Source organism: Sinocyclocheilus grahami, unplaced genomic scaffold (assembly GCF_001515645.1).
Source record: "Sinocyclocheilus grahami isolate Dianchi unplaced genomic scaffold, SAMN03320097.WGS_v1.1 scaffold569.1, whole genome shotgun sequence".
In the NCBI taxonomy this organism is placed as follows: Eukaryota; Metazoa; Chordata; class Actinopteri; order Cypriniformes; family Cyprinidae; genus Sinocyclocheilus; species Sinocyclocheilus grahami.
This window is the reverse complement of record NW_015505748.1, coordinates 553,199-618,970: the sequence shown is the minus strand read 5'-3', so window position 1 is coordinate 618,970 and position 65,772 is coordinate 553,199. Positions and strand designations below refer to the sequence as shown.

Here is a 65,772-nt window from a genome sequence, read left to right as displayed (position 1 = left end):
TAGCTGAAATAAAGAAAAGTTTAATGTTTTTTATTGATTTTATTTGATTTCAGTTGATATGTATTCCATTTCAAGAAATTAAGCTTTTATGATTTAAATTTAACTTATCAATGATAACCCTGGTATTTAGATGTCTGAAGGGACTATTTCAAATTTAATTGTAATTTGTTTAATTTTAAAATGCATTCAGCTAGACTTTTTTTTTCAGTTTTTTTTTTACAATAATAAATGTTTATATGAGAAAAGCTTTAGCATTTTACATTGTATACAATAGTACACAATGTACTATAAATAATATATTTTCTTCCTCATTCTACAAAAAGAATCCATGTGCAATCATAAAAAGTCATTTTATACACCCTGTTTAATTCTAAAGCAAATTTTGAGCAGCAGAAATAATTTACTTTTGCATTTATCCTTACCTCTTACAGTTTTAATATGTTCGTATTTTATAGTGAATTCTGTGTAGAAAATCCATATCAGAATAATAATTGTTTTCTTAGTAAGATTCTTTTAATATTCTGAATTAGTTTTAATATTTGTATTTTTCCATTTTCAAAATGTTCCATTTTATTTAAACTAGTAATTTTGTTGTGTTTTTGTAAATTTGTGTTTTTTGTCCATTAAAAAAAAGTCTATATAGTTTTTATTCATTTTTATTTCAGATTTATTTATTTTCATAGCCTAAATTAAGTTAAACTAAATGAAAATGATAAAAGTTGCTTTGGCAAATAGCTTAAGTAAAATATATATTTTTTTATTTAAGTTATAAGTTATATTTTATTGCATTTCAGTTCAATTTTATTTTGTAAATTTTGTTACTTCAAGTTTTAGTTTTGTTAATTATAATAACCCTTTTTAATACACCCTATTCTTAACAAATGCCATTTTCTCAGTTAAAATTAAAACATTTAAAAACAAGTTAAAACAATAGAGATAAATTTACTCGAGACTAGGCTTTCCAGAGAATGAATCTTCAATATAAATGTACTTTAGACTTACTGCACAGGTTACTCAAAACAAGTGAACATTTCTGAGAAGTAATCAAGTATCCCTGCCCTTCTCATCTTTTAGGAGCATGATGCCTAAAGCCCTCAACGGGCAAATTGTAATGGAGAAAACGCCCAGATACTTCGTCTCCCCAGAGACGCCAGGCCGCATCCACGCCATGTCACGCGACATCAAGCTGATCGTGGTGGTGCGAGACCCCATCACCCGCGCCATTTCAGACTACACCCAGATCATCTCCAAGACGCCCGACATCCCCAGCTTCGCGAGCCTGACATTCAAGAACCGATCTACGGGACAGATAGACTCTCTCTGGAGCCCGCTGTACATCGGCCTGTACGCCAGACACCTGGAGCGATGGCTGGCCTACTTTCCGCTCTCGCAGATCCACTTTGTCCACGGTGAGAGGCTGATAAGCGACCCGGCGGGCGAGTTGGGCCGAGTGCAGGACTTCCTCGGCCTGCAGAGGATCATCACAGATAAACACTTCTACTTCAACAAGACCAAGGGCTTCCCTTGCCTCAAAAAGCCAGAAGGCAGTAGCAAACCCCACTGTCTGGGCAAAACCAAAGGCAGAACGCATCCTAAAATCGACCCGGAGGTCATTCAGAAACTGAGGGAATTCTACCAGCCTCACAACCTCAAGTTCTACCAAATGGCAGGCATGGACTTTGGATGGCAATGACCTTTTCTGACCATTAACACGTAACGGCTCCATACTGCGGTTGATTTCTTGAGCATGAGGCTTAAGATTAAACTGAGTTGGTCTGAAATGTGATATCCTAGGATGGCCGATGGCTCCGTAGCTGTTCAAATCAATGCGTCTGCCAGATAAATAGAGGTCCGCACACTTCAGGTTACAGTAGTCTTTTCATACCGTCGGTGTGACTCAGCTTGAGGGAACTGATAGAAATGACCTTAAATCATCCGTTTAAGTAGCACTTTTCTGCTCTTGCCATTTTGATGTCTTTTTTATGTTGCTTAGTCAAGCTTCAATCATGTCTGTTCGATCCTTCGTATCAGAAAGAGTCTGGATTTGAAATAAACTGTGTAGCATAGACATATTTGTCATAGTTGCAGTATTTACACAGAACAGAAAGAGATATTGTAGCGCCTCCGTGTGGGCTGGTCTACAATCACATTCTACATCCAGTGGCTCAAACTGGTTTAGATTGTCTGCTGTAACTGGTTCAAATGTAGACAATATGCAGATGAGGCCGGTCCTTTTGAATTTCCCCTCTGCATGCATGAATTTGCACTAGTCTGAAATGCAGCCCACTAGAAAGCCAATAAATTATTTTAAGTTCTTGTGTAGTTGTTTTTGCTCTGTTTAAATCCCCAAAATTGGTCAAATGCAATATAAATGTTAATGCAAAATAATATATTTCTTTACCATTTTTTTTTTTAATGTTTCACATAATTCTGAAATAAAATGATTAATTGTATCACGTCAACAAAATCCCCTCATGGTGCTTTTGGCTAATAAAAGTGCAGAAGGTGAACTACCATTCAAACGTTTGGAGAGAGTTTGATGTTTTCAAAAGAAGGCTCTTCTGCTCACCAAGGCTGCATTTATTTAGTCACAACTACAGTAAAAACAATAATAATGTTAAATATTGAAAACAGCTTTTCTATGTCCCAATTTATAACTGTGATCAAAGCTGTATTTTCAGCATCATTACTCCAATCTTCAGTGTCACATGATTCTTCAGAAATCATTCTAATATGCTGATTTTGCTGCTCAAGAAACATTTCCGATTATTATCAATGTTGAAAATAGTTGTGCTGCTTAATATTTTTGTGGAAACCATGATACATTTGATTTTTCAGGATTCTTTGATGAATAGAAAGTTCAAAAGAACAACATTTATTTCTCTCTACTGTAACAGCCTGTAGGTATAGTTTCATAAAATGGTAAATCAATATGCACTATGTTAATACCAGTAAACTGAACACTACTTACCATCAATGTGAGTTCTGGTGCTGAATGGCTTTGCACATCCAGTTGTTTTTAAGCAACGCAGTTGACCCTTAGCAAAGACCTGCCCAGTTCAAGCGGCACGTGAACCGTTCATCTCTTCCTCTTTACTAGTTATAGCATGAAATAAACATGAATGAACATCAGAAGACGTCAATACACACCATTTTTCAAGTTCAAATCCACCGACGTTAATCTACTCTGTTTGTCTGGTTTGTTTGGCAGCGTTATGATTGGTCAAATCACCTGTCAATCAAACTCCCAGCGAAGGGGTTGATATTTGTACATGACAAATGAACATTATTTTATGTAAAATATAGGCCTATGATATGTGAGCTTTAATTGACACACAACTTTGATTATTTCTGAAAAAAAGATTAAAAAAATAATTGTTTTATTAATTTTTTTCCCTCCGGTCGCCTATTCATAGCCATAGGCAACGACTGTAATGTAAACAGACAGTGTGGTCACAGCTATGAGGCACTACTGATAAACATCTTGCATGATATTTTAAAATAATCAGAATAATTACAACAAAAAGAAAAAAAAATAATAGCGGAGACAAGGTTAGCAAGCAAGCTGGTCAGATTACGCACTTAAAAATAAATGGGGATTTTCCGACTTTCAAGTGATTTGTTTTATACACGTTGTCATATTAATTATAATACAAATGCATTTTGTTTTATTGACCACAATATTATTGTTCATGATTGTTAAGAGTGGCACTTTTGACTAATTTTTCTTGGAAAAAAAAAAGAAATGCAAAAGAGAAGTTCAAGCGGCACGTGAACCGTTCATCTCTTCCTCTTTACTAGTTATAGCATGAAATAAACATGAATGAACATCAGAAGACGTCAATACACACCATTTTTCAAGTTCAAATCCACCGACGTTAATCTACTCTGTTTGTCTGGTTTGTTTGGCAGCGTTATGATTGGTCAAATCACCTGTCAATCAAACTCCCAGCGAAGGGGTTGATATTTGTACATGACAAATGAACATTATTTTATGTAAAATATAGGCCTATGATATGTGAGCTTTAATTGACACACAACTTTGATTATTTCTGAAAAAAAGATTAAAAAAATAATTGTTTTATTAATTTTTTTTCCTCCGGTCGCCTATTCATAGCCATAGGCAACGACTGTAATGTAAACAGACAGTGTGGTCACAGCTATGAGGCACTGCTGATAAACATCTTGCATGATATTTTAAAATAATCAGAATAATTACAACAAAAAGAAAAAAAAATAATAGCGGAGACAAGGTTAGCAAGCAAGCTGGTCAGATTACGCACTTAAAAATAAATGGGGATTTTCCGACTTTCAAGTGATTTGTTTTATACACGTTGTCATATTAATTATAATACAAATGCATTTTGTTTTATTGACCACAATATTATTGTTCATGATTGTTAAGAGTGGCACTTTTGACTAATTTTTCTTGGAAAAAAAAAAGAAATGCAAAAGAGAAACTCTTTTTTCCCCCCTCTAGCAGTGTACGGTCAGTCGGTAAAACATTGTCTATAGCGACACCCTCTGGCCAAAATAATCAAGTGTTTCTAAGCAAAAAAATGAACATAAGAAAAAACGCATGATTCAGGTTATAAAGGTTCTCTTTATTATTATAATAATGCATTGATTTAATATAGTGATTACTTTGTGTCTTGCTGAATTTGTAGAACACTTAATATACATTTCATCAACATAAAGTCAAAGAAATCCAATAAATAAAAACAACAACCTATCAAACCAAACAAATAAACACAGCAAACAGCTCACTTATGAGAAAACACCAAATATCAAATTAAACATGACCAATCTGACATAAGCTGACATGCATTTAACACCTTAAGTCTAGAAGGAGTTGGTCAGTGTACATTACTGTAAAAAAAGTATAATTCATCTAATGTATATGTTTCATTCATTATTGCACATAAAATGTAAACAGTCTCTTTAGACGGTTCATAACTGAATGGATAAATTGATAAGTGATTTAATCTTATGATTTGAATGAGATCAAATATACAGAATCGAAAGAGATGATAAGGAATTCAAGTAACTTGACCTCATGGATCATGTTCTTCCATCCTAAACAGAACAACACAGCGTCCCACAGTAAAGCCACTTTCTTTTATCCCAAACAGTTGCATGCGCTTAGCTGATCTAGAATTCAATTCTTGTTCTTTTCACAGACACATATAGATCTTTGCACTCTACAGAATGATTAACAATTAAAAACAAAATAATTCTGATTTTTCTTTTATATTTGAGAGCTGTTGAGTTAATAAAGCAGAGCTAAATGAAATAGCAATCCTTACATAGCCTAATTTAGATATGTGTTGAGATTATTATGGATGATCAAATAGGCTATAAAATAAACTGTTCCAGGACTTTTGCATGCTACGGTTAAAGAACCAAGATCAATAGCACAAACAAAGGCACTCAGCAATGAAATTTGTGTCTCATTAGAACTGATCTAGAAAACAGACCCTCAGGATTGATTTGGAAATGACTTCATAATACAGCAGAGGGAAAATCTAAAGCAGCAGGCAGCATTCACAAAAAGACGTTTTCTACTGAACGAGTGTGGTGGCTCTCAGAAAATGGGAATATTTCTAATGCAATTTCAATGGTTAGATTTTTACAAATGCCTTGTCACATTTTATTCTTTAGGATTGAGGAAAGCCGTTCATTCGTCGCAGGTCTGGTTCCAGAATACGTTTTACACATACAATGTCAGCAGCACATTAATAACAAACTAAACAGCATCACCTTCAGACAACAGCACAACATCAAACCAAACATTATGCAACAGTTATATAATCTCAACGCATCACCTCCAATCAAAGCTCCCACGGCTGTCAGAGTCTGTTAATGACACTAGAAGAGCGTGACGTCGATGATGACCGGCTTCAGCAGTACTCCTCTCCTTGTGGAGACGGCAGGTCGTTGAGGTCCAGGAAGACTGAATTGGCGGAGAGCTTGCGTCCAGAACTGGACAAGTCCAGAAACTCCTCGGCCGAGCTGGGGACGGAGCTGATGTACATGTCCCACACCTGGTCTGGAGAGTCCAGGTCCAGCAGCTTCTGCTTGATCTTCAGGTTCTTCTCAATGTTCCTTCGCTTGTGTTTGAACTCCAGAATAGTCTTGGTGTATCTGTTGATGGTGGTGACGGAGGAGGCCATGCAGGCGGTGAAGGAGCTCCAAGCCAAGCTGGAGGAAAAACGTCAAGAGGCTTTCAAGTCAACATCTGTCTTATAACTAGGTATTAACAAGGGCAGAATCATTAAGGACAGATTATGTCCCCCAAAAGAGACCCCAAGAAACATTCACAAGTCGTTGTATATATGCATATATATATATATATATATATATATATATATATATATATGTTTAGTGCCATCAAACGATTAATCGTGATTAATCGCATCCAGTATAAAAGTTGTTGTTTACTCAATATATGTGTGTGTATATTTATTATGTATATATAAATACAAACACATGCATGTATATATTTAAGAAAATATGTTATGTTTATATATATATATATATATTATAAAATATAAGAATATAAATATATAAATGTATATGTATGCAAATGTTTCCAAAATATATGCTTGTATGTGAGTGTATCTATATATACACATAATAAATATACACAATACACATACATATATAATGTAAACAAAAACTTATTTTGGATGCGATTAATCGCGATTATATGATAAGTGGTGTGTGGTGGTGTTCTGAAATGAGGAGGCAACGTTTTTTTTTAAAAATTAAATATAAATTCATGTCCCAGTCACACTTTCTTGGTTAAATAAACATTACTTACACTATCAGAAAAAGAAATCAAAAACAACTATTTTTACATGAACAATTATTTATTAAAGCCAAGTATGAATCTCATCAAGTTACATTTATTCCAAAATAATAACTCAAGGCAATAACAATTTAGCAATTTTAAACAATTTTAAATTGTTTAAATTTAACACAAACATATATTTGTGAACTTATGTTCAGCTATTCTTTTTAATAGCTAACTTTGAACTATTTTTGAATTTTTCGGATCATCAGTCATCAAAGCTCAGTAAATACTGAATACTTGAAATTTGCACCAAGCTGGTTACTCACTAAAAACTCCCACAGATCATGTTTTCATGCCATGTTAAGCATTATTTTGACATAAAGTGGTTATATCTATGTGTGGGACTTGTTTACTTACTTTTTTTCAATTAGTCTTCTTATTGATGGTCTTATGCTTATTAAATCTTATTAATGAATTGATATTGTTCATTCAGAGTGATTCACGAATGTGGAACGTGCACAAACACAATAGGCGGGATTTATCGCATGAACCAATCACAGGTGACTTATTTAACTTTACCAAGCATTGTGTACATTTTTCTATTCTATTCTGTTGTTCTATTCTAATTTTGAGCTCACATTCAAGCATTGTTAATATTGGTTTTGCATTTGCAGCGCATTGTTTCCAGAGCAGTTAAAACCCCCAAGACATGCATCCCTGGGCTTCATTCTAATGCTTATTAAACCTAGACAACAGAAAGCATGACATGAGTGAACGTACATGTAAGACCAGCTGTAGTCCCAGTTCTGGGGCTTCCAGTCCTCCGGGCCCAGACTGACGGTCAGCTGGAACGCTGTAGTGAACATCATGTGTGCTACCATACCGAGAAGACCTGTGAACCAGAGCAGAGACAAACACTGTTACAGACCGATCCCTCTGTCACCAGCAGGAGGTAGTGATGACCCACGGCACAGATGAACACCAGCAGCATCTCACACACTCATATAACACTGCACCTCAAACAGTGACCACAGAATCCTGCGGTTCCACATGTTCAGCTACATCTAACACTGATCTGATGGACATTTTCTAATTCATGTATCATTAGTCAATGCAGTTTGTATGAGCTCATATTAACTACACTACATAACCAAAAGTGTCCAGGTATAATTTTAGTATCATTTCAGAAAATGTAAAAAAATGATAGAAAAACAAACAAACAAACCATAAAAGAAAATCCTAACAAATAAAAATTTTAAACAAAAAAGATTCACTTGAGTAGCAACATTGTGTAAAAGCTTGCTTTCAGAGAATATATCTTGAGGCATTGACAAGGTATAAATAGCGGTATTGTCATGAAAATGAATGCCTAGTTCTATTAGAAATGTTGGTCTAAGCAGATTTCATAGCTGTATACTTCATTTTTTTGCACCTGTTAGTATTGTGTGTTGCTGAAATAGCCAAACCTGTTCATTAAAAAGGGGGTGCTTTGACACTGATTACAATGTTTCCATGGTTCCCTATGTGTGTGTATAAGTTGGGGAAAGATCCCCCAGAACAATGTGCATTTAAATTTAAAGTGTAACATATTTAGATTTAGTTTATCATGTGCAGGATGATGATGCATCAGCCAACGTGTTATTAGGAAATAAATAGAAACAGTTCCTAATTTAGTTGTTAAAGCACAACATGGAAAATTATAATTTATTCTATGACTTATACACAGGCTTATGAATATTTACATCTTTAATTGTCCATAATGTAGTTGAGGATATGTCATAATAGCCACACTATGAATGCAAAGTAAAATGATTTCACTCAAATAGGTTTAAATGAATAATAAAGGCTGTACCTCTGTTGCATTCTCATCTTGTATATATGGATGTTTACAGTTGAATAATCTTGTCTGAATGCAGTTTTCACTCAATATCAATCAGAGGACATGCTAGGAAATCTCTGAGTGAGTGAGTGAGTGAATGAATGAATGAATGAGTGTGTGTTAGCAGCAGCAGCGCAGGTCAAGCTTTCCTGCTTAATGGTGTCATTATGTGGAAGTGAAAGCAGTCTAAATGCTCTGGCCAGATGGCAAACTGGACATAATCAACAGCGTCAGACCTGCAGTCCGGACAATCAAAGTCACCTCACCAGAAATAGCAAGGACAGAGGTAAATTACACATTATTTACAGCTCACTAAGTCTGCATACTGAGCCACCGCAAATCCACTCAATAAAGCCAAATCACAGAATCGAGTGGAAAAACAACAAAAGCAACCTGAAAGAGACGGTCTGAGCTTTCAGACACCCTATAAAAAGTGGTTTGTGTCTCTTATAGTATCATGCCCATCTAAATCCTCACACGCGTCTGACCGATAACCCTCACGTCTCCATGACAACCGCAGCGATCGGTCTGTATGCAGACATCTTCACGAACACACACTAGTGAATAATAATAAAAAGTGCTTGTTAACTGAATTCATTCATGAATCAGCAGATTCACCGGACAGTGCAGGCCACGTTCAATTCAATAACCCATCAGAATTATGATTAGTTATTTTTATTGCCTCATTTTTTCAGCAAACTGCCAGCACAAATGGGGTATAGGATGTGATTGATTCCTTCAGGCCGACTACATAATGGATTAATACTGTAAAAACACAAAATAGATTCTCAAGAGTCTCTCCAATGACCCTCTACTGTCAAATCTCATCTGCACTTCCAGATATTCAAACCTGCCACATCGCATTTAGGTACGAGGCATTTAGAAACCAATAAGCTTAAAGTCTTTTTCATACTAGACTATTATATGGCTTTAGAAGACTTACAATATAGCTCGAAGGACATTTTATGATAATTTTAGTTTTCCCCTTAATGAAACTGATTTAGGTTTGGAACGAATTCAATTATTATTGTTGATGATTATTATTATTACTATTATTAATATTACTGTCTTATCTATAATATAATATATATAACGTTTTTAATCTGATATTATATTGCATTAAATCAGGGGTAGGCAAGTTCAGTCCTAGAGAGCCGTAGTCCTGCAGAGTTCAGCTCCGACCCTAATCAAACACACCTGAACAAGCTAATCAATGTCCTCAGGATTACTTTTTTATTTATTTTTTTTCAGGGTTGGAGCTGAACTCTGCAGGACTGCGACTCTCTAGGACCGAACTTGCCTACCCCTGCATTAAATGTAAGATGATGTTGATGATGATGATTATTAATAAATATATAAAGGTATGATATTATCAGTTTGATAATATAATATAATAACGTAACAGGTGTGACAATGGAGTTGGATCCAAATGCAAGGCTTTAATAAAGAGCGTAGTCAGACAGGCGTTGTAAAACTACAGCTAACAACAATATCCAAGGCAAGGCAAAAAAGAGTAATCCAACAACAGGCAAAGGTCAGGGCAGGCAGCAAACAATCAAAAGTCAGAAAGACAGTCCAAGGTAAACACAAAGGCAAGGCAAGGCAAGGAAACACGGTTAGAAAACACAGGGGACAATAGAAACGTTTCTATTACCCTTCAAATTGTGCAAATTAAAATTGCTAATTTAAAATACGTCAAATGGAAACGTGTCAATTTCGCAAAAACGCCCATATATATCGCAAAAAAGTTTTTATGCTCGCATGAGGTGGTTTTTCAGGCAATGCGAAAAATGAATAATTCGCAAAACTGCAATGGAAACCTTTTTTTTCGCATTTACAGTTCACATGACGTATGTGAAAAATCATATGATCATTCTTCAGTGTACTATAACCTCCAAGAAACACTTCATACGTGGCCACGCTCCAGTATAAAGGGGCTTTCGCTATCATTAATGCTTAGACAATTTACACTGCACACGTCAAGTCCAGGGTGAATGACAAAGGTTCAGGGGTACTCCAGCTGGTGATCGTAACAAATATAATATAATGTAAATTAGTGCTGTCAAAATTTGCACACTGATGCAGGTGATTAATTTTTCCAGTTTAACGGCATTAAAAATATTTAACACAGTTAACGCAGGAGCGGAGCCACCCCGCTCACAACAGCTGCTTCTGCTTCATTTTTCTTGACAAGAATTGCGTTTATTTAGATGTAGAATGTCTTTACGACCACATCAAATAGATTACTTTTCAGATGCTCACTCCACTTCGACATTTCACCAGGTGCTAAACAAGTGGGCGCAGAAACCGTACAGGTGAGGAGCTTCAATAGAACATCAGTGAACTGCGGTCAAAATTTTCTGTCCTGTCAGCTGTTATACTGTGCTCGTACAGCTTGCTCACTGTAGCCTGTATTATTTCATATGAACTCTTTCCCCGCCAGCGTTTTTGAAAAAAGCCGCCAACATTTTTGCTGATTTTCACTCAAATTTCATGGCCCCCAGAATATTTTGTTGCATGAATAACAAAATACCTTCTTTCTTTGCGTGCACATTTGGGCGGCATTATGCTAATATTTCCACATAGTGAGGTAGATATGTGGGGGCGTGTTAGAACGAGCCGTTTTAGGGGGGCGTGGCAGAGTCTTAACTTTGATAAAGAATATCTCTTTGGTTTTGAGACTTTAGTTTTTGCAACTTCAGAGATCTTATCTATGCACAATCAGCTTGTAACACTCCGAAGAGAAAGGAAAACTTGAAATCGCATCATATGACCCCTTTAAGCAAAAGATCAGAAAATCAAATTTTTATCAAATACTACATCTGGATCATATTCAGTACAATGATCAAAGCAAAGACGCAGTAGCACTTTGTCCATCCAGCGTAGTCCATCAGCACTCCCAAAGCTTGCACAGTCCTTTTCCACTTCCTGGATCGACAGTTCACTCTGTAACATTAGGCAGTTTTCACTTATATGCTGTTTATTGTTGATGATTGCATTTTTTTCATATGCATATATGCATACATTCGAGATCGCTTGTTTTTGCATCTTCAAATCACCTGTGATTTTGATCTGCACATTCTAGACTCATTCAGGAGATGCGTAATAGCGCCCCTGAGCATATAACAGCGAGAAAGTGGAAATCTGGAAAATTCCATGTTTGGCAGGGAAGCATTGTCTCACAAATAATTGAATGTGAAATTATTGCAATATAAAAGTATATTTAAAAACTTTATTATTAGGTGGGATTAATCGCGATTAATTTCATAATATAATATAATGTTATTATTATTATTATAAAAAATCATGCAGGTCTGGAACAACACAAAGATAAGCAAATGATGAAAAAAATTATAATTTTTGCTTGGCATATCCCTTTACTTCAGGAACATACAAAATGTTTATTGCTATTGTGTAATAAAGTAAGGTTTTTGGTGTTTTCGATTGGTCTAAAGACTTTAATCTACAACAGCACTAAAATACAAGTTCAATCAAGTAAAGGTAATGGGTTATTAGAGTCACAAAACATAATTATCTATGTGACAAAGTGCATTAAACCTAAAACTTTTCAATATACATCATATACTTCATGCTTCACTGCATCTAAACGTCTGGTGTGTTAAGAATGCAGTCGAATGTTCTCTTCTGTTGATTGTGTCAAATGAAGAAAGAAGCTAATTGAGGTTGCAGCCCCTTCCCATGATGCACAGCATTCATGAGCCCACTCTCTCATGAAGCTCAAGAAAGAGATGACAGTGGGCCGCAAGTTCATCCCTCAGCCTTTATGCAATAATAAAACTCTAACGTGACACAAAAGGTCTCTCAGCAATCTTACTCTGTGTTTGACACACATTTAGGCCGGTCAAAGCCTCATTTAAATACGGAAGTGCATTTTTTATGATATGGGAGGTATTCATTTTAATACCAATAAATGTGATGTGCAAACATTCAATAGTAATCCTGAAGTCTGTAGAAGGTAATATTAATTAATAGGAATTTTTACAAAGGAAGATATTATTAATTTGTTATTATTACACTTTGACATAATATAACATAATATAATATAATATAATTTAGCCTCCTGAGACCCTGCATCCTCATATGAGGACATTATATTTTTCTCTGAGACTATACATGCCACAGTTTTAAGTCTGGATGTCCTGTAAAGAGCACATTCAGGACATATTTGCATGTTTCACCATGACCACGCCCTCTCCTTGGTTTTCATTAATTTAGTGATCAAATGTAACACTCTTATGGAAATATGATAATATTTTGTAATTATCATTCAAATCTGACTAATTTTTAAACTGTTTGTCATAAATCAACATCTCAGGAAAATGTTATGGGGTTTTAAATCAAAATATGACTTTCTGTTATAGAATAGGACATCAATTCAACTCAGTTGAGGACACTAAAAGCATTTTTATTACGCATTTTGGGAGACACAACAAATGAATAGGGAAAGAAAATATATTTCAATATTCCTATGAAATATTATATATTATTATGAAAATCTTGTCAATTATTACTCCCATTATTACACTTCTTTTTTCATTACATGTTACCCCAAAAACACATTAATATGCAAATTAGATTTTTTAAAAAAAAAAAAAAAAAAAAATTCCTATTCATATCTTTTTACTTTTTTTTTTATTGAGTCCCGGTGTCTTCTACCGAGGACATAGCATAACATTTCAATGAAATATAATTAAAAAAATAAAATAAAATAAAAATGTTCTAATGCTCTAAACAATGTAACGGCATGAAAATATACTAAATCTTTCCTAAAGAAAGGTCTTAAGAGGAAATTCTAACCTAAAATCACAATGATAATATCTTAACTGTACATTATTATCATAATAACATAATATAATATGAATAGTGAATATAATGTAATATAATATAATTAATATAATATGCAAGTACTTCTGTATTTTTCCTTAAGTAAATATCTGTATTTAGAACTTTCACTTGTAATGGAGTAATATTTGACCAGCACCAGAAGTCGTACTTAAGTACCAAAAGTAAATTAATTTTTTTTATGTCAGTGCACTGTTTTATTATTGTTGTATGTAATACTTGCAATACCTTATGCCTCTAAAGCAACTTATATATACACTACAATAAATTACACCTACTGAATACACTGACTACCCTGTCGTCTCTTGGGAGTAAAGAGTTATGTTAAAATGTTAAAAACTGAAATGAAATGTTAGAAATGAAAAGAAAAAAAGGTTTAATTTAACACCCAACAAAAGCAGCATGGTAGTGATCTCACACAGCTCTAGCAGTGTGTGCACACATCTACGTGTAGCCATTCATCCACATTTGAACCGAGTGGACAGTGAAATTGCTGTAAATACAGACTGATAAGAAAAAAATTAAACCTGCTTTAAAACCCAGCAACACGACTGTAGCTGTATAACTTTACAAAAGCAACACACTGCTTTAACAAAAAAGCAAAACAGCAAGATTAGTACTTTGTACTTTGATGTCATACACAGAACGGTCAAACACCTACTGTGCGCACATAAATGTTCTGTGGATTTATAGGTAATATTTCTGTTTACACAATTTTGCAAAATCTATACAATATTGTGTCTAATATATACCACAATATTAACTTCTTATTATTGAATTGTTGTAAAGAAATATCACATTTGCAACTAGTCAGTGTTCAAAAATGCTGAGAAATCACATTTTAGAGAGGAAAAAAACACCCATTGACTTGACTGTGTAGCACCCAAAGCTGCTACATAGTAACGACTTTCTACTTCGAGGACCTTGATAGAAATGTAATGTAGTGAAAAGTACGATATTTGTCTTTCAAATGTAGTGAAGTTAAAGTCATACGTTTCCAGAAAAATAATACTCAAGTAAATTTACTTCATTACTGTCAACCTTTGAATTTAATGTATTTAATATTAACAACAACATTAACAATAGGTAAGATTAAGGCAAGATATCAGTTTGATTATTCATATTATACACTCTTGATAATGTTGTATGAAAAATATAATATAATATAAATAGTCACAATGATAATATCTGAACTCTATATTATCATTATTATTAGTAGTAGTAATAATATGATCAAAATGATCATAATAATAATAATATATACAGGTAAGATATTACTTACCTAAGTTTGACTAATCATATTATAGACTTAATAATATAATATAATAGTCACAATGATAATATCTTTATATTAATATAATTAATTAATTTTTGTAATTAATTACTATTAGTAGAAGCAATTGCTGTTGTAGTAGTAGTAGTATGTCTCCTTTAATGCAATATAATATGAAAAATATTATAATACAGTATACAGATATTATAATAATAATAGCATAAATGTAAGATATTGGTTGTATAGTGCAACTCCCCCGCCATACAATGGACTTGCATAGTCAATGCTACACTGAAATATATAAATAAATAAGTACAGCAGATTTAAGCAGATTGAATTTCGACGCATATGTCGCCATAAACCCTTAAATTGTGAAACTGTCAAAAATAGCCTGGATGACATTCAAGAGTACTGCTAACCAATACTGTGAGGCTTATATGGGATTTTGAGCCGGATGTTTTTGTATGTATCTGAGGAACAGATAGGGCTCTGATACCACATAAATGCAAAGACATTCACCACAAAAAACTAGGCAGAGGACAGCCTGCAGGTAGATAGACATCGACCAGTAATGCATCTCCATGAGGACAGCTGTTAGTGGCCTTTAAAGCATTGCAATAGCTAGTATAGAAGAGGGACGTTTGCTGGACCTGTTTTTGATTTTTTAATTGGTCATACAAAAACAATATGGCTTGAATGTGAATATAACAGGACAGAATCACAAAGAGTGTGCTGACCTTTGAAGGGTAGAGCCTGACAAAAGATGATCACTCAAAAATCAGCATCATATTCAGAGACAACGACATCAAGCACATGCTGATCATCTACAACTAGTGAGGCCATTCATCTGGTTTTAGGTCAGACCGTGCGGTTTTGAAATGCCATGTTTGCCTACATGCGCAGGCTTTTGTCCTCCTTTTAAGATTGCTATTTTATACTTTCTGCAATGCTATGTAATAAATAAATACATTTGCTAATGTTATGTTCAAGTCATTATGTAGTGGTGTACAATGTAGACACAATATTGTCAATATGGGCTGTTTTGCGTTATTGCTATGCTCCACAGTCATTGCATCCCCGATCAACACAGTGGTGTTCTGTTCTTGAATGATCCACCGTGTTTGAACAAATCAGTTGAGTCAATGATTCAATAAGCCATTCATAAAAACAGTTCCTAAATTCGAAACTGCAAACTAATATGTTACTATTACTATACTATTTTATTATATACTACTACCTTTGGCATATTTTTATGGTAGAAATAGTAATAGTATGCTAGTACATGGTTCCAAAATCAGCAAGTCATGCCGTTCATTTCCGAATATTTTTTAAATTAGTAAATCAATGATCCACTTGTTAAGACAGTGATTTGTCGCCACCTACTTGTGGTTTTAGTTTCATATTTAAAGTATAATTTCATAGCTCTCTAATCAGTATATTTTATATTTAACGCATTAATCTCCTAACATTACGTGTACAATTGTAAATGCAGTGTAAATGCATTCATTGCATCTCTGAGCTGCATTAAACAGAGTAAATTCATCTAAATGTCACTTCTGCAGTGCAAAGATGGCTTTTATCAATATCGACTTCATTTAATTTGTAATTGGATTTCGTATATTTGGACCTGACAAAATAGAGGACACATCTTTTTTACTATGGTTAAAAAAATGGTCCTTATAAAGGTAAAAATGCCCCTGAAAATCAACATATCATCTGTTATTTGGTGTTATAGAAATGCCACCCTACATGCAACACGTTACCTGACAGGACTGTGAATATGGCAGCGAAGGTATTCAGTTTCAGTCCATCGATGACGTTTCCAAAATGGCAGACCTCGATGGACATGAGGATTCCTCCGGTGGCCAGCAGTAAGATGTAGAGACACTCGGTTACGATGCAGAGCCACAAAACACCTGTGAGGATATGAGAGAGAGAAGCGATGTGTATCGAGGGAATTTCTGACAGGCCCTGAGGAAATTATGGATGGAGCAGTCCAGTTCTATCAAGATGAGGAGAGAAAGCAGATGGAGCTGCTGATTAAGATGATGTGGAGCCACAGACACTCACGGAGAATGACAAACTGAACTGCTGGGGCTCATTTAGATGGGCCTCCCATCGGGGAGCGGCTGAAATATTTATATACCAGAAACTTGACACTAGATTTAAAAGGAAATTTCAACTTTGAAAGCATGCGGATGCATCTACATATTTCATAGAGTTTGGCGGAAATCTTCATGCTGTCACATGCACTTTAGGTGGGAGGATGATGACAATATTCACACAGATGTCAAAGTGTGGAAAATGTAGTCTAGTTTTCTAGTTTCAGACACAGTATAAATGAAAACAAGGATGTGAGAGACAAAAGTTTACTAAAAAAATAATAAAGTACTTCAGAAAGATTTTGTAATGTTTTTTAAAAGAAGACACTTTTGCATTTATTTGATAAAAAAATTGTGAAATGTTATTACATTTTAAAATAGTGGTTTTCTATGTGAATATATGTTAAAATGTAATTTATTCCTGTGATCAAAGCTGAATTTTCAGCATCATTACTCCCGTCTTTAGTGTCACATGATCTTCAGAAATCATTCTAATATGCTGATTTACTGCTCAAGAAACATTTCTGATTATCAATGTTGAAAACAGTTCATATATTTTGTGGAAATCATGATACATTTTATTTTTCAGAATTCTTTGATGAACATAAGTTCAAAAGAAAAGCATTTATTTGAAATAACACTGTTACCTGATCAGTTTAATGTGTAATAATGTAATATGTAATATTACTGTATATAATAAAATTTGTACTAACATTTTCTATATACAGTATATATATATATATATATATATATATATATATATATATATATATATATATATACACACATATGGGTTTTAAATATATATATGCACATAAAACATGAAAACATATAATAGTGACGGGCATATAAAAGGCATAAAGTTTGAAATTCTAAATAGGGACTTGGCACAAAATTATTTTTTCTTTCCTTTATTGTGCACATTCGTATTTGTCGTTGAGCCATATATGAACACATTGTGCATGTATCACCCACAGATAAACACAGACTGACTTCATCATAATGCATAAACACAGATTACTCATCAATAAAACTCTGTGGCTATAATCCACAAGAATATCATTATACTGATACACGCGTTTCATTTCCAGGGATATAAAACCTAAAGATGATTATTTCCCACGCTTGATTTAGACCTCAGCTCTGTCACGGTCAGTGCAGAATGAGCTGAATTACAGTGAGGAGTCACCCTGAGTCATCATCGTCATGCTTAACTATCATTATATCTGATGGATCTTTAGTCTGGATCATGCATCTATCAATTACACTCAGAAACAACTGTGCTAAAGATGCTGGCGCTGCTGCCTGCTGAGAGAATGAAATCGTATTGACATGTTCATATATCTACATGAATGAGAATGAGGCAGGTGTACGGCTGGCAGAAAGATAAAAAAAAAATCAAGCTTGATTAAAAGTGACTGGACCTCCAGACAGCATGTGCAAGATAAAAGAGCGGGCATCAGGAGAATCGCTTTCATTAATGACCTGAGCGACACCCTATTTAAAACATCATGCAAAATCTGAATATTCCCCAGAGTTCATAATGAAGAGTGACAGACGTACCTCTCTCATGAGGAGGAGCCACGTTTATGAAGCTTCTGCATTTCTCACCTGCAAGAGGAAAAGACATTCAACACAACGGTGTGAGACTCACAGAGTTTTTTTTTTTACTTCATGATCATCAATGTGTGAAAAAACATTAGTCATTTTAAGAGAGAATGTAAAAATTATACTGTAAAATCCTGTTAATTGGTTAGATGTAAGTTATGGTAAAAAATATCATACTGTAGTATAAAAAAACAATTTCATTAATTGTAAAAACAGGAATTTTTTATGTCAGTAAAGTGTAAGCTAATTCATACTCTTTTTTTTTCTTTTACAATATATAAAAACAAGCCTTTTAGTAAAAAATTATTAAAGATTTGCATTTTTAATTTATGATATTTATGGAAAAGGAGCATTTCCAGAATACATTTCAATGTTTTCTTTGTTGCAGTTATATGCATTGGAGCGCTTAATATATGTTTTATGTCATTTTTTAATGAATTTTAAAAAGGAAACAGGCTTGTTTGATAGTCATCATAATTTATTTAGTGATGTTAGGAAGGCAAAAACAAGGTTTACACACTTCAAAAGCTGAATATTCACACTGTGATTGGATGAAGCCAACCCAACTAACAGGGAACGCTGACTTTCACTAATATTTTGTAAGGGTTATAAGACAAAACATTCTTAAAGTAATGTTTATAGAACGTTCTTATAACATAATTCATATTTGTTACACGTTCTCATAATGTTGAGAGGAAACATGTTCTTGGAATGTCCTTATGATGTTATCTGTATGTTCGCAGAACTATGTTCAATAACATTCTTCAGGAATAACAATGTAACATTCTACTACCATTTTCAAAACGATATAATGCAATGTTCCTGTTAAAGAAAAACGTTCTCTAAATGTAAAAAAGAAGAGGGTGTTTTGAACATTGAGAGAACATTCAAAGCTAGCTAACATTCAAAGTAACGTTTTCAAAATGCTAGAATGGAATGTTCCTCCAACGTTCGGATAGAAAAACGTTCTTTAAATGTGAAAAATGGGTATTTTAAACGATTGAAATGTAACATTCTCGTAACCTTTTGGAATGTTCCTGTAACGTTCATAAAAAGAAACATTCTTTCTACGTTCAAAAAACGGATGTTCAAACGTTTCCAAAGAGAAATAACGTTTTTATAACTTAATGGGAACGTTAACGAAACGTTCTTTGCCGTTTGCTGGTGTGACGGGAAGAAAAGCCGCATCCTTACCGACAAGGTCGACGTTCTGCTCGCAGGAGAACCAGATGCCGGTGTGGAACTTCCTCAGAACAAACTTATCCTCGCCGGTCTCCCAGATATACTGAACCAGCCGGCTGTCGTTGATGTTCGAGCTGTTGTACCTAATGCAGTGCGTCTGTTTGACGGCCACCGGTCCGGTACAGAAGGGCTTGACAACTTTCCGGTCCCCCTCGCACCAGTAGCTGGTGGTCAGCGCGGATATGGCGAGGATCAGCGCGAGGAAGTTCAAGGTGAGCGCGAGCGAGGCTCTCCGCCGCCGGTCCATCCCCGTGATGATGAACACGGATCCCGCTGCTGTTTAACCCCGGTGGGTTGTCATGCTTCTTCTCTCGCTGCTCTCACAGAGTTCTGCACGCTGAGCTCCTGCGCGCTTCATTTCTCATGTGATGTCAGACACACAATGAAAGCATGAGGCCACGGCGCCCAGTCAGATATTCCCCGTCAAATATGTAAATCAGCATGGATCCAGTGCTCACAAAGAACCCTGGCAACATCTGGATCTCCTTCCTTATGAGCTGACACAATTCAGTGGACTATAACAAGTGTGTTTGCAATTAGGCTACCTCTGGCGTTGTTTAGGTTTAGGGTATAATTTTTAGGTTAGGCTATAAAAACGTTGTTTTTGAGATGTTTCTAAAACGTTAAACGTCCAGTTATTTAAAGGGATAGTTCACCCCAAAATGAAAATGTGATGTTTATCTGCTTACCCCAAGGGCATCCAATATGTAGGTGACTTTGTTTCTTCAGTAGAACACAAATTATGATTTTTAACTCCAGCCGTTGCAGTCTGTCAGTCGTATAATGCATGGCAATGGTAACAAAATCTATGAGAGTAAAAAAAACATGCACAGACAAATCCAAATTAAACCCTGCGGCTCGTGACGACACATTGATGTCCTAAGACACGAAACGATCGCTTTGTGCGAGAAACCCAACAGTATTTATATAATATTTTACCTCTAATACACCACTATGTCCAACTGTCTTTGGGCGCGCGCACGGCATCCGGTGTGTGAGGTGTGTACGCGCTCTGGCGTAGAAGCACACAGCGCCTTCACGACATGGCGGCAACAACAATACTAAAAAAGTCTTCGTCCTGACAAGCTGATACCCAAGGGCAGAAAACTTACGACGACGCGTAACAGATTGAACACACCGTGTCCATACAGTAATGAACGTCATTTTGTGTCACAGACTCTTCCTAAATCCTACATTTTTTAAGTCAGGTTTGAGAAAAGCAAGGCTTGTGATTTCGGTGTGCAGTTGTTCGCTGTACTTGAGACTTTAGTCTTTGCAACTTTACAGATCTTCTTTATGCACCAAGAGCTTGTAACACTCCAAAGAGAAAGGAAAACTTGAAATCGCATCATACGACCCGTTTAAGTGGTTTTGAAAAAAAAATGTAATGACAATTTCAATAAAATCAAGAGAAGACAACAATGAAACCATACATTTTCATTAGGAGTGTTCTAGCTACCATATCTGACTCATTTTAAATTGGAAACATTGCCATTTTGCATAAATATTCCCCTCAAAGGGCTGATTTTGTGTCTGTTGAATGCTTCTGGAGATGTTGTTGAACTCACACTAGATGAATTGTGGAAGGAGAAGCATCAGGATGAATCTACTGACAGAGGACTTGAGGTTTAAAAGATACAGATTAAAAATCTAATGTCATAATTTCAATAGAAAATGACACTGAAATCTACATTTCTACTATATCTGATTAATTTCACAGTGGAAATGCTGCTGGTTTGTGGGACGGTGTTTGATTGCAGGTTCTCGTGAAGGACGCTGTGGAAAGCAAACTGCTTCATTTGCCACCTAATTCATTTCTCTGTGTTGGATAAGAGGCCGGCTGATCAATATTAGTGACAGAGCACTGAAGGATCTGAAACACCCTCGTGTCGACTGGATGTCTCTGGAGAATGAAGTCAGTGTCACGTCGGTGGAGCTCACAAGTCTTCGTCCTGACAAGCTGATACCCAAGGGCAGAAAACTTACGACGACCCGTAACAGATTGAACACACCGTGTCCATACAGTAATGAACGTCATTTTGTGTCACAGACTCTTCCTAAATCCTACATTTTTGAAGTCAGGTTTGAGAAAAGCAAGGCTTGTGATTTCGGTGTGCAGTTGTTCGCTGTATGTACAGTTGTTGCTGGAAACATAATTGTGTTTTATTACTGCCATCATTAGGTTGATGTATCTGTGGCCTAGAGAGCACTAGGCCAGGAACGAGCAGCAAGAATGGCACAAACTATCAGCGAGAAGAATGTTCCAGTTGGATTACAGTTTACCTGACCCTCGGGAAATCACTGCGGACCCATCATACGTGGATATGGGGAAAGCTGGGAAGGTTTACACACTCACATACATACACATGTGACATGAGGATCAATATTTTAAAGAGAACAGACAGCGCAAGTGATTGAACGAGACTGAGCATTAATGGATGGTAAAAACTCTTCGTCAGTCCAATAAAATGACTTGAGGATGTCTTAGGGACAGTTGCTTGCTTAATTAGGTGCAGCTTAGCCATTTACAGAGGATCGTTTATTAAAATGGTGTGCAGTGACCTTCTGAATGCTTTTACTTTATTACACTCTTAAAAATGCTGGGTTAAATGCAACCCAGTGCTGGGTAAAATAGGGACAAACCCAGCAATTGGGTTGTTTTGACCCAGCGGTTGGGTTACTACTCAGAAGGTTGGGTTAAACATTTAACCCAACCGCTGGGTCAAAACAGCCCAATTGCTGGGTTTGTCCCTATTTTACTCAGCACTGGGTTGTATTTAACCCAGCATTTTTTAGAGTGTACTATGTTGACAGCTTTATATTCTGCAGTATGTGTGTAGATACTAATGTAGTGCAGTACACTAAAAAAATTAAATGATCAATAAGTCAACATATGACAAACCCAGCAATTGGGTTGTTTTGACCCAGCGGTTGGGTTACTACTCAGAAGGTTGGGTTAAACATTTAACCCAACCGCTGGGTCAAAACAGCCCAATTGCTGGGTTTGTCCCTATTTTACTCAGCACTGGGTTGTATTTAACCCAGCATTTTTTAGAGTGTACTATGTTGACAGCTTTATATTCTGCAGTATGTGTGTAGATACTAATTTAGTGCAGTACACTAAAAAAATTAAATGATCAATAAGTCAACATATGTTTTTTTTTCATTATTTTAATGCATTAAAATAATTGAACCAATTAATTTCAACTTAAAGTTATTCAACATTAAACTAGACTACACTCTAAAATGGGTTGTTTTGACCCAACATTTGGGTTACTACCCAGCGGTTGTGTTAAACATTTAATCCAACCGCTGGGTCAAAAGAACCCAATCGCTGGGTTTGTCCATATTTTACCCAGCGCTGGGTTATATTTAACCCAGCATTTTTTTAGACTGTATATGAATTACTCAACGGAGGACATAAACTCAATAAAATAACGAGTATATTACAACAAAACCAAATATTTTTGTTAGGAACATACACTTCAATTAAATTTAAGACAGCGACTTGAAGGAAAAGTTCATCCAAAAATGAAAATTCTGTTTACTTTCATTTCACAGCAGTACGTCTTTGGTTAATGTTCGAAACACAAGTTAAGATATTTTTAATGAAACCTGACATGTTTCTATCTCTATTGAAAGTCCAGGTAACCAAAACAATATTCATAAAGGTGTTGTAAAAGCAATCGACATGAATCAAACGTTTTAATCCAAGTCTTGCGAAGAGAAATTAATGCTTTATATAATGAACAGATTTAGACCTCATGTTGTGTTCTGGTCATTTTTACCCAGAGAGGATTTTCATTTCCCCCAAAATTCTAGTTACTGTTATCACATTAGTATAAAACTTACAGATTTTGCACATACAGGGTATAACAACTTTGCAAAATGTAATAGTTGTACGTTTTGCCAATTTTTCTCACATCTTTTCACATGTGTGCAGTTCCCGTTGAAAAATGACTATAACATTCTGTAAGTGTCTTTTTCTACGCTATATTATCAGCAAATACTGGTAATATAAAAACATAATTGGTCATTGTTCTGAGCTTATGCTCTTCAGTTTTTGAGTGAGGAAAAAAATACATTATTTGTGGATAATTTGAGCAATATTCAATATTCAAAAACTGAGGTGCATGAGCTCATATCAATGAGGCCTACGGTCAAGCAGTTCCAAAAAGGAATACAAAACCTGTGCTGACTGAAAGAAAAAGGTTGATAAAAAGATTGAATCCAAGATTTGGTAATAATATAGCAACTCCTTTAAGTTGAGTCGAATTAGCTGGAAATTGTTTTCCAGTGCAGCAGCACTGTCTCCAGCGTTTGTGTGCTGTATGTGTGTATTCATAGCAAGTAAACATCTCTGAGGAATGAGAACGTTGGATGACAGATTTCTGGAAGATAACAGAAACTGTTTTTCCATAAATCTTCAAAAAAAGAAGCAACACTTTCTTATTCCCCCCCAAAAGGCCTGTTTGTGTTGTCTTGAATGCTTGTGGGAATGCAGACAGAGCCGAACAACATTTGCACACTGAGTCGCAGCAACCATGTCTTTAATTGTCCACCAAAGTTTGGTCTCAGACTCGTTATGAGCACAGCGGCTGCATTTGCTGCCAGCACACACACATTATTCTGTCCGGAGAGACGAGGTGGAGGTCAGAGAGTCTTTGTGTCCTCTATTCTAGCATTCGTTCTCATGTCCAGCGCTCTTCTGATGAGCTGCAGTCGCTGGAGATTATGCTGCACACCTGCGCTCAGTGTCCTTCAGTTTACCTCAAGGTCAAATAAGACTGGGCATATATCATAACAACACAATACGGATTCTCGGATCACTGCTTGGGAAAAAATACCTGCTTCTGTATTGTGTAATTGCTTCTGCCGCAATATCTGCGCTAAAGCACTGATTAACTGTGTCCCCTAAAGGCAAAAGTGCATTATTTACTCGTTAACTTTGATAATAACGGAGACATTTCGTGCTCCTAGTTGTGTCTCCTTCACAGCAAGCCATGGAGCTCATTATTATGTCCCGCTATCATAGAAGCTCATTACAATAAGTATGCCATTTATCAATCTTCTGTGGTGAGTTACAATTACAAGATGGCCTCGGAGAATACGATGAAACTGAATTTAGGCTGGATGGGACTGTTATTGTATACCGTCACGCAGGCGAAATGGCTTAAGGTTACTAATCTGAATATGATTTATGAGTCACAACAGCGAGGCATGAGGACGTTTGTTTGCTTGTTTGTTTTTAAAGCATGGCCCTGTAAAGTCTGAATGGATGTAAGGATGGAAAATATTTCTTACATTACAGTGGGCCACAGGTGGCTGAATAGACTTCCCAATCAGTTCACTGATGGTATTGTGTAATTGCTTCTGCCGCAATATCTGCGCTAAAGCACTGATTAACTGTGTCCCCTAAAGGCAAAAGTGCATTATTTACTCGTTAACTTTGATAATAACGGAGACATTTCGTGCTCCTAGTTGTGTCTCCTTCACAGCAAGCCATGGAGCTCATTATTATGTCCCGCTATCATAGAAGCTCATTACAATAAGTATGCCATTTATCAATCTTCTGTGGTGAGTTACAATTACAAGATGGCCTCGGAGAATACGATGAAACTGAATTTAGGCTGGATGGGACTGTTATTGTATACCGTCACGCAGGCGAAATGGCTTAAGGTTTCTAATCTGAATATGATTTATGAGTCACAACAGCGAGGCATGAGGACGTTTGTTTGCTTGTTTGTTTTTAAAGCATGGCCCTGTAAAGTCTGAATGGATGTAAGGATGGAAAATATTTCTTACATTACAGTGGGCCACAGGTGGCTGAATAGACTTCCCAATCAGTTCACTGATATTATTCCAGTGGGAATGAAAGGACTTGGCTATATCAAGGTACACTGAAGTTCTGGATGTGATCAAAATCACAGGGAAATGCATGTGTGCAATAATGCATCAGAACACTAGTGAGCATTTTTAAATATCATATACATGAACACTACTGTTCAAAAGCTTTTTGAAAGAAATTAATACTTTCATTCAGTAAGGATGCATTAAACTGATGAAAAGTGACAGTAAAGACATTTATAATTTTTTCGATTTCAAATAAATTTTGTTCTTTTGAACTTTCTATTCATGAAAGAGTCCTGAAAAATACAATGTATCACAGTTTCCACAAACATATTCAACTGTTTTCAACATCGATAATAATCAGAAATGTTTCTTGAGCAGCAAATCATATTATTATTATCTGATCAAATTAATGCAGCCTTGGTGAAAAGAAGACACTTTTTTTGCATGATTGCTGGCCAACATTTGTTTTCAAAAACATCAAAATAAATGTAAATATAGAAACATCTTTTATCCAAAGCAACTTGAAGTATATTTGAGCTTCACATTTTGCCAGTATGTGTCGTATCTAAACATCAGGCTCCTTCAGAAACGTCTCAGTTCAATCGTGTCAGGAACTCATTTTCAAAAGAGACCTTTGCTACTAAAGGCAGCATGTCAGACTGACATATCTGGGCTAAAGTTTGATTTAGTAAATAGGCACCATTCCCTGACAGCCAGACTCTACTGGTGAGAAATAGCCAGTGCTGTGAAGATCATGGAGCCAATGAGGGACTGCCTGTGGACTGTTGTTGCATGTTCTCACATTGCCTCCAGTTTTTTTTAGTGTTGTTGATCCTGCTTAATAGCTAATTTCATCCTGAAATTAGCAATATAGATGACAATAAGGCATGTTTTTAAGTAAATTGGAATTGCAACGGTATCTTCCCCATGAGAACTATTTTCTTAGAAGTGCTCCGAGTCTGATTAAAACAAATAAAATCTCAATTCATTTCAAACGTCATTAAAATGAGACAATATAGGCTTAATTAAACATCAATAAATGTTATACTGAACATTTAGAGTCCTTCATCTTGTTTGCAGTGCCTCTGTTTCTTGACTGAATGTTAATATACACAATGAAATTATCATTCAGAGCATCAGTGAGAGTCACATTTAACCGCACTCATGAATATAGGGTTAAAAAGCTCACTGTTAGCCCTTGGCAAACGTATACTAAGTCATGCTGGATTAAGGACTGGGGCAGAGAAAATAAATAATGCATGTTAGCGGTGATGGAGAGCAGTCAGTGCGCTGGACGGATGAGCTGAGGAGCGGCAGAGACACCTGAAGACGGATCGCAGAAGAGCCAATACGATAAAGAGGCCTGCAGCAGAAAACAATCACAGCGGACTCTCAAGACTCTTCGATTAGGCAAGATTTCAAACCTGGAATGAGCAACTGATTGTTTTATATTTGCCATGAGCTATGATAATAGATGTCATATTATTAAAGGTAATATGACATGATGTTTCTGGGATAATAGATACATGTCATGTTGCAGGATGATTTAAAACATATATATACAAAAAGTAGGCTGGATGGTTTGAAAGCTATTTGCGGTCTCATCCCTCGTTAAATGAATAACATTTAAAACAGAGGCAGATTATGAACAAATAGTGATTTTTTGGGGGGAGCTTACGAATTTTTATATCATGATTGATTATTTTAATAAATTTTTTTTAGATATGTACTGTACTAAAATTTGGGGGTTGGTAAGATTCAATATTTTTAGTCTCTTCTGCTCACCAAGGCTGCATTTATTTGATTAAAAATGCACATTAAAAATGTTAAAGCAGCTATTTTAAAAGCAGTTTTCTATGTGAATCTGTTGTAAAATGTAATTTATTCCTGTGGTCTTATTTTCAATTTTTTCGAATTTTCATACTCCAGTCTTCAGTGTCACATGATCCTTCAGAAATCATTCTAATATGCTGATTTGCTGCTCAAGAGACATTTATGATTATTATAAATGTTGAAAACAGAAAAACGGTGATACATTTTATGTTTCAGGATTCTTTGAGGAATAGAAAGTTCAAAAGAACAGCATTTACTTGAAATAACATAAACAAATCACTTTTGTAACATTATAAATGTCTTTACTGTCACGTTTGATCAATTGAATGCATACTTGACTAATAAAATTGTTACAAAATCATATTCACCCCAAACTTTTGAACAGTAGTAGATTTTACAAACCTTCTCACTTCTTGTTGGAACTCAAATAGCTTGAATATTTGAGATATTTGGTTGCTGCATACATTTGCATAACAATTGCTTTTTAAATAAATCTCTCTATATACTGTGCCTGTCCTCAACTCAAGCACAAGCTCCATACATCACTATAAGGAAACCCTTAAAAAACATATCAGAAACGTCTAAATCCAAAACACAGAACAATAAACACTCACCTTTTATTAAACTGCTCAAAAACACAAGAAAATATATGTTGGCGTTTTCTTCGTCCCCCCTTCCCCAGCCTGCCGAGAACTAAAATCCTTGGCTTGATTTCTGTTAAAGCAAGAAAAATAATTCATGCACTCCCAACACAAATGGATTAAGTAAACGTCTATCACACAAACTTAAATGCGTGAAAAGAAATTAAGTTGACCAAATGTGGCAGAATTGTGTTGCATTTTAATTAGGTAAATTAAACAAGCTGCAAAAATCTTTTGAGACCCTTAAGAAGAGCCCTGAATACTAATGAGACGACTGTCTAAATCCCACTGTGACTGGAGATGAATATATATATATAAAAGTGGCTGATGTGTGTAATGTACATAAAACCTTCCTTCATTTCTGAGGTTCAATTCACACTTTAAATTGGCTGGTGACAAAGCCGCTCATCTGAAACTTGACAAAAGAGACTTTATGTGGGTCAAGATCAAGAGCGAATGCTGGAGGGTTTCGACGAGGAAAACTCAGAAAGAAACAAAGACACACCAGAGACGTCGCAGCCATTGATCTCACAGGAACTAGCCACTGACAGACGACAGAAACCGTCGCTAGTCATGATATATTAAAACCGGGAGTCAAATCAGTCAAACTCGTTGCAACAAAGGAGCTCGAACCTTCACCTCGGGCCGAGAGCAGTCACAGTCGGCAAGGAGAAACCTGCTTCATCAGACTCAACTATCTGCTGGTGGCCGCGCTCCATCACTGGAATGAAATGGATTCCTGAAGCGGCTGCCGTGTGGAGAACGGCTGATTGCCTGAGACCTTTAATTTGCCGCTCTCCAGCCTCCATCCATGCCGCAAGGATTCAGCCTCTCCGCCGACACGCGTCATGCACCACACCGCCATCACACATATAATGATGATTTATAATCCATAGCGGTAATTACTGCTAAACTCTGAGTTCTACATCAAAGACTAGTCATTTAACGAGTTTAGCACCAGACTTCATTAAACATTACCTGAGGTCAAGAGCCGTGACCCAGATATCGAGTCTTGGGACGCAACAAATTATAGCAATTTTTCATAGACGCTCCATCTCAACTTCAACGTTTTTCTGAAACCTCTCGGATGAAGAAGCTGATACTTGCTGTTGGTGAACTCATTATTTCTAAGTCAAGGACTAACTCCAGGGCTTTTGTATTTTCTTCTGGAAGACGGGTTTGAGAGAAAGGTTTGAGAAAGAATTATGGGAAGTCATCAAATTCGTATCACGTTTACGTTAAGTGCCCTACAGGAACATGCTGACTTATTTGTCATTTCTTTTGTCACTCATTAGGAGTTTTTCTCACCGTTAATAAATCTTAACCCTATAAAGACTACTGCACAGAAGGCCTCTAAACTGTGTTGTTGCACACAAACTACTACATTCTGTCGTCTTATTGACAGCTTTTATCAAGCAAAAGGTATTTTAGAGTAATTCCACCTTCAGCTTGTGCTTCACATATATTTTGCTGTCAAATCTTTACTGATTTCTATAAAGCAAACATAAGAATAATTTTGACATTGTTAGTAATATTTCCAGATGAACACTTACTGAACTGAAGCAGCTCGGCTTTACTTGATATATTGACTTTTTAGAAAAATCAGCTGAGTCTGAAACATGATCATCAGGAGCGTTTGTTTCCAGAAGCTTTACTTTCACTGTTCCTCAGCGGAGGAATGATCTCCCCAAGCTACATCTCAGCATTGGATTGCATTGCATTATATGTTTGGATCATTTAGGCTAAATTATATCATCTTACTGAGATATATTATTGGAGATATAGAGTGACGACTGATATCAGAATTTCATCATATAAATATCAGCATCTGCACCAAATTGCATATTTTTGCTCAGTTTGAGTCTCTGAATAAAAAAGTCTCCATATTCTCACTGTATCAGACTATATGAGCCATGAAACCCTGATGGATCAAATACGAGTTGATAATAGTTGACTGAGATATGCATAATGTATTTTTTATTCATTTAAAAACACTAACTAGCACTTTCTATTGTTTTTCTATTCTATCTACTTGTTTTCTTTTTATTTATTAAAAAAACGACCCTCTAACACTAGCATTCTCTAATTTTTTTTATTCTTTTGAGTTGTTTTATTTTATTAAAAAAGTCCCTCTAACACTATAGCATTCTTTATTCTTTTCTGTTCTCTCTACTTGTTTTCTTTTTATTTATTATAAAAAAAAACTTGCTACATATACTGCGTTAGGCTAACCGAGACTTGTAACAGCACTTACATATTATTGCTCTTTTGCTGATTTTGATTGCTTCTATTGTCCTCATTAGTACGTCGCTTTGGATAAGAGTGTCTGCTAAATGTCTAAATGTAAATGTAAAAAGGGAACCGATTATTAAAAATCTCATTGCATCACGTTGCCTTGAATTTTAGGTTTTCACATCAATTTGTTTTGTACAATATACGGAAGTAATGGAAAACAAATAATTTGCAATGTGTTATTCCTATCCACAATAGATTAAACAATATGCTAAATAATATAAAGAGCTGTCCATGCAGACACAAGCATGCTCATTTATTGCATGCAAATCAGCTGTAGTGAATTGTGAAGGATTATTGTCAAATGGCCTGTCCAGTGGGCATGAGAGATGTTGTGAGGTCGAGCTGCGGTTTTCCCATCAAGCACTCTCAGACAGACACGAATCGCCATTCATCTCAGTTATCAGTTTGAGAGCTGGGCTGATGTTCAGATTACAAATCCTTCCAGACGCTTACTGATGGAGCTTAATCTTTCAATAGTTACAGGAGAAGAGTCAAAGTCCTGACACACCGCCCTCTCTCAAAGGACACTGCGCTGTGTTTTGGGAAATAGGTCAGTCATGACTGTAGGTGATCTCAATCCAGATGTGAGATGAATGAATGACTGGGTCAATTTGCTAATCCACAAAGGGAAAAAAATGGCTTTAGGTTTGGAAATGTGTTTAAGTCTTACAAGGGAATCAAGAAAGCTGATCAAAGGGTATAAAAGCTTTGATCTAGTTCAGAACCAAAATAATAAATATAATATGAACTTGAATTATATAACACGTTTAAATGGAAAAGGTCCATGCTAAACAATAAAGGCCCAATTAATTATTAAGGAAATATTCTGAATATTCTGTTGACCCCCTTGTACACAATATATAATATATACAGTAATTGTGTATTACATCCATGTCTTATAATAGAAGTGTAATATCCAAGCTTTGCTTGTTTTTGCCACCTAAATGATTTTCCACCTTCTTATAGTGTTGTCACTGTGATTGAATAAAATTAAATTAAAAAGCATGCTGCATTGTGTTAGTGTGTCCTGTCAGAAAATTCTAGGCAAATATAAAGGATTAACCCTGAGTGTAAAGGCATATGCTAATATTCTGTCAGTGACTGTGTTTTTATAGGACTGGAAATCAGAGACAATCTTTAAGCCTATACTGTGGAATATTTCCCTGGTTCTGAGCTTCAAACAAACCCAGTTCATAAGCAGCAAGGCAGGCGACACAGCTTGTGTTTATCCATGCCAAATATCCAAACAATCAGCCATGACGAATTAGCCAGCACATCCTCTTGAAAAAATATGAAATGTGTGGCAATGGGGCATTCTGGGAATGTGGGAGCTACGAGTCAGTGCAAACGTTACTCTCCACGATATGTGAAATTCTGAATCTGATCTTGATTTCATTTGCAAACACACATACATCATCTATATGTATACATCACCGAACACACACATATGTACATATATAGAGTGACAGAACGATAGATGGATAGGATTATCTATATATATAGATAATAGGATAAATAGAAGGATAGATAGAGTGGAAGACAGAGCATTAGATAGAGTGACAGAATGACATAGATAAAATGATAGATAGAGCAATAGATAGATAGATATAGAAGGGTAGATAAAGCTATAGAATGGTAGATAGGATAGTGTGGTTGACAGAGCATTAGAGAGATAGATAAAATGATAGATAGATAGATAGATAGATAGATAGATAGATAGATAGATAGATAGATAGATAGATAGATAGATAGATAGATAGATAGAATGATGGATAGGATAGGATAAATAGAAGGATAGATAGAGTGGTAGACAGAGCATTAGATAGAGTGACAGAATGATATAGATAAAAGGATAGATAGATAGATAGATAGATAGATAGATAGATAGATAGATAGATAGATAGATAGATAGATAGAACAATGGATAGAAAGACAGAAGGATTGAGCGATAGACATATTTTTATTTGGATACACTTTGCACTTGCAGATTGCTTATTATCCTCACGTTGTACGTGTTTTGGTCTTCTTATCTCTTCTTCTTTCACTTTTTCCTTTGTTTTCTATAACCAAAACTAACTAGCTTTATCTCAATGTACAGCTAAGCTTTATGGAATTAAAACCAGACACCTGATCAATGGCTCAAAACAAATCTGCTTTTGTTTCAGTCCAGGGGTGAAACTCATAAAGCACTGCCTATTATGCACTTCCACTTAACTGCAATAACAGCTGCACCTTTACAACATATTATGTAAGACAGTATAATATATCACCAGAGGAAGAATGATTAATAAGTATTCATATACGTAAATCTTTTTTGTTTTACTGTTACGCAATCAACTGCTTATAGGGTAATGTCACTGAGAATATATTGTTGCTATTAGAAGAAATCTATCTCTGAAACACCTTTCCAGGACAGAGAAATGTATTACTGTCAGGTTATGTCAGGATTCAGTATCTAAGTAATGAAAGTTTCTGGCTTTGCGTAGCATCCATGACACAAATGATCCCAGGATTCAATTAACGCTGAAGTATCAAAACTGTCATATTGGAAGGGATTTCCAAGACAGGGTTATCAAAATATGCATGCTATTAAATGTGGAGCTGTGAGCTCTGAATTCCATGTGCAAGGATTATTTTAGACAGTTCTATCCAGTAATGCTGTACATAGCAGCCTTCTGTAATTCCCTGTTAAGCACAAAATCCCCCAACTGTTGCATGGATTTGGGATCGATTCCACTTTACTGTTCACAAGAGTTCTCTTTTAATATGCAGCAGCTTAGCAGTAAACTTGAAATGGCTCTCTCAAGCTCCCAAACACTTAAAGAATATCTGTGATCGTCTATGGACTTGGAGAGTCAGTGTTACATCAACTGTCTGATTCACACATAGAAAGCTAATATTTGGAGACTGAAGTGATATGCTCAGTGCACAGATTCTTTACATTTATGTCTTTCATTCTTCAACAAAGAAGCTTTAGGTGAATAATAAATCACTCTAATGCAATAGGTGCATTACATATTGTAAGTGGTAAATTTATGGCCTGCAAGAAGATGGATGGGTGCAAGGATGGATAGAATGAAAAAAAGACTAGATAGACTGATAAATAGAACAAAACGTTAGACAGATATAGCAATAGATAGATAGACATAGAGTGATAGACAGATGACAGAGTGATATATAGAGCAAGACAGAGCAATAGACAGAAACAGCGATAGATAGACAGAGTGCTATAGACAAATAGAGCAAAAGATAGATAAAGTGATTGAAATAGAGCGATAATTAGCGTGAAAGATAGAACAAAAGAGAGCCATATATAGAGCAAAAGACAGTGATAGACAGAGGGATCGATAGAGCAATTGATAGAGATAGATAGGGCAACAGACAAATAGAGCAATATATAGAGTGACAGATAGAGTGATACATAGATATAGAGCAACAGATAGAGTGATAGACAGAACTAAAGACAGAGCGGTGGAGCTGTAGACAGATAAAGTGATAGATTTAGAGCGACAAATAGAGTGACAGAAAGGAAGACAGAGTGATAGATATAGACAGACAGAAAGACAGAAAAAAGAGAGTGACATAGAATTAAAGACAGAGTGACAGATATATAGAGCAATAGATAGAACAAAAGAGAGTGACAGAATTAAAGACAGACAAACAGATAGACAGAGCGAAAGATAGAACAAAAGAGAGTGACAGATAGAACGAAAGACAGAGCGGCAGATAGACAGAGTGATCGAAAAGAGAGTGACAGATCAATGAAAGATAGACAGAACTAGAGAAAGAGCGTTAGACAGAGCAACAGAACTATAGACAGACAGAATGATAGATAGATAGCTCAGGTTGGACAAGCGCTCACCTGCTGCCCCTCCCAGATAAGCGTGTTCAGATGACCTCTGACCCCTGGCGTGTGGCTCAGCACTCAGGAGATGGAGTGGGTGTCAGAGAGAACGAGGGCCTGGAACAATTGGACATGACAGCTCATTCATCACCCACAGATATCCGTTTCCGATGACTGGCTCGCATTTGCCTTCCTCTAGTATGTTTTGCTTTGTTAATTAAAAATGTAAAGTAGTAAACAACTTGAACAATTTCTGCCACTATAAGCATTTGTCCCATGACATGGTTTCCAATTAGTTTTTTGATGCTTGGTGAATTAATATTTTTAATCTCACAATATCATTTTTAGGAAATCTCTTTTGATATATAGTCTCTATATTCTTTCTGCTTTCTACAGTACAGTAGCTAATTACAAAGAATATTGTAATACACCTGTATGAGACAGCTGCACACCCTTGGTGAGCAGAAGAGACATCTTTTATAAAACAAAAGGTGATCCTTGTTATTTCATGCCATGATGTTCTTCTGAATGATTCACTGCTAAAGTCATTTGACTCATAGAAAGTATGCAGAAAAGTGGCGGATTATGAGACAGAAATGAGCATGTGATCGTTCAGAGAGCTCTGATTGGCTGCTCAGCTTGTTACTGTGTGTTGTACTGGGGTTCACATCACCATGACTCTTTTATGTGGACTCCAGCACCATTAAAACAAGACCCTGACATTCAGCAATTAACTGGCATCAGCTCACAAACAAACTGCAGCTCACTATCCACTCACTGCGCTAATGGTGTTCCAATCCAGACACAGCAAAGCTCACACGAACTATTAGAGCAAATGAGCTAAATGGCACAAAACAAGCATTTTTGAACTTTCTATTCAACCAAGAATCCTGAAAAACAAAATGTATCACAGTTTCCTCAAAAAATATGAAGCAGCACAACTGTTTTTAATTTGGATAATAATCAGAAATGTTTCATGAGCAGCAAGTCAGCATATTAGAATGATTTCTGAAGATCATGTGACACTGAAGACTGGAGTAATGATGCTGAAAATACAGCTTTGATCACAGAAATAAATTACAGTTTAACATACAGTATATTCTCATATAAAACTGCTATGTTAAACTCTAATAATATTTCACAATTTGTACTATATTTTTTGATCAAATAAATCAGCCTTGGTGAGCAGAAGAGACATCTTTTATAAAACAAAAGGTGATCCTTGTTATTTCATGCCATGATGTTCTTCTGAATGATTCACTGCTAAAGTCATTTGACTCATAGAGAGTATGCAGAAAAGTGGCGGATTATGAGACAGAAATGAGCATGTGATCGTTCAGAGAGCTCTGATTGGCTGCTCAGCTTGTTACTGTGTGTTGTACTGGGGTTCACATCACCATGACTCTTTTATGTGGACTCCAGCACCATTAAAACAAGACCCCGACATTCAGCAATTAACTGGCATCAGCTCACAAACAAACTGCAGCTCACTATCCACTCACTGCGCTAATGGTGTTCCAATCCAGACACAGCAAAGCTCACACGAACTATTAGAGCAAATGAGCTAAATGGCACAAAACAAGCATCCAAATATCTGAGGCATGTTGTTTCTGTCTAATAAATAGGCACAATTACTGTTTTACTTTGCAGAAGTTTGTCCTTATTAAATATTGCATCATTCAGCGAATACAGTGAATCCAGTATTGGGGCAATGCAGAAAGCACAAATAAACAACACTGCAGTTCACTCTTAGTGGTTTTTTACATAGTGATAATAATCAGAAATGTTTCTTAAGCAGCAAATCAGCATATTAGAATGATTTCTGAAGGACTTGAGTAATGATGCTGAAAATTCAGCTTTGATCCCAGCAATAAATTACATGGAAAACAGCTATTTTAAATTGTAATCATATTTTACATTTTTGATTAAAGTCCGAATCCGTTTTTAGTGCATTCAAGTACACTTTATTTTTACCTGGGTATTCTATATTTCGTTTTAGTTGGAAATACGTCACCATACTGAAGACTTCAAATAAATGCAGCCTTGGCGAGAGGAAGAGACTTCTCAAAAACATTAATAACTTGTACTGTCTTTACAAGGAGGTCTGTATGACACCAGGAGAATATAATCAATTTAGGGAAACATCATGTGATTGATTATTGAGGAGCTGAAGGATAGTGTTCAGTGACTGATGAAACCACCAGAACATATATTCAAGTCTTCCAAACTTTCCCAAGTTGTGACTAATTTCTGTTATTTAAAATGAATTATTCAAATGACATAAATATTAGATAAACCCGTTCTACACTTTTAAAAGCCCTCTAGAAACCAGGCGCTGGAAAAACATCTGCTACACTAAAATATTGGCGTAATATACATGTTGCTTGCAAAATATTTCATCAGAATACACGTTTGAATGGTCATCAATGAAGAACGATGTCCAAAGTGAGCTCTTTTATTAGTGGTCTTGATTCAGCATTGATCAGTAGCGTATACTAAGTGGTAAGTACTAGGTTAGCACTTGGTCACAGAGGTAGACTCATTAAAGTCATGATACTGTCATGAGCGCACGTCCAAAGTGACGCAGTAGAGATGAAAATGTGGAATAAAATCTTTATTTTTGTTTTCTTTGCACAAAAAAGTATTCTCGTAGCTTCGTAACTTTACAGTTGAACCACTGATGTCACACGGACTACTTTGTTGATCATCTTGGTACTTTTCTGGACCTTGAACGTGGTAGTTACCTTGCTGTCTATGGGAGGGTCAGAGAGCCCTCAGATTTCATCAAAAATATCTTAAATTGTGTTCCGAAGATGAACGAAGGTCTTACGGGTTTTCGAACAAAACGAGTTCATTTTTGGGTGAACTAATCTTTTAACAGAGTGCTAATGGGATGATCCAGTCCTGTTATTCGAGCAAACTCACCTGACTAAGGAAACGAAACTCGTTTTCTCTAGTAATGAGGTTGAGTTGATTTTCCTCCAGCCACTTTTCATTATAGCTTCCAGGTCACCAGAGGAGAAGGTACAGGTGTTGTTTGGCCTATAAATGGAGACTGGGTTTTAAACACAAGGCAGGTCTGGCTAATGATGAACAACCACATGATAATGGGGGAAACATCAACATTAACCCAGAGTCACACGGGCCGTACAGCTTCGGCGCTAATGAGCGAATCTGCCGGTTTGATCTCTTACAAAATGGATGTCAGTTAACCAATTCTGGAGCTAATCATCCATAGAGGCACCAGAGCCCTTTGATGTGTTTTCTGACCTAGCCGAGGATGACATCCCTCCCCGAAAACAAAGTTTCAAAGTCAGCACCGGCTTCGCTTTACTACGACTATCCCGCAAGGACGATCCATTGCACTCTATGACAGGTCCTAATTTAAATTGGGGATAATGGCAGGGTACTAAGCGCCACAGACATTTCAAAACAGGAAATCAATATGCTGCCATTTCTGAGGGTCTGGATGTGTCTCCGATGACCTGCGATTGATACCGGTGTTCATCATCATTATATACAGTCACGGCACAGAATTCAATTCTTCTTTTTTTTCAGCATTCGTCTCGTGCCTGGCAGACGTGAACAAATCATCGATAGGCAAGTGGGAAGTTATCGTACAAATGTGTCTCGTCTGTCTACTATCATCTGAAGTGGTGCACAAACGTGTTTAAACTATAACGGGGTCATAAGATGGATAATCTTTATATTTACACATATGAGAGGTTACCCTGCAATAAAAACATAGTTCAAGTTCAGAACTCGAAGTTCTGAAACAAGTTTAAAATATGAATTATTATTTGAAATCAGAAGAATAGTGACATCACGATTCCCCTCGACATGTCCTTAGTATGCGTCATCATCGAATGTAATCAAGTAGAACAACTCATGTCTGTCCATCAACCACATAATGATATACCATTATGATGTCAAGTAAGAGTATCAAACTCAAACTGCACCTCCAAAAACGCTGCAAAGCTTTGCTACACTCTAAGAAAAAACGGTACAAAAGCTGTCACTGGGGCAGTAACTTTTTAAAAAAGGAAGTAAAATGTACCATTTAGAATCTAATATGTATATTGTAGGTATCAATATGTACCTTTAAGGTACTAAAATGCACCCTTTTGGGGTATATAAGTAACAAATGTGCAACTTTTGAAAGGGTACCGTCCCAGTGTCAGCTTTTTTTTTTCCTGAGAGATCCCAGTAATGCATGGCTGAAGTTTATTTTTAATGACGTGCCTGAGCGACTGAAAGATAAAATTTGTATTTGTTCATTTCGCAGCTGACCGTTTCGTGAATTATTGTAAACAAGATGCTGAAATAATGTTGCAAAAAATTCATTTCATGACCCCTTTAAATAATGAGCCGTTCGGATGGGATGCAATGGGACCAAATGGGTGCAAAATGAAATTGTTCCTCTTTTGAAATATTATGCAAGATATATGCAAAATATCAGATCTCAGACCTGAGGCAAGTCATGTAATCACACTGCACTTCCTAATAATAAATTAGATTTCACACAGGAAATGATGATTCCATTAACCTGTCCCAGGACGATCAATTTATACCAGTTTCAAATTAATAAAACGAGACTGTACTCGAATGTAACCTGACACGGTTGCCTATAAGCTACTCCTTCACAGCTTCTGCTGAGACATAACACACATCTGTTGATCACAGAGGACATCTGAATCATTTTCCCCTTTCTTTTTAAATCTTCTGTATCCAGATTCACTGTTCTGGTTAAAAGTCATAGAGCTCAGGAACAATTTACATGGGTTCAGTGAGTTGGTTGTTGGCCAGAGATCAGTGGTTTTCTTCAGGACTTTAAATTGGACATCGCATTTTACATCAGAAAGAAAGAATCGTGTGGTTCATTGTATGGTCCATACAATGAAAGTCATTTGGGTCCAATGCATTATACAGACAAAAACTCATCATCATCATACTCAGCTGAAATGCAATCATCTAAAACTCTTCATTTTGCATTATCCAGTGGACACCCTGTCCAGATTCTTGAGAATTATTGGAAGACACAAGCATTCAAAGGGCAATTGCAAAAATACATAAATAAAATAAAAAGAAGGAACTAAATGAATAAAAAAATGAGTATGCATTTGTAATGTAATGTAATAGAAACTGTCATGCAAACTAATTTCAAAAAGCCTCTAAGCTGTTTCACACTCTATTCTCATTAGCTTTTATCATTATCCCATGGTCAATGGCAGCCATAAACAAAAGCGAATCCCACCGAGTTTTATATGCACATTCTAACACATTTTTCATGCAGGCAACTGAAAAAAATGAGGAGAAAAATCCACTGGTAGACTACAAGTAATGCCTTCATGTGTCTGTGAAATGCTAATGTCCCCCACGGCTTTAGTCCTCTTATCCTTTACATGTGCAGGCAGCAGGAGCCCAGACCTCTTTGAATACTCCTCTGCTGGCTTACCAGAACATACTAACTCAAGAGCATCAATTATTCAGCATGTCAGCCTCCAGCGCATCAGCTGTCCACTGCTGAGAGGAACACATGACACCTGCAGACAGGTTTGTCTATAGGTATCACCCCAGGAAATGCCGAGATGAGAATAGCTTCTATTTCCTGTGCACAGGAGAAAATAGCCTCCGTTTTCAGGCATAAAGAGGGCAGCGCCGCTTTAGTCCTCTTATCCTTTACATGTGCAGGCAGCAGGAGCCCAGACCTCTTTGAATACTCCTCTGCTGGCTTACCAGAACATACTAACTCAAGAGCATCAATTATTCAGCATGTCAGCCTCCAGCGCATCAGCTGTCCACTGCTGAGAGGAACACATGACACCTGCAGACAGGTTTGTCTATAGGTATCACCCCAGGAAATGCCGAGATGAGAATAGCTTCTATTTCCTGTGCACAGGAGAAAATAGGAGGTTAAGGAGGTTAAAATGACCTCATGCAATATTGATGCACATCTCTCGCTCAAATATTCCATATTGGAGACTTGTTAATTTGGATTAGCCCTTTAATGTCAATAATCTATGGGCTGAATTTCAATTTGATTCATTGAAAATGACAGAAGTATGAAGTTAAACTGGAGTCATTTAGAGACCTGTCTGTCTGTCTATTTATCATCTATCCATCTATCCTACCATCCGCCCATCCATCCGTCCATCTGTCCATATATCCATAAATTCATCCATCCATCCATCATCTATCCTATATCTATCCATCCATCCAACCATCTATCAATCCATCCGTCTGTCCATCCATCCATCCAACCATCTATCAATCCGTTTATCTGTCAATCCATCCATTTATCATCAATCCATTCGTCTGTCCATCCATCCATCCAACCATCTATCAATCCGTTTATCTGTCAATCCATCCATTTATCATCAATCCATTCGTCTGTCCATCCATCCATCCAACCATCTATCAATCCGTTTATCTGTCAATCCATCCATTTATCAATCCGTTCGTCTGTCCATCCATCCATCTGTCCATCTATCCAACATCAATCCATCCATCCAACTATCTATCATCAATCCGTTTGTCTGTCCTTCCATCCATCTACCCAGCCATTCATCTGTCCATCCATCCATCCAGCTATCATCAATCCCTTCTTCTGACCATCCATCCATCCATCCATCTGAGCATTTATTCGTCCATCCATTTATTCATCCATCCCTCTGAACAACTATCATCAATCTGTCCGTTCATCCAGCCATCTATCCTTTATTCTCTTTGTACATAAAGCATGTAAACATTCAAACTTTTAAGGATTTTTAAATTTCCCGAAAAATATCCATTAGTCTCTCTGTCAATAAAGCATATAAACTTTCAAAAATATAAACTCATCAAAGTTAGACTTGACAAAATGTGCTCTCCTATTTTAAAAATACAGTCAAATTACAGATTATATTGGAGTTCCAATACATTTTAATTATACCTCTTTACAGTAAAAGTTGAATTGCAATTCTGCATTCTGTTTGCTAACTCAGTGACATTTAGGAATTGATTTTGTAATTTGAAAGGATTCTACATTCAATTCTGAATGACACTTGACCCTCCTTCACATAATCTGGGCAGTACCAGGTAAATGTTACTTCTCTAACCCTGAGTTATACCTGCTTTGTACATTGATTAAAAAAAGGGGAAAAAAAGTACACTTTGAAATATGGAGAACTGACTACTCAAGATTATTAACTACCCAAGGGTGACGGTATGAGATGGAAAATTATAACGTAAAGAATGACCCCAGGGTTTTACAAGAGTCATGGAGAGTTTCAACAGTTCCATCAGTAGTGTAAGTGTATCTGAGCAGGAGAGGACGGCAGCTGAATGAAACGCCTCCTGCCGTCAGTCCTGTAAGTTTGAAGGTCTGTAAAGTAATGGGGTCGAAACACAAGGTCGGACCTGCACTTTCATGCTGTGCTGACTCTGAGTACACCAGCAGAATTTAACATAAACTTCGTCCCTGATTTCCTCCCTGGCAAGACGATGGAAAATTTCCATTGATTGATCAGAGATGTCACACACAGACAAATGCCTCGGGCTGGAAATGCATCTCTTGGTTCTATAAAAAGGATTTTGTAGGCTAAGATGGTTCTTCGAACACTTTAATGTCAGACAGAAGATTTTCTGCTTTGTCCTGCAAGAATATTTCCATAATACTTTGGAAAAATGTGTGATCAATCTTCCCCTCTCTTCTCCGCTTACATATTATTCTCCTTCAGACCCAAAACTCACTGGGTGTTTACTACATTTGTAAGGGAGACTGAAAAATATGTGTGCATTCTTAAAAAGATAATTTGTTGTTGTTTTTGTGTGTGTTTTGTGAGAGAGAGTGTTCAGGAATGGTTGATTATGCTCACATCATAATTCCTTAAAGGGGTCCTATTATGCTCTTTTACAAAGTCTTAAATTTTGTTTTGGGGGTGTACTAGAACAGGCTCTCAGGTTGTTCGAAAAACACATTATTTTTCACATATTTTACATTATTACAACACCTCTCTCCCCAGTCTGGCATGAACGGCTCGAATAGTTCCTGTATCAAATGAAGGCCCGCCTTCTGAAATACGAAATGTGTTGTGATTGGTTAGCTGGGCCAGTGTGTGTTGTGATTGGTTAGCTGGGCCAGTATGTGCTGTGATTGGTGAGCTGCGCCAGTGTGTGCTGTGATTGGTTGGCTGGGCCAGTGTGTGGTGGGATTGGTTAGCTGGGCCAGTGTGTGCTGTGATTGGTTGGCTGGGCCAGTGTGTGTTGTGATTGGTTAGCTGGGCCGGTGTGTGCTGTGATTGGTGAGCTGCGCCAGTGTGTGCTGTGATTGGTTGGCTGGGCCAGTGTGTGTTGTGATTGGTTAGCTGGGCCAGTGTGTGCTGTGATTGGTTAGCTGGGCCAGTGTGTGTTGTGATTGGCAGCACTCGGCGCCTGGTCGGGAAATGTCACGCTCATTACCATAGCCGCCTGCAAGCTTCAGTGTAAATATTGCATCAGTATCAAATCAATCTGAGCGCGATTTAAACGCGGATGATTGTAACCACTCTAAGTTCATCTGCCTTGGGAAAGCTAGCGTGTCTCCGACATAGTGATAACACTTGTTACCTTCTCTAGTGCAGCTCAACCAGATCTCGTCCCATTCGTCGATATTTGTTATATCACAAATCCCGGAAAATATGCGTTGTAGTCCAAACGAGCCGTTCATTGTAGTTTTTGAAAAGTGATTTCTGTTCAATAAAATATCTCCTTTTGAAGTGGACTTTGAGCTTTGTAACTTTGCAGATCTTTTTATGCTCAAACAGCAACATTACAGACTAACTAAAGTTGAAAAAAGTGAAAAATCATAAAAGGAACCCTTTAATTATGCAGGGATATAATACAAGAATATGGGGTATGTAATATTAATTCATCACGCGGTTGCACTCTGAAAAATTGCTATATTTAAATCGTTTCACTATATTAAAATACAACATATCTGAAAATTTATGTTCAGTCACCATTATAAAAGAATTTCCATTTTCCACTCTTCATTAATGCATTAATAAGAGCATACATTATAAAGAAAACGAAACTTTGGGAAAAAAAGAGGTGTATATGTGCCAAGTTCTTAGAAATGTACTCTTTTGTATTCATGTTGGTTTTAAAAACAGTTATAATATATATATAAATTTACCATATAAATATACATTTAAAATAATCTATATTTAAAAATAATTTCTCTCTTTTTGTCTTATAATTCAGACATTTTTTTCTCACCACTTATGAGATATAAACTTTAATTTTTTTTGTTGCAATTTTGAGTTTATGATCTATTCAAAATATAAATTTAATGCAGGATCTAGAAAAAAACTGATCGTGATTAAACCGGAAAAGTGCAAAATAAGTGAATACATTTTTTTTTTTAAAGCTTGGGCTCCTAAACATTAGATCACTCTCACCCAAAGCAGCTATTGTAAATGAAATGATCACAGATAATAGTTTTGATGTACTCTGCTTGACTGAAGCCTGGCTAAAACCAAATGATTATATTGGTCTAAATGAGTCTACTCCACCAAGCTACTATTATAAGCATGAGCCCCGTCAGACTGGTCGTGGCGGCGGTGTTGCAACAATATATAGTGATATTCTCAATGTTACCCAGAAGACAGGATACAGGTCGAAATACTCATTTGAAATACTTCTGCTTAATGTTACACTGTCAGATATGCAAAATAAATCTATTGTATCTTTTACATTCTCTGCACTGGCTACCTATTAAGTGCTGTATCAGTTACAACATATTACTAACTTTTAAGGCCCTAAATGATTTAGCTCCTGCGTACCTAACTAGTCTTCTATCACGCTACAATCCATCACGCTCCCTTAGGTCGCAAAACTAGTACCTAGGATAGCAAAGTCCACTAAAGGAGGTAGAGCTTTTTCATATTTGGCTCCCAAACTCTGGAATAGCCTTCATGATAACATTCGGGGCTCAGACACACTCTCTCTGTTTAAATCTATAGATTAAAGACACATCTCTTCAGCCAAGCATTCACATAATGTATCTCATAACCTTGTACTTCAGTAACATCTGATCAAATGCATATTTTCATTCTTTTGCTTGGGTTGAACACATAATTTTTTGAAGAGATGATGCCAACCCCCCAGAAGGCCTCAGATGATGCCAAACCTCAGACAACATACAAAACTACCAAATTTTGCTATAATGGACATCAACTTGAGATAGTCACCACTGATAAGCTATTGCTAAATATAATGTCGAATCTTTAATTTTCTGTAAATCTGCTTTGCAACGATTTGCATTGTGAAAAGCGCTATACAAATAAACTTGAATTGAACTGAGTTTATATCTCACAGTTTATATCTTAGAATTGTAAGTTTAACAGTTTGCTAAAGTTTCTGAAGTTTGTGGAATTAAAATATTTATTAGATATTAATAGACATGTCTAAACAAAATAAACATGTTTTTGCTGAATGCCACCAGTAGATTATATGAAAAAGTAGAATAGTGTTTGCCTTTACATTACTAATAATAGAAAGGAATACGCTTTAAGGAAACTGGCAAATATCGGCCGATATATTGGCATTGGTGATATATTGGTCGACCGCTAAAAACCACTAATTATCATAATCATAAAAAATGGCAAATATCGGCCAATATATCGGCATTGGCAATATATCTGTTGACCACTAAATATCGTGGTCTTGTCACACCGCATGACATTTGACAATGTCAAAAAAAGACAAATATCGGACAAATATATATCGGCATTGGTGATATATATCAGTCGACTGCTAAAAATCACTAATTATTATAATGATTCATAAGTGTATGGTCTTGTCACACCGCATGTCATTTTACAATGTCAAATTATCTGATATTTTAAGAGACCTACTGACCTTGTGTTATAGAGTGTGTTGAAAGCACACTCAAAATGTCAACACACCTACAATAGATTGTGCCGTGGCTAGTGTGCATTATTTAATTAAAAGTGCATAAAAATAAATCAAAGAAATCAGGTTACAAAAGAACAGCGAGTGCTTTTCTCCGGGTTTAATCCAACTCAGAGCCCCTTTAAGTTGTATGTACGGTTCAGCATTATAATGAATGTTAAAATGTCAGAGACAAAGAGCATAAGCATGGTGCAAAATGAGCCTTAGGTAGTCTGTTTAGCTATGCAACAGATGGCCTTGTCTGAAGTGACTTCTCTATTAACCGGCAGACTAAGGAGACAAGCGGCTTTAGGGGAATTGTAATTGATAAAAAAAAAAAAGCGAAGGAGCCCAGCAGTCAATATGCACTGACACCTTGTCATTGTGCAGACGTTCTCGCCGCACGCCTATAATTAGGCCATTCGCTTTCAACATGAGCACGTATACTGAAGACGTGAGCGGAGTCGCATTGCTGGAATACTGCGCTCTACTGCTTATCACTCACGCCTCCTATAACAACGTGATAGAATGCATACAGATGAACAAAAAAGGACACATCTGCAAAACATCAATATTGCATGCTCAATTATTCTTCGAGTAAATCATCCCTGGTAATACCTGTCATCTGCTTGAGCTTTGCTACCAGGAGATGTGCTTTATGACTAGACTGATATCAACGGCACCTGTGTTGCATCAAAGCCATTCAGAGGCATTGAGAGCCACAATGTGAGTTTGACACAATGACACAAATGATCATCTACTGCACTAGTGGCAGACGTCAGACGATGTTTCTTTCCTTTATTTCCTACTCTATGAAATTCACTTCTAAACATATGGTGACAAAGCTTCAGGCATCATGGGAAGGCATTTTTATATTGCTAATTAATTAACTCTTGTGCTGTGCTGAAAATACTTTGTCTAATTTGGTGTTCCTGGTCAAAAATTGCTTGTAAATATCTCATTATGCTTTCTTATCACCAAATCTTGGATTTAATCTTTTGTCAGCTTGTTTTCTTTCAGTTAGCACAGGTTAGCTCACTGATCTGAGCTCATGCACCTCCGTTTTTGAATGAAAAAAGCATTATTTGTGGATAATATTGGCAATATTCAATAAAAATAAAAAAAGATTCAATGATGATTCAGTGGTCATTTTTGAGTACGTTTTAGTCCAATGCATTAACATTATCTAGCATTTTTGGGGAAAGAAAATCCTCTCCAAGTCAAAATGAGTGGAACGCAACTTGAGGGTTAACCGATAATGCTTATAAAATGCTTAATAATTAATTAAATGCTTAAAATTGACAAATAAAAGCTGTCCTATTTTACATGTTGAATTTTTATTTTATTTTTTAGATCTCATTAACTTTTTTTGGTTTAGAAAGATACCTATTTAAATATAAAGTGATGGGATTTTATAATGTTTTTATTTTTCACAGTAAACTATATATATCATTGGCATTTTGTTAAATATACATTCTTATTATAAAATGTACTTAAAAAAGCATTTACAGTGAAACTTCAGTGAAAGTGTCTTTCTTTCTCTTTCTTAAGGAAATAATAGAAAATATATATGTATATGTCAAAGGGCTCTGGAGCGTTGAAAGGTCTGTCTGGTTTCTGAAATCACTGTTGTTTTGTAAAGATTGGTTTGAGCCTTTACATCCAAGCCAGCAAACAATGGGAACTCTTTGAAATGATGTTCTCTGTGCAACACAAATCATTTTGATATATTGTTCTTGTTTCACAACATCCCATCAAAAACTGGCAAAAAGTCCTAGACAATCAACAACAAATTGAAGTTGCAAACCAATTCCATCTTTGTGTTTATTTATTGTGATGAGCTTTTTTTTTTTTTTTTTTCAAAATGAAATCAATTAGTTTGCATGGTAACAGAATACTACTTTTAATTTGGATATTAAAGTTATTATGTTATTATGGGTTATGAAAGGTTCATATTTTGGTTTTGGGAGTCCCCAACAACAGGCTGACATGCATGCAAGGTCAAAAAAACCCTCCTTTGCGTGAAGCTAATCTGCGGTGATTGGTCCGATTGGTCTAATTTTCATTTCATTTTGCCTGCTATGCCTGATAAAGCAGTGTTTGTGAGCGCAGTGCCGCTATTTTTACCGCTCCAAAAGGGGCACCTAGTGGCAAAGAATGAATTTGCATTTTCATTCAGACTAACACGAAAAAAGACCAACAAGTGGGCGGGCAATATGCTAATGTTTCATGTTGGCGTCAACATGAAACGGCTTGGGATTCGTTAAAAACGACTCGTTTCAATGATTCAGAGTCGACTCTTTCTTTTGAGAGACAATAACTTTATACACGGTGCACTTTCAGATTTAAAACTTTGCAGGATGTTTTCATTCACTTAGAGTTGTGTTACACACTGCATGAAAGGTCATTTTCAAACATCCATAATAGGGGCACTTTAAATCTTATAAGGACTTTTTTTTTTCATGTACAGAAAGTCCTACATTTTCTACTCTTGTTTTAAGTGCCAATAACATTGGTGTTACTATAGGCATTAAACACACGGCCTGCAAAACACATCAACTACTGTCTCAACAGGTCTTTTCCATGCTGACCATGCTCTAGTCATTGTTTAAGACTTCCATGTGAAAGCTCACTCTATTTTCAACTTACTACTTTCAACCTACTATTTATTCAGTTTAGAGCAAGTTTCAGCCATATTGACTAGAGTGGAGAATATTCTTCTTCCTTATTCCTCTGTTTGAAACCCACTGTAAAACTGAAGCTTTAAAGTGTATCCTCAGGGTGTGTATGGGATGGCTTGAGCTTTTCGAGAATGTCAGAGACAGTGGAAATCCCCACACAAAGAGAATCATGTCGCCGCTGTTAATGAAGTGCTTCTGTTCGTCTTTCTCAGTGCTCGGGGTCTGCTGGGATTCACTAAGGAGGAGATTCTCTTTCAACTCAACTTTTTTTCCAGGTTTCTGAGGGTGAATCCCAAATGATGAGAAGCTGGCATATGTAAAAACCCCTCAATCTCATACATAATGTTTCTTCATATGGCCAGGCCGGTGACATGCACAATGTGAACTTACAGTCACTGATATCTGTGATGCTGATCTGAATAATGATATATCAAGTAGTGTATGGTCTTTGTTTTTTTTGTGTTGATTGGTTGAACTTCAAATAGCACGAAACTAGCTTGAAAAATCATCTTCACATGATCTGTTTGAGTAACAGAATTTCCTAGTATTTGGGTCAGTGACATGAGCCTTTTTTTAATCAAAAAACTGTTGTGTGTTACACCTAATGTTGTTAAATTAATGTTTATTGCATTATTTCAGTTTGTTACCATGATGGTAACATAGTGTCTGTGTGAATGACACTGTACACCTTCTATACAGTATATGTTATTATTTAAAAGCTGCTTGTGATGGGCTTTGGTTCATCATGTGACTTTCTCATCACCTCCTGCATTTGGTGGTTATCTGTGTATTACAAAGCTACAAAACAGATTTCAGTACTTCAGTAGGTTGGTATATTAACATTATATCAGTTAATGAAATCACGGTATTTAACTGTAAATTTAAGTTAAAACCGTAAAACCTAAAACGTTGCTACCATATTTTTTTACGGTAAAATTCCGGCAACCACAGCTGCCAGTTTTTTACCGTAAATTTTACAGATTTTTTTACAGTGTGTGTCAAGGTCAAAAGGTCTTCTAAAATATGAGATCATTTGACCTTTTTATGTGAAGATTAGTTGTAAAACTGTCCTTTGGCGCAATTCCGTATCCTAATTATATTTTTGAATTAATCATTTGTGATATTTGTTAAACAAATTACTTTGAAAAAAAAATCTAATACATAAATAGCGCTCTGTTGTGTTTCAAATAATGTACCACCTACACTAAACCTGATCCTAAACCTAGCCGATAGTGTTAACAAAAGTAAGCATTAGATAAAAACACATTTGCTGAAGCAACTGTGTCAATTTATCTTGCTTCTACATGTCTTTGAGCTACATGTCTTATCATGACTCGTGTTTCACAGGAGCGCTTCACATCACAAGTGCAATGCTGTACCGGGTGCGCTAATGAGCAAGTTTACTACATCGGAAAAGTCAAACGTATGGAGCTGCTTATGAGATGCAAACATCAAAATTTATTAGTTTACAAATCATACCCTATGGTAAAAAGTGTTTTAAACTCATTACATAGTATTGTGCTGGCAAACATGAAAATAAGTAGTCTAATAAGTAATCTAATCAATAATCTGCCTGTTGTTGGTGTTTTACTGCCACTATAGTGGTCATATCAGCTGAAAATGGCAGTGAATTTTATGTATACCCGGTTGAAAAAACCAGCATATGCTGGTTAGATGTGTTTTGAAGCATGGCTGCTGGTCGTGTGCTGGTCATGTGCTGGTCCTAATCTGGTCCTTAGCTGGAGCTACAGTATTTGCTTAGGACCAGCTTAGGACCAGCGCATGACCAGCAGCCATTCTTCAAAACATACCTAACCAGCATATGCTGTTTTTTTTTTAACAGGGTAGGTTTTTTGCATAGAAAATTGCATGAAAGCTTAAAGGGGTCATATGATGCTGCTAAAAAGAACATTATTTTGTGTATTTGGTGTAATGAAATGTGTTTATGTGGTTTAAGGTTCAAAAAACACATTATTTTCCACATACTGTAGATTATTGTTTCTCTTCTATTGGTTTTTACAAAGCTCATCGGTCTGAAAAGCGAGGTGTGCTCTGATTGGCCAGCTATCCAGTGCGTTGTGATTGGCCGAATACCTCAAGCGTGTGAAGGAAATGTTACGCCCCTCACCATACAGTGATGCCCTGTCCGGCCGGAGCAATGACTCAAAAACATGAAAGCCCATTATAAACGAGATATTCGTTGCATCCAGTGGGGACATAATTATGGATTATAATGACTTATACTGTCTTTTTACACGTTGCGTTGCATCGCGCCGCGTAAACATAAAACCATGTCTGCATTTGTGATCGGAGAAATGACAAACAACAAGCACTACTCTACACTGCTCAAAACTCGCTTTAAATATATAAAATATAAAAACTCTTTAAATATAAAAGACGTACTTACTTACGACTTAAAAGCCGATCCGGTGATCCACAGCGCGAAGTTGTTGTATTTCCTCAGCAACCAGCACGGATCAGCTCGGCATGACGAAGCGGATATCGTCCTCTTTTGGAAGACCAAACAAAGTAGTTTCGCTTTCACAACGAAACACACAGTGCTTTCACAACATGGCGGCGGCAACAATACTACAGTGAGAATAAAAGTTATGCCTTCTTTCTTTGCGTGAACATTTGGGCGGCGTTATGCAAATCTTCCCACATAGCGAGGTAGACATGTGGGGGTGTGTTAGAACGAGGCGTTTTAGGTAGGCGTGGTTAACTCTTAACTTTTATAAAGAATATCTCTTTGGATTTGAGACTTTAGTCTTTGCAACTTTACAGATCTTCTTCATGCACCAAGAGCTTGTAACACTCCAAAGAGAAAGGAAAAATTGAAATCGCATCATATGACCCCTTTAAAGCCATATGAAACAACATGAATACCAAAATTACATTTATAAGAGCTTGACGTGTTGTTGAGATCCTCAAAAGAGTTTTTCTTTTTCTTTATTGTGCACTTATTTCTCATTTACCCATTTTCAATTCTATTACATGAGTATTACGTGAGCATATAGGCCCATACACTCATGACTGTGACTGTTATTATGACTGTGGAATACTGTTATTTCATTTTAAGAGACTAAAATGTCTGCAGAAACTGAGATTTGATTAAACCCTCTAGGAGACCTTCAGGAAATGTCATGTTTTTCCTCAAATATTCCTGAATTTATCCGAGGGCTTTAGGGAGGATTAGAGGGATCGATGACCTTACAACTGTTTCTGAGGCTCGGCAATTTGTGTCTTCATCTTGTGTGTTTACTGTAAATCAATATTTTGCTTTTTCCATTACAGAGAAATTGTGGGGGGAAAAAAGTGTGTTGTCACCAACTGCCCACCTCCATCCATCACAGAGAAACAATGCAAACCTATTCTTTAGCTCAAGAGCTTGCAGGATTCAGTTTGCAGGTTCTTCTCAGCAACATTAGCCAGGTCTTTTGTGTTTTTACTTCAGGATGAAACAACAATGCAAAGCCTTCATTGCAATCTGTGTTGACTTTAACTCAGTCACCCATGGTAATGGCTGATTCTCCACTCACCCACCTGAGCTCAACTGCGCTCTCATGCACAAATCAAAAGCGACAACTCTTGTAACTTTATTCATTATGGATCACAACAGTATTTGTCTGTGCAGTTCAAATGACCGACCTGATTGTTTCCAGCACTTTGTTACATGACCAAATGCTCTCTATTGCTCCTGTTTTTCACAAAATGATTCTATTGATTTTATCTATGATACATCAATTGTCAATAGCTGTATCTATTAACAGCCTCACTAAATTGCATAAATATTTTTAAAATGAAAAGAACATGCAATGTGATAACATTACTGAATGCTAATGTAAAATCTTAAATGAATATCATCTAAGGGGCTGTTTTTGCACTTCACTGCACTGCTCTTCCATTGTTGTTCTATGAAAAGATGCTAAACAGACATCTAAGGAGCACTCACGCTTTATGTCTTTTGCAGCATTTCTTGCGTAACATGCCGTTCTAAAAAGCAAGAATTGTTTACCTAAATATGAAAATTTGCTGAAAATGTGCTCACCCTCAGGTCGTCCAAGATGTAGATGAGTTTGTTTCTTCATCAGATTTGGAGAAATGTAACATTGCATCACTTGCTCAGCAATGGATGCTGTGCAGTGAATGGGTGCCGTCAGAATGAGAGTCCAAACAGCTGATAAAAACATCACAATAATCCACAAGTAATCCACACCACTCCAGTCCATCAGTCAATGTCTTACAAGCTGCATGTTTGTAAAAAACAAATCCATCGTTAAAATGGTTTAACTGTAAACTGCTGTCAAAACACGAGTCCATTATCCATAATAACGCTTCCTTCAGTGAAGAAGTCATTTTGTCTGAATCAGGAGAGACATCTGCACAGATCAAGCACCGTTTACAAACCAAAAACATTCCAAAACAGCTCTAAACAAATATGTGGGTGGATTTTGATGTGAGAGGACAACAGGAGATAGAGAAAGAGTTATTATGGAATATCATATTTTAGCCAGAAGTAACAGTTTGAAGTTAAAAACGTCTTAATGATGGAATTGTTTCTTACAAACACACAGCTTTTGGCTCCACAAAATTTTAATAGATGGACTGGAGTGGTGTGGATTACTTGTGGATTTCTATCAGCTGTTTGGACACTCATTCTGACGGCACCCATTCACTGCAGAGGATCCATTGCTGAGCAAGTGATGCAATGCTAAATTTCTCCAAATCTGATGAAGAAACAAACTCATCTACATCTTGGATGGCCTTAGAGTGAGCACAATTTCAGCTAATTGTCATTGTTGCATGAACTATTGACTATTCCTTCAAGATAAGTTTTAAAAGTTTTTGACAGGACCACAAATACACAACGTTTGCACTTTTTCAGTGATTTCAACCTAAAAATAGCTTCCCGGCATATTAACATTACATTTAGTCAACAATTGCGTTAGTTGCGTACATATTTGACAGTGACATTATTGGTAGCTTTTTAAAAAAAAGAAGCTTTTTTTCATGGAAACAGTAACTGTATAAGCGATGATATTTAGGCAGAAACTATGGTTACCATTGTACATTTTCTTGGGGGTTTTGAGCAATCAGCCATAGATCCGCTGTTATGAAACTTCTCCCAGCTCCTTCTTTGAATCCATCTTCTAATTTGGTTATTTATATCCTCCTCTGTAATGCAACGATTCAGGTTATGGCTGTTCAACCCTGCTCCCTGTCAGACAGTGCTTTAAAAGTTGAGGACTTCACAGAAATCCGCCTGTTTTGATCCACATGTAATTACAGGTGTTGTGGTTGCTTCTAGTTCAGAAATGCCCCTGGATCCGTTCAGAGTGCTAATTACAAACCTGAGCGTGAATCTCCTTATGCAAACCCAACAGAATCCCCAGGAGTTTCGCCTCCTTGCCTCTTTACAGGTACTTTAGTTTTAAGCAACATCTGCGAACTGACTCAAGGCTTTGGATAATGCTGATGAGTGCGCCGGTGTCACTGCACTTCTCATCTCAGTCAGATTGCTAGGCAAAATATCAACCTTTGTTTCTGTCAGGACCACTATCGTCAAAGATGATTGACAATTAGCATACAGTTTGGATTGGCGGTATGGTTCCGTTCTGGGCAAGAACTCCCTGCGCATCCATGCAGCCTAGCATGGATGAGAGCAGGGAGAGCAGCGATAACCCCCCCAGGGTAAACAGAACAGAACCAACATAAATGTATTGCAGATATCGTTAAAGTTCAATAATGTTATGTACACATTTTAGATTTAGTCTGATTCAAAGGAGAATCAGAAGGCTGAATCCTGACTGACAGAGGAGGAGTTGGGGATGGAGGAGGGTAATTAGCTATTGAGCAATGCGAAAACTGCTGATACTACTGCGGGGCCTTATATATGAATACTTAGATAGGTGTCGTATTCCCATAGGTTGATGGGGATCAGCTGAGAGTCAGCTGATGCGAGCTTGACTAACGTGACCTGCTAGAACTAACGCTACGCTTGATGTTTGCCTTGTCAGCCTGGCCCACCTCTATTTCCCGACCCATTAGTACAGTGCTGGACTGTGTAGGTTGATGCCATTTCAATCCATTCTCGCATATGTGTAACTTCAGCGTTTCCTGATGCAATATATGGCAATTGCTTCCAGTGAAGCACCGTCAGATCTTCACGACCTAATACACTGAGATGATACTTACTCATTTCACAACATGGATTTTCAGTACTTATTCTTTCTATTTATTTTATGGATGCATGCACCTCACATTTAGAGAAACAGTTCCTACTGTGTTGAATATGATTTTTAATGTTTCACTAATGATTCAGAAACACTGATATATTCAATAGCTGAGACAGCACTCTATTTGTTTCTTAGTGTGTCTCAAAGCTTTGGAAAATCAATACAAATTTTCACTGCTTTTCTGTTGTGGAAAAGGCTAAAGCTTGGGAAATGAGCATGATTCATAACAAGAATTCATCTGCTCAAATTATGGACATCTGTATGAACAGGAAGATGTTGTGTCTGGCCACTTCTGACAATCTCTGACATCAGACTGGTCGCACCGAGAGATTGAAACTGACTTACAAAAATCAATAATATATCTGCTTTAGGCATATGGTGAAAAATGGAAATACTGATTTATTGCAGCAAGTGACCCAACAACATTAAGACAATAAGCACAAATATCATGTGGATAAAATATATAAAACTGCAACAATAGCAACAATAATAATAACTTGCAACAACAACAACAATAATAATAATAACAAATGTTTCAAAATGTTATGTTACTTTAGAAGCAAAACTGTGTTTTCCAAAAATATATGGGTATATTAGAATATATGTTTCTTTTTCTTAGCCCATTGGCCAATATTATTTTTCTTATTTTGAGCAAAACTGACTTTATAAAACTTCAATGAAGTTTGTTTAAAAGAAGTATTATCTTGTCTGATTATTTTGCAGCTTATTAGGATTGTGAGAGTAAAGAATCGATTCTGTTACTTTGGGAATTCATTTTTGCGAGTTTGGATTTGAATAATTTGATTCTATTCACAAAAAAAGACTTGTCACTGCTTCTTTCACTCCAGATCTGATTCTGGAACCGATCTTGAATATCAGCGACTCTTGGCCATTCACAATCATCCACTGTTTAAAAGCAAGAAGTAAGTGAACAAAGAGCAGTACAATTCACAGCAATAAAAAAATGATGAAAAAGATTATTGTAGAAAGAGGTTGAGGGGCATAATGGATGTGAACGTATCTCGTCATATGCAGATATTTCACACGTTTATAACATGTATTTATGGGTCTGTCACAGGGGCGTCATGCACTAATTGTTTTTGAGGGGGCATGAGTGAAGGGGCGGGGCTTGTCATGGGACACATGGTAGTAGGCTTATTATTTATTAAAACATTCCTTTTTTATTCAAAATATTCCCAAACCTGTTAACTATATCATGAAATATCTAGATTCTCAAATATGTGTAAGTAATTGCATTTTGCACCTCTATACTGTAGATCATCTTAGTTGATCTATAGTGGGCGATGGGCAAAGTAGACTGTTATAATCAATCAAGTCTTTTCACTTAAGCACCAGATATGGGTGTCATAATGTAATAAAATATTTTTAATACGACTGACTTTGTATTTAACATTAATTTAATAAAAGCATTGTAAGTTACTAATTAGGCTATAACACTTTCATTGTACAAAGAACATTTACATTATCAAAGAACACTATCATAACAGTCTCGCCAGATTCAAAACCTCTAAAAAAAACTCCCGTTATATTCACTGAAGCTGTTTACACTGTGAAATGAATATCCTACTTACATCGTGTGCAAATCTGCACTTTGCTGTTTCTGATAAGAGAATTCGCCAGAGAGCAGAATTCAGTCAACGAGGGCACACACTGAACAAAACACCACTCCGATTGGCCATTGCATTCATAAGCTCAACAGAGGCCCCACATATATATATATATATATATATATATATATATATATATATATATATATATATGGCCAGGACCATTAACAGGGACATTCCTGTCAGGACTGACTGTCACTCTTCTGTCAGTAAATGTGATATGAGGTGCCACCTCGTTGAGCAGTAGTACAACATTTATAAGCTGACTCCAGAGCTATGCCATTATTAAACACAGTCTACAGCTCATTAAAGAATTATGTCCTATGAATTTAAAACAATATTAACATATAATTATATTTTTATACACATATTTACTGATTATTAAGGATATTTCAGACATAATCATGTTATGGATATGGATGCACTGATATAAAAATTCTGGCTTAAAAGCTGATAATTATGCTCATGTTACTGAAAAATTATGATAACAAATATCAATTCTAAACTATTTGGTCTAAATAAAAAAAAAATAAAGCATGAAAAATAAAGTTAGTTGTAGATCTTTAAACACTATTTTTTTTGTGTGTTTTGGGTGAGAAATAAACCAAATCAAGATCCTAATATCCAGTAATTCCATAGAAACTATAATGCTCAAGTCTATTATTTATTCGGTGTTGTTGGTGTTTCCTCAGTGCTCGCTCATTTGTTCCATTGTCAATGATTTATGCTAAAGATACGACCATATTCCCAACTGAGACAAACCTTCATCCATCAGAAACCCATCAGCCCGTAGTGCAGGGATTGGATAAAAACTGTGTGGTTGTTCCATTGAAATATTACAGTTCAAACATGCACATTTAGGACCGTTGGTCCGGTCAGACACGTGACGGATTCAGCATGATGAGCTGATGTGTGCATCCATCACTCCAACACCTGTCTGCGATCTCATAGATCAGCCGTCGTAACTCACCGCATGTTTTCAGAGTCAGGATCATGTCATACAGTATTAACCCTTCTGCTGCACTGGAAGTCCTGGACCTAATTCAGTGTTCCCAGTCAAAAATCACCAGCCTTTTGAAAACGGCATTTAAATTTATTTCTCATTATGCTATAATATCACCAATTCCTGGATTCAATCTTTTTATCAACTTGTTTTCTTTCAATTAGAACAGTTAAAAAGAACCAGTTCAAAAGAATGATTTGTTCGTGGACCGGACATCACTCTGGTCCGTTTGCCTGAGGCTCACAGGTAATAATGTTGTAAAAAATTTTCAGTTTCTTGCACAGATCAATTGTTTCACTTCATAAGACTTCAATAGATAATCAGGAGCCATGGGTTTTCATTTTGTGTCATCTTTATATGCTTTTTGTATTTTCAAAGAAGGGCGGCCGCTGACTTGCATTATATGAATCACCAAGGGCCACGGTTTCAGCTAAAAATCTTCTTTACTGTTCTAAACAAGAAAAAAGTCTCCAACATCTTGGATGGCTTGAGGGTGAATATATTAACAGCACATTTTCAGCTTTGGGTGAAATATCCCTTTAAGTTTTAGTCCACTGCGATGATATTAACTAGAAAAATAATCAAAGCACAACTATTACATTCAGGTTAAATTCCAGAAGCATTTCTTGAAATATCTTGTTAGTGAACTGTGTAAAACATGAAGTTTAGATTCTATTTTTGACGCAGTGCTGCATCATTGTGCATTTTCTTTTGCCAGTTCCTCTGTTATGACAAGTAGGTCAGTATAATGGTGTTTATAAAGGTATTGGTTTCACAGACATTTAATTTTAGGGTTTTGTACCCAAACCTGTTCGATTTATATAACAAAAACAGGCCTGGGAACTATTTCTATTAAAGGGGTCATATGATGTTGCTAAAAAGTCCTTTTATAAACACATTATTTTGTATATTTGGTGTAATAAAATGTGGTTTAAGGTTCAAAAAACACATTATTTTCCACATACTGTACATTATTGTTTCTCCTATATGCCCCGCCTTTCTGAAACGCGTCGATTTTTACAAAGCTCATCGGTCTGAAAAGCGAGGTGTGCTGTGATTAGCCAGCTATTCAGTGCATTGTGATTGGCCGAATACCTCAAGCGTGTGATGGAAATGATACGCCCCTTACCATATTGTGATGCCGTGTTCCGGCACGACCAGACAAAAACAATAAAGCCCATTATAAACGAGGCATTTGTTGCATCCAGTGGGCACATAATTACGGATTACAATGACTTATACTGTCTTTTAACGCGTTGCGTTGCATCGCGCCATGTAAACATAAAACCATGTCTGCATTTGTGATCGGAGAAATTACAAACAACAAGCGCTACTCTACACTGCTCAAAACTCGCGTTTGAATCGTCAGTGGCAAATTCTTTAAATATGAAAACGTACTTACAGTCTGTGAGTCAGAACAGCCGGCATTGTAGTCTACTCTCCCAGGATCAGGAAACAGTCCTCCATAAAATGTGCTGCACACATCTGAATATTTGGGTTGAACTGTTCTGGAACAGAGTTGTAAATACTTAACCACTGATTTCTAGTCCTTTTGGAAGGCCAAACAAAGTGTTTTCACTTTCGCAACAAAACACACAGCATCTTCACAACATGGCGGCGGCGGTGGCAGCAACAATAAAGTTACTCCTTCTTTCTTTGCGTGAACATTTCGGCAGTGTTATGCAAATCTTCTCACATCGTGAGGTAGACATGTGGGGGCGTGTTTAAACGAGGCGTTTTAGGAGGGTGTGGACCAGTCTTAACTTTTATAAAGAATTTCTCTTTGGGTTTGAGACTTTAGTCTTTGCAACTTTAGGGATCTTATCTATTCACAAACAGCTTGTAACTCTCCAAAGAGAAAGGAAAACTTGAAATCGCATCATATGACCAATTTAAACCTAGATCAAATTATAATTTTTCCTATAATTATAAAGCGTCCTGTTGACCCTCTCACACAATCCACTCTCAGCCCACCACACAGCACTCACGCTCTCTCATTCCATTTGAAGGAATCAGCAGCTGTCAGTGGGATAAAGAGCAAGGACACCACAGCAATCAGTCTCAGAGAGACTATTCATTCATCCTCTCTCTCAGGAAATGTCTCTATAACAAATTCACAATGCTGCAACACCTGCACATCTGGAACCTGTCCTGGAAAACTGTCAAACCGTCTCTGCTACAAAACTAGAGCGGAAACCTGGTCAGGAAACATACAATTCTGTTTCATTTGATACGTTCTGACAAACGCCTACTTCTTTCATTTTGTTCCACAGGTTTACATACTGTATATGTGTTTTTAGAAATACAGATTTCTATTTAAATAACAAATATTGCAATTATAATTTTTGCATTTGACTGGTAAAAATGCAAAGAATCCTTTAACGTATTTACATTAATTATAAAATTAAATAGAATACGATTTTTCTATATTAGATTAGAGCTTGCAAAACGTGTATAAACAAAAACTGCAAAACAAAATATATTTATGTTTAATGCACTGATATGTTGGGCACAAATGATACTCCTTTCATAGAATGACTCACATGTTGTTTTGATGATCCATTCAAAGGCATTTCGAATAGTGTGGGTGGTTTGAGAGTGGGCGGGGCAACCTGGATGTCCATCAGAATTGCTAATCACACATCTACAATTAAAGATTGTGGAAGCAGCAGGGACCCACACAAAAGGCATGTTGGGTTAATGAGTCGAGATGCTTTTTCCATGAGAGTCTTAAATCTGAGTGACAGAGCTCTCGCCCATGTTGTCCTCTCCCGGCGCCATAAATCATCCCTTCATTTCAGCCGTCTGCCGTCAGGGTCATTCAATTACAACCACAGGCCCTGGTGTTAATTGAAGGCTGTCCATTTGGACTGTGCTTTCATTAATTACATCAGCACTCTTTCTGATCAAATCTAGGATTTGCTATGAGTTACAATATTCTTGCTGCCCTTTGTTTATAGATGGTCGACAACATATAACGTCTTGCACTGCTTGTACCTCTATAAAAAGTCAAAGTAATCATCATTAAGGACAAATCGATCATGAATTCTGTTTCAAATGTGATGCAGACATGAAGGTTTCAGTGTTTTCATGTGACATAAATTATAATGTTGATGTGAAATGCTACATTAAGACAATTATCTTTGTAGAGACACGGATCACCCTAGCAACTATGCTAAAAACAGTCAGAACATCTTAGCAACGGCATAACATAACTGTACTAAATACAGTCAAAATGCCTAAGCAACCACATAACAATGCACTAAAACCAGTTAGAATGCCTTAGAAACTACATAACTGCACTAAAAACAGAACACCTTAGCAACCACATAGTAACGCACTAAAAACCCTCTGAGTACCTTAGCAACAGCATAACAGCAAACCAAAAACAGTCAGAACACCTTAGCAACCACATAACGACACACTAAAAGCAGTCAGAATGCCTTAGCAACCGCATAATGCAGTAAAAACACCTTAGCAACTACATAACAGTCAGAACACCTTAGAAACTACACAACAATGCACTAAAAACAGTCAGAACACCTTAGCAACTGCATAACAACACACTAATAACAGTCAGAATGCCTTAGCAACCGCATAATGCACTAAAAACTGTAAAAACACCTTAGAAACCACATAACAGTCAGAACACCTTAGAAACTAATAACAAAGTGCTAATAACAGTCAGAACACTGTAGCAACCGCATAGCAGTGCACTAAAAACAGTCAGAATGCCTTAGCACCAGCATAACAATGCACTAAAAACAGTCAGAATGCCTTAGCAACTGCATAACAACACACTAAAAACAAAATACCTTAGCAACCACTAAAGCACAGAACACCTTAGCAACACACTAAAAACAGCCAGAATACCTCGGAAACCACAAAGCAATGCACTAAAACAGTCAGAATGCCTTAGCAACTGCATAATGCACTAAAAACAATCAGAGCAACTTTAGCATCCACATAACAGTCAGAACAGCTTAGCAACCAATAGCAATGTGCTAAAAACAATCAGAGCACCTTAGCAACCACATTACAGTCAGAACACCTCAGCAACCAATAACAATGCAGTAAAAACTGTCAGAACACCTTAGCAACCGCATAATAATGCACTAAATACAGTCAGAACACCTTAGCAACCACATAACAATGCACTAAAAGCAGTCAGAATGCCTAAGCAACTGCATAACAGAGCACCAGCATAACAATGCACTTAAAACAGTTAGAATGCCTTAGAAAACACATAACAGTGCACCAAAAACAGTCAGAACATCTTAGCAACCACATAGCAATGCACTAAAACCATCAGAATGTCTTAGCAACCATACAACAATGAACCAAAAACAGCCAGAACACATTAGCAACGACATATGCATTAAATACAGTCAGAATACCTTAGAAACAACATAACGACACACTAAAACCAGTCAGAATGCCTTAGCAACCGCATAATGCAGTAAAAACATAACAGTGCACCAAAAACAGTCAGAACACCTTAGCAACCACACAAAGAATGCACCAAAAACAGTCAGAACACCTTAGCAACCACATAGCAATGCACTAAAACCGTCAGAATGTCTTAGCAACCATACAACAATGAACCAAAAACAGCCAGAACACATTAGCAACGACATATGCATTAAATACAGTCAGAATACCTTAGAAACAACATAACGACACACTAAAACCAGTCAGAATGCCTTAGCAACCGCATAATGCCCTCAAAACAGTAAAAACACCTTAGCAACCACATAAGAGTCAGAACACCTTAGCAACTAATAACAATACACTAAAACTGTCAGAACACCTTAGCAACTAATAACAATATGCTAAAACAGTCAGAACACCTTAGCAAGTGCATAATAATGCACTAAAAACAAAACACCTTAGCAACCACTAAAACACAGAACACATTAGCAACACACTAAAAACAGCCAGAATACCTTGGAAACCACAAAGCAATGCACTAAAACAGTCAGACTGCCTTAGCAACTGCATAATGCACTAAAAACAATCAGAGCCCCTTAGCAACCACATAACAATGCACTAAAAGCAGTTAGAATGCCTTAGCAACCGCATAACAACGCACTAAATAGTCAGAACACCTTAGCAACCACTAAAACACAGAACACATTAGCAACACACTAAAAACAGCCAGAATACCTTGGAAACCCCAAAGCAATGCACTAAAACAGTCAGACTGCCTTAGCAACTGCATAATGCACTAAAAACAATCAGAGCCCCTTAGCAACCACATAACAATGCACTAAAAGCAGTTAGAATGCCTTAGCAACCGCATAACAACGCACTAAATAGTCAGAACACCTTAGCAACCACTAAAACACAGAACACATTAGCAACACACTAAAAACAGCCAGAATACCTTGGAAACCCCAAAGCAATGCACTAAAACAGTCAGACTGCCTTAGCAACTGCATAATGCACTAAAAACAATCAGAGCCCCTTAGCAACCACATAACAATGCACTAAAAGCAGTTAGAATGCCTTAGCAACCGCATAACAACGCACTAAATAGTCAGAACACCTTAGCAACCACTAAAACACAGAACACATTAGCAACACACTAAAAACAGCCAGAATACCTTGGAAACCCCAAAGCAATGCACTAAAACAGTCAGACTGCCTTAGCAACTGCATAATGCACTAAAAACAATCAGAGCCCCTTAGCAACCACATAACAATGCACTAAAAGCAGTTAGAATGCCTTAGCAACCGCATAACAACGCACTAAATAGTCAGAACACCTTAGCAACCACTAAAACACAGAACACATTAGCAACACACTAAAAACAGCCAGAATACCTTGGAAACCCCAAAGCAATGCACTAAAACAGTCAGACTGCCTTAGCAACTGCATAATGCACTAAAAACAATCAGAGCCCCTTAGCAACCACATAACAATGCACTAAAAGCAGTTAGAATGCCTTAGCAACCGCATAACAACGCACTAAATAGTCAGAACACCTTAGCAACCACTAAAACACAGAACACATTAGCAACACACTAAAAACAGCCAGAATACCTTGGAAACCCCAAAGCAATGCACTAAAACAGTCAGACTGCCTTAGCAACTGCATAATGCACTAAAAACAATCAGAGCCCCTTAGCAACCACATAACAATGCACTAAAAGCAGTTAGAATGCCTTAGCAACCGCATAACAACGCACTAAATAGTCAGAACACCTTAGCAACCACTAAAACACAGAACACATTAGCAACACACTAAAAACAGCCAGAATACCTTGGAAACCCCAAAGCAATGCACTAAAACAGTCAGACTGCCTTAGCAACTGCATAATGCACTAAAAACAATCAGAGCCCCTTAGCAACCACATAACAATGCACTAAAAGCAGTTAGAATGCCTTAGCAACCGCATAACAACGCACTAAATAGTCAGAACACCTTAGCAACCACTAAAACACAGAACACATTAGCAACACACTAAAAACAGCCAGAATACCTTGGAAACCCCAAAGCAATGCACTAAAACAGTCAGACTGCCTTAGCAACTGCATAATGCACTAAAAACAATCAGAGCCCCTTAGCAACCACATAACAATGCACTAAAAGCAGTTAGAATGCCTTAGCAACCGCATAACAACGCACTAAATAGTCAGAACACCTTAGCAACCACTAAAACACAGAACACATTAGCAACACACTAAAAACAGCCAGAATACCTTGGAAACCCCAAAGCAATGCACTAAAACAGTCAGACTGCCTTAGCAACTGCATAATGCACTAAAAACAATCAGAGCCCCTTAGCAACCACATAACAATGCACTAAAAGCAGTTAGAATGCCTTAGCAACCGCATAACAACGCACTAAATAGTCAGAACACCTTAGCAACCACTAAAACACAGAACACATTAGCAACACACTAAAAACAGCCAGAATACCTTGGAAACCCCAAAGCAATGCACTAAAACAGTCAGACTGCCTTAGCAACTGCATAATGCACTAAAAACAATCAGAGCCCCTTAGCAACCACATAACAATGCACTAAAAGCAGTTAGAATGCCTTAGCAACCGCATAACAACGCACTAAATAGTCAGAACACCTTAGCAACCACTAAAACACAGAACACATTAGCAACACACTAAAAACAGCCAGAATACCTTGGAAACCCCAAAGCAATGCACTAAAACAGTCAGACTGCCTTAGCAACTGCATAATGCACTAAAAACAATCAGAGCCCCTTAGCAACCACATAACAATGCACTAAAAGCAGTTAGAATGCCTTAGCAACCGCATAACAACGCACTAAATAGTCAGAACACCTTAGCAACCACTAAAACACAGAACACATTAGCAACACACTAAAAACAGCCAGAATACCTTGGAAACCCCAAAGCAATGCACTAAAACAGTCAGACTGCCTTAGCAACTGCATAATGCACTAAAAACAATCAGAGCCCCTTAGCAACCACATAACAATGCACTAAAAGCAGTTAGAATGCCTTAGCAACCGCATAACAACGCACTAAATAGTCAGAACACCTTAGCAACCACTAAAACACAGAACACATTAGCAACACACTAAAAACAGCCAGAATACCTTGGAAACCCCAAAGCAATGCACTAAAACAGTCAGACTGCCTTAGCAACTGCATAATGCACTAAAAACAATCAGAGCCCCTTAGCAACCACATAACAATGCACTAAAAGCAGTTAGAATGCCTTAGCAACCGCATAACAACGCACTAAATAGTCAGAACACCTTAGCAACCACTAAAACACAGAACACATTAGCAACACACTAAAAACAGCCAGAATACCTTGGAAACCCCAAAGCAATGCACTAAAACAGTCAGACTGCCTTAGCAACTGCATAATGCACTAAAAACAATCAGAGCCCCTTAGCAACCACATAACAATGCACTAAAAACTGTCAGAACACCTTAGCAACCGCATAACAACGCACTAAATAGTCAGAACACCTTAGCAACCACATAACAATGCACTAAATACAGTCAGAATACCTTAGCAACTGCATAACAATATTCTGCTGAAGGTAATGACTGAAAGGTAGTCTGACCAATAGCGTGCAAGCATTGCACATAATCGACCAATCATGGTCTGCGAGAAAGCTGGATATACAGAGAATGGCCAAAGCAATGCAAATATGCGTGTCCATGCAAGAGGACGAATGTTCACCCTAGAGGACCATTATTGACCAGTTTAGACCAGCTAGAACCCGGTTTAATCTGAACTGTGGTGGTGAGGTTGCACACACTAGAAGAAACAAATCTGTAGAAAAACAGAAAAGGTGCTGGTTATTTTCTGCCAGCACATTATCTGTTAAATTGACTGAGATTTCATTTAACCCCAAAACACAACACACGCAGGCATAATTAAAAATACAGGTAAAACACCTGTGAAAAATTCATATTAACGCCGTACATTTAGCCCTATTTTTACAGACTCTTCTTAGAGTGCAGGCAAACACTGCTCGATTAAACTCTTGTTATTTAATGTTAGACTTGATTTGTTTTTTGGATTGTACTGCCCCCTGTTGAACACTGTCTCCTTCTTCATGTTTGGCTGAGACACTGTTTTACAGTGAATCCTCTCTGTAACCATGCATAATGATGTTCAAACATTGGCAATGCATTTAATGATGGAGTTTCTATCATAATTTGATCATTTAAGTGGCAGTTACCATCAAACATGGGACTTAAAGTTCAATTGGTTATTTTAGGAATACAATATTTTAGTAAATGTGCAGAGCACAGCAAACAATGTCTCGAGCTCATCCCTGGGCAGCGCTGTTTCATCACAAACTGACCTCCAGCATTTTAACAGTCTATATAGACTGAGAGAAGATGCAGTGCCATGACGATATACTGTACAAGGTGTTTATAGGAAACATTATCAGAATATTTCACATGCAATTCACAAAGCTTGTCTGGAATTAAATGATTTCATCTCTGCATCATAAACCGATTGCAAAACAACCAATATACTAAGAATATGCAAAATATGCACAAAACAGAATTTAAAAAGATGCAGATGGAGCTCTTTGTCCATGTGGCGTTTGTACTTTTGGATTA

The 65,772-nt window shown here is 36.8% G+C and overlaps 2 protein-coding genes across 2 annotated transcripts in view; one reads left to right on the top strand and one right to left on the bottom strand.

The window, feature by feature from the left end:
- The window catches only part of hs3st3l (heparan sulfate (glucosamine) 3-O-sulfotransferase 3-like), a 12,355-nt gene extending 10,011 nt beyond the window's left edge, over positions 1-2,344 (top strand). The window contains exon 2 of the mRNA XM_016239581.1: positions 1,075-2,344. Coding sequence (XP_016095067.1) covers positions 1,075-1,693 — 619 coding nt within the window. The 3' untranslated portion in view covers positions 1,694-2,344. The remainder of the gene's footprint in view (positions 1-1,074) is intronic.
- Positions 2,345-5,054: 2,710 nt separating this feature from the next.
- Positions 5,055-20,125, bottom strand: gsg1l2b (gsg1-like 2b). The gene is made up of 5 exons (XM_016239579.1): positions 19,716-20,125; positions 18,477-18,524; positions 16,575-16,727; positions 7,577-7,688; positions 5,055-6,201 (listed from the first exon to the last, which is right to left on the bottom strand). The coding sequence occupies exons 1-5, from the start codon at positions 20,008-20,010 to the stop codon at positions 5,901-5,903; spliced, it is 909 nt and encodes a 302-aa protein (XP_016095065.1). The 5' UTR covers positions 20,011-20,125; the 3' UTR covers positions 5,055-5,900.
- Between the last annotated feature and the right edge of the window lie 45,647 nt (positions 20,126-65,772).

Excerpts from the sequence above, each read along its gene's own strand:
- gsg1l2b (XM_016239579.1), bottom strand. The coding sequence starts at position 20,010 with ATGGACCGGCGGCGGAGAGCCTCGCTCGCGCTCACCTTGAACTTCCTC. Across the intron at positions 18,525-19,715 it reads GCAGAACGTCGACCTTGTCG|GTGAGAAATGCAGAAGCTTC; the intron begins GTAAGGATGCGG and ends TTCCTCTTGCAG. Across the intron at positions 16,728-18,476 it reads GGCTCCTCCTCATGAGAGAG|GTGTTTTGTGGCTCTGCATC; the intron begins GTACGTCTGTCA and ends ATATCCTCACAG.